The sequence below is a fragment of the Durio zibethinus genome, chromosome 5 (genome assembly GCF_047325235.1).
Source record: "Durio zibethinus cultivar Kanyao isolate XHJ-2024 chromosome 5, ASM4732523v1, whole genome shotgun sequence".
Classification (NCBI taxonomy): Eukaryota; Viridiplantae; Streptophyta; class Magnoliopsida; order Malvales; family Malvaceae; genus Durio; species Durio zibethinus.
This window is the reverse complement of record NC_143166.1, coordinates 22,953,072-23,025,160: the sequence shown is the minus strand read 5'-3', so window position 1 is coordinate 23,025,160 and position 72,089 is coordinate 22,953,072. Positions and strand designations below refer to the sequence as shown.

At 29.7% G+C, this 72,089-nt stretch overlaps 3 non-coding genes and 1 pseudogene across 4 annotated transcripts in view; all 4 read left to right on the top strand.

Annotated features, from left to right (window-relative positions):
- Positions 1 to 23, top strand: part of LOC149518847 (small nucleolar RNA R71) — a 107-nt gene extending 84 nt beyond the window's left edge. Inside the window, exon 1 of the small nucleolar RNA XR_016342516.1 lies at positions 1 to 23. This exon is cut by the window's left edge and continues 84 nt beyond it. This is a non-coding gene — a small nucleolar RNA (small nucleolar RNA R71).
- Positions 24 to 19,162: 19,139 nt separating this feature from the next.
- On the top strand, positions 19,163 to 19,269 carry LOC149518846 (small nucleolar RNA R71). The gene has a single exon (XR_016342505.1). It is a non-coding gene; the product is annotated as a small nucleolar RNA R71 (small nucleolar RNA).
- Positions 19,270 to 43,996: 24,727 nt separating this feature from the next.
- LOC111282524 (glycerophosphodiester phosphodiesterase GDPD1, chloroplastic-like) lies at positions 43,997 to 47,197 on the top strand (annotated as a pseudogene). The gene is made up of 8 exons (XR_016342474.1): positions 43,997 to 44,459; positions 44,555 to 44,730; positions 45,446 to 45,505; positions 45,669 to 45,749; positions 45,877 to 46,077; positions 46,196 to 46,291; positions 46,599 to 46,795; positions 46,881 to 47,197. The product of XR_016342474.1 is annotated as a glycerophosphodiester phosphodiesterase GDPD1, chloroplastic-like (transcript).
- A 19,204-nt stretch (positions 47,198 to 66,401) lies between these two features.
- Positions 66,402 to 66,508, top strand: LOC149518845 (small nucleolar RNA R71). Its single transcript, XR_016342555.1, has one exon. It is a non-coding gene; the product is annotated as a small nucleolar RNA R71 (small nucleolar RNA).
- Positions 66,509 to 72,089: the final 5,581 nt, after the last annotated feature.

Genomic DNA, 72,089 nt, shown 5'->3' with positions numbered 1-72,089 from the left:
GTGGTTATTTCATTTTTTCACTTGGTTGTCTTAGTAGGTGGAAAGAATTTCACTAGGAACTTTTGTACCAAATCCTTCCAAATTGCAATTGATCTAGATGGTAGTGAAGATAACTAACTCTTTACCTTGTTAGTGAGAGGAAAAAAAAAATCTTATTCTTATTGCAACATCTGAAAATAGCATTATACTTAAAAGTATCACATAATTCAAGAAAAAAAAAGACAAGTAAAGGTTAGAATCATCGCTTGGTAGATCACCAAATTGTACAAAAATTTGGACCATTTGAATAATCAAAGGCTCGATCTCAAAGTTGTTTGCTTGTATGGCCAGCCTTTGTATGATTGGTTGAAAACCATCAGCATTAGGGATAGCATAGTCCCTTAATGTTCTATGTCCTTCATTGTTTGCATTTGCCATTGGTGTTGGTGTAGGTGGTATGCTTGCTCTTTCCTTAAACATTTTAGAGTTCTTTCAATTTTTTTTTGAGTTGAGCTAGGTCAACACTTTTAGATATATGCATACAAACAAGAAAAGATCAAAATAGATAAAAATAGTAAAAAGTAAAAGTCTAGATTACACAAGAGTAAAAAATCCTAACACTAGAGGTTTTTATAATGGCAAATCTATCACCTTGCCTAATACAAAAAAAAAAAAGTAAAAAGAACTAAAAATCCAAAAAAACTAAAGAAAACTTAAGAGAAAAGAGAAGAATAGAATGTGGGATGTGTTAGAAACAAGAGTCAGCCATCTTATTTATAGATGAAGTTCAGCTATGGGGTAATGATTAAGCTTATAAGTTCAATTATATCTAAACACCAAAAGATAAGAGCTATCTTGATCCATTGTGTTGACCGAACATGGAAGTCTTCAATCTTAAAGAGTCTTGATCAATTGTGTCTTTTGGAATGCAATCTTGGACATTGGATCTTGAATGACATACATCTTGATCTTGCTATCTTGTATATTTGACTATGCTTTGAATTCCAAGTCCTTGTTGTTATTCTTCATTCAAACTCTTTAGATTAGTCTTGTAAACTCCTTTTTAAAATACAACTCTTCAAAAGGCAATCAAAAGAATCATGGTTGAACAAAAACTCTCTTGGACAAATGCTTTAGAGTCTTTCCTTACATAGAACTCTTCAATTATCATATGTGCATTTAGAAGTCCTCTTGAATATGGAAAAACTAAATCCAAGTAAGAGTTATAATGCCATGAGGATTTCTATTTCAAGTTGAGTTTTGAAATCCTACTTCAAGTAAAATTCAGTTACATCATTACAAGTTTGGCCAAATAGTACATGAATGATGCTTGTCTTAATCTTGCATGAAATTGAATAAAAGTTTTACTCAAAGAAGAAAAACCTGTAGATCAAGCAAACAAACATTAAAAGCACCAAATTCAACCCAAATTTAAGATTTGTTAACCAAATTGAACTTGTAAATCTCTATTTATTTAAGTGCTATCATTGCACTCTATCGCAAGACATATATAAGAATATATATTTTATTATTTTTTAATTATATATGTATTATATTAATAATAATATTATTTAATACTTTTATTTAACAAAAAACTATATTTATATATAATTTAAATGTAATTTATTGAAAAATAATTTTTTCATAAATATTATACTACTGAATTGATTGTAAACAAGTTAAGTCGAATGCAGATTATTTATGTTGGGTCAAGGTCAAATATATAAAAAATAATAACCCGATGTCGAATCGGAGTCAGGATGAGTATAAACCAACCCTTACCCAATTTGTTGCCATCTTAAGTGAAGGTGTATACGTCACACCCCATTTGGCTCCCTATTTTTTTCTTTTTCTTTTTTAGTTTAATTTTTTAATTATCTATTTAATTATTTTTTAATTATTTTTTGAAAGTTAAATTTGAAAAAGTAAATTTAGATTTGATTTGTTATATAATAAATGAGAATGAAATACATACATTATCTATAAATTAGTTAATAAATTTTCTTTTATCATTATTTTTATTAAAAAATTATAAATAAAGCTATACTCTTTTATTTATTAAATTTATCATGAACATTATTACCTACAAATAAAAATGGCAAAAAGGTTAAAAAAACTTTCAAACAAAAATTTAATAATCATCTAAACCCTTGATATTTTATTGTAATCAATCAAGTTTGAATTCTTTATTTTGGGTCAGTTGAATCTTAAATATCTTTTTCCACTCCAATTGAGCCATCTATTAAATGAAAATGAGTGTTGACTGTTAATCAATTTTTGTCTAATAAAATCTCAATTGATAAAATAAATGTTTGAAAACTTAATTGATTGCAGTAAAACGATAGAAGCTTAAATGATTATGAAATTTTTATTTAAAAACTTTTTTTATCTTTTAACCTAAAAATTTTTTTGGATCAATAGTAAAGCGAGGGCATACTACTTGTATTTTATAAATATTATTGATATGATCACTAAATTGTTAATAGATAACTAACTTGTCGCTTGACATTTCATATGTTATGATACCTTGGTTAGGTATCAGATCTAGGCGAATCATGTGATCATATCTATATGATAATAAAAAATTAAAATAATAATTTAATTTTTTTAAAAAAATGTTATCACATGATAAAGCAATTGAGATGAAATGCCACCTAATCAAGATATCATAATATAAAATGCCTTTCATTGAAGTGGATCCATTATGTTTTAATTAACAATTGAAAAGAAAAATAATACTTATAAGTTATGTTTGGTATATAAGATTATGATAGGATATAATAAAATAATATTATAACTAGAATTAGATTAAATAATATTATTGTATCTTATGTTTGATGTGTGCATGGATTAAGATAAGATTATTTATTTATTGATCAAAATTATGCTTTCTCAAAATTTATATAATTTAAATAATTGATGTAAATTTTAAGGGTATAATATGACATGTAAGTTTAATCCTATAGATTAAAAATAATTCTTTTCATCTTGGAGGATTGAATCATCCTACAGTAAGAGGATGATAATACTACTTATAATCTTATCCCTTTCAATTGATATAAATCAAATATAATATTGAATAATTATCATACTATCCTATCCATCATCCTATACACCAAACATGACCATAATTTATTAACATTGGTGACATAACATGCTATTTTAAAAGTTGGAAGAACACATAAAAAATTCTCAAAAAATTAAATTGCCAAAAAATTATTTAACTTATAAAGGCTTATTTAGAATACCATCTTAAAATTATTTTAAAATATTTAAAAAGAAAACGAGTTAGTATTAATAAAGTGGCCATCAAAAGGTTGGAATATGAGTATTTTGCATACATTTTTTTTTAGTTAGATACATTCACTCGTGAAATTGAACCTAATTTTCAAATACATTGCCCCGATGTTAAATTGTGCCCCTTTTCAAAAGACACGATGATTTATGCAATTAATCAGATACATGCAACTTTTTAGTTAATATCATTGCAAAACGCTTTTAATTAAAAAAAAAAGGTAGAATTTTATTTTATTTGGATGGATTTTTTAAAGTTTAATTAGTAGTATAATTAATACACTAGAAAATGAACTTCAAGTGTTAAGAGAATAATATGAGATTTTAGCTAATGTTTGGTGTTTTTTACAAAATTATTATTGCAATGAAAATTTTGAGATAACCTTATCACTCGAGATTCGAAATTATTTTGTTTGATTAATAATTATTAATACTTAATAATTTTAGATTACTATATTTGATATTACTAAAAGTTAAGTATCATTTTACTTAAAAGTACCAAAATAACCACACATATTATAACAGTAACAAAATTAATGATTTTAATGTTATTTAAAAATAAAAATTTATAAAATATTAGTAATATTTTATTTATTTTATAATAAAATATAATTAAATTTTAAAATTAATTAATATATTTATTGATAGGTAAACTAATTTTTATAATATAAATTGTGTAAAAAAATATTTGAATTAAAAAAAAATTAGTCTATTAAATTCATAATAAAAATAAAAAGATTATATTATACTTAAAATAATTTTAAAAAAAAACCAATTATTTTTGAATTATTATAATGAGAATTAATTTTAAAATATAAACCTTTATATTACCTTAGTTATTCAAACATGCATTTTACTTTCAAGTACCATATCTTCAGAGAGAAGCGAAATGGCTGGAAAATCATGGAAGCTTCTTGAAATCAGAAATGAATTAATCTAATCCAAAGCCATTCAAAGGGGGAAAGAAAGAGGGGAAAGCAGTCAAAAGTCGCACTAGGCATGCCAATGTTATCGGTTTTGAAAAAATTAATACATCGAAGTTTGTCTATTTTACTTTTGTACCGGTTCGCATCAAATCTTTCCAACCGTATTAATAATACCGGCCAATACAAGATTTTGTTTTTATATCTCTTTTAACTTTTTATAATCAATTCCTAATTCTATCTTTTTTAACTTTTTTAAATCAATTCCTAATATTTCCTCTTTCATGATTATTTTTATTCTTTCATAATTTGATTCAAAAATAAAATATGTTCATTAAATTAGATTATTTATCTTGTTTAATAACAACATTATATATTTTTAATATTTTAATATTTATTTTATTTATTTGATACTTTAAAATTTTGAATATTAGATATTTTATTTTAAAAAATATATATAGTTGCGAGTACTTTATATTGAAATTTCAATGTATTAGATTAAATTTGATTTATTGATATTTTAAATTTTTTTATATATTTAAAAAAATTGACAAATTCAAAATTGTAAGTTGAAGCTAACTAACATAGATGCATACTAATACTAGATTACCTTACTTATCACTTTTATAAGACACAAAAGTGATAAACAAAGTATATTGATATGGACATTTTATATTTTAAAGGCAAAACAATATTTTATCAACTTGGTGATTTTGTTTTTATTTTAAGGGTATTTTAATCATTTGGTTGAGTTAGTGTGGGAGCTAACTTGAATTCTCCAAATACACCTCACCATTGCTAGTGTGGCAAACTATCTGATATTTTACCTATTTCACTTGATCAAGTTGACATGTCTTTTGGATATTGGATGCCAAAGGGTCATCGGACCTAGTCCAAGTCAATTTGACATTTGCCATCTCAAGTCAAGTCGTAAAGACTCAACCACATCATCCCTTAGGTATAAATATACCCTTTTCTCCCTTTAAGTAGAGGAGACCACTCATTTCTCTTAATTCTTTCACTTTGTAATTTGCGCTCTTACATTTTCCTTTGCTTTACCTTACTGATTTGAAGGTCGGAGCACAAAAGTTAAAGCCACCTTTGGCTTTTTCTTTTGATCATTGTTTCTCCTTTCAGGTGCTTGACCTATTCAAAATTTTAGCTCAAACATTTGGCATGTTGGGTAGGGGACTTATCCTAGAATGGCACCTAGAAGGAATATCATTGAAAAAAAAGTAAAAGAATAACAAAGCTTTGGTACATATAGATAAGCTGCAATTGTTGGAAACCTCATTGTTCATGGAGAAGATCTCACCGTATCAACATAAAAACTATGGTAGTTGAGTTGGTTGTAGCTGAGGTGATTCAAATCCAATGTCTAGCCGACCAAAGGAAGGAAAAAAAAAAGAAACTGATTGAGCTAAGCATAACTGAGGTAATTCAAATCCAAAGTTTGGCTGACCTAGTGAAGGAAAAAGGAGGAAATTGATTGAGCTAAGCATAATTGAGGTAATTCAAATCCAAGGTTTGGCCAACCTAAAAAAGGAAAAAAAGATTAGATTAATTGAGCTAAGCATAACCAAGGTGATTTAAATCCAAGGTGTGGCCAACCTGAGGAAAGAGAAAAAGAAGAGAATGATTGAGGTGGCATAAACTCAAGGTCAAGTCAACTTGTGGAAGGAAAACAGGAAGAGATCGAGCACTCTTAACCTTTGACTAGCTTTTGAATGCTCGCCATTAAAACCAACAATGTTATTTCTATTTTTTTAATCAATTAGATTTTTTTTGTTAATTTATTGATATAGGGAGCAAATGACCCATTGATACCATATGATAAGTGTTGAAGCTACAAAGTGGATAAGCTCTACCATGACAATATTTAATATTGAAGCTAGAAATATGTGATATTAAAGTTACAAAAAGTGGATGAACTCCACTTTAATTTCTCCTTCCCTTTAGAACCTTCCAAAAAATGAGCCAAGCTATTACATTGAGTTGAAAAAGAATATCAACATTGAAAATGCAATGGTCATAAAGGCTAAGATAAGCATTGAAGTAGCAATGAATAAAGGGAGAGGGGTTGAGAAAAAAATTATCCTTATGATAAGATGACAAGATGCTCCAAGAGAAAAACATAAGAAATGCTTCTAGTGAAAAGATGTGATCACATTATTGAGGAATGCTGACTTCATAAATGATATAGAAAACCTTTTTATAAGAAGTGTTCATATAATTGAGGTGTCAACCTCATGATTGAGGTATTATCAACCACTTACTAAATTTATCTGACCTAAGTATATTTATTGTCTAATTAGGTTTTTCTTTAAACAAAAATGCCTCATGAATGATATTGGTTGCTTATCTAAATATTTAATTTCATTTTCTATTTGATATAAATTATCTTGTTATTGCTATTCATTAAGAATCTAAATCTGTTTAGTATGCAAAAATGTAATCTAAGATAAAATTTTGAAATATGAGTATTTACCTTGGCAAAAGTTGCCTTCATAAGAGCTTACCTCGACATAATTGCCTTTATATGAGCTTACCTTGGCAAAATTACATTTCAAAGAGATCACCTCAAAAAAATTGCCTTCATAGGAGCTCACTTTGACAAAATTTCCTTTAAAAGAACTCACCTCGAAAAAAGTTGTGTTAGAGCTCATCCTTGCAAAATTACATTCAAAAGATCTCACCTCAGAAAAAATTGCCTTCACATGGACTCATTATGGAAAGATTACCTTTATAAGAGCTCATCTTTACAAAATTGCCTTTAAAGGAGCTCACTTCAGCAAGTTCCTTCTTAAGAGCACATCTCTATAAAAGTTATCCTTATAAGGGCTCACCTTGGTAAGATAGAAACCTAGCTTAGCATTGTTCACCACCTTATAATTTCACTTTGATGATAGTCAATAAGGGTCACCTTAGTGTAAGTCACTTTAGTACAAAATCACTTAAAAAAAATTACTTTTGTATAAGATCAACTTGACATAAATTGTCCTTTTATAAGCTCACCTCAATAAAACTTGCCCCTTGTATGAGCTCACCTTGATAAAAATTATCCTTGTACGAGCTCACCTTAGCATACAGTGCCTTCACAAGAAAAATTACACTCATAAGTGCTTACATTGGCATAAATTGTCCCTATATAAACTCACTTGGATAAAAATTGTCCTTGTATGAATTTATTGTAGACACTTCATTTTGTTCTGGATTTCTCTTTAATTTATGCCCAAGCTAAATTGTTTTAATGTAGCTCAAGATCATATTCTTTTGTGCTTTAGCTTATTAATTGGGTCGAGGACCCTATTTTCTTTTTCTTTGTTGAACTTTAGTTTTCTTATATTTTCATTTTGATAAAACAAAAAAATGAAAATTTTAAAATATCCGGATGTGATTTGGTTGGAATTGCTTTTTGAGATAAAGTTTATTGGTATTGAATTTCTAGAGAGAAATATGCTGTGGAGATAACACACAGAAATGAGGAGTTGGATGGTGTTTGTTGATTGAGGATTCTAATCAGATTAAGAGTAAAACTTTAGTTAAACAGCATTAACACACCCAACAGAGAGGTGGGGAGATCATAAATATTTTTGAGTGTTTCAGTTTTAATTTTTAGGGAATTTTTGGATTTTAGAAGTTTAGAGATTCATTTAGCAATTAGCCATAATACTTAAGGAAGGAAAGAAGGAAGGTAGGGCAAATCATAAAAACTTTTAGACTTCACAAGAGAGGCAACAATAATCGACCAAATTCCAATAGCAGGGAATAGAGAAAAATGCATACATGGTGTGAGAATCAATCCATATTTCCAGCACTATATGCAAGAATCAAGTCCTACACAAAAGACCCAACTTACTCACCATTTCATCATTTGCAAAATACAGTACACACAAAAGGGTATCGATCAGAAATATAAAAAACACGGAGAATGGGTAGCAAAAAATCGACCAACAATTTTAGAGAATAATCAGGCACAGTCACCAAACAAAAACCAACAACATAGTGAAGCCGGATTGAGACTCAACAACCACTACCATTTCAGAACTAATAGCCATCATCAATAATTAGCAACCACATAAGCACACAGCAATACACATATTCATAAAAAAATCACAAAAAATAATCAACAGTTCTTTTGATATTTAGTTTGAGAAAAGGAAGAGGAAGGTTTGTTGTGGGTTTCGGATGTTTAAACAATAGTGAAGGTCGACAAACAGCAGGAATAGAGGAACAGCTTCTTGTGACCTCAAGTTGTTTGACTGAGGTTGGCAGTTGCTGCGACTTACGGTGGCACGTGTGTTTCGAGGAATCTGAAACGACAAAAAGGAAGAGCATGCATAGGAGAATGGTATTTTTGGAGGTTTTGAAGGTTGTTAGTTGTAGAAAACGATCGACACTTTGGCGGTGGCTTTTATTTTCAGATTTAGGTCTAGGCTTTGATGTTGAGATTGTCATAAATTTATTATGGCAAAAAAGGGTTGCAAAGATTTAAAAAATTATTTTTTGGGTTTTGGCATCAGCGGCAGCAACATACAGTGGTAGCAGTGATAGTTTTTGGTCAAACTGTGTTGCTAGTTTTTGGTCCACCTTGAAGTTGGAGAGAATGAAAAGAAATTGAAAGAAATAGAGAATTAATAAAAGAAAAAAGGAAAAATTGCTTAAGTTCTAAATTTCGTTTATGAATAAAACGGTGCCATTTGGGATGAAACGAAAGGGTTTTGACCCGTGGCCTACTGAAACTAACCTAACTTTGACCTACTAGAAGACTTGATTTAAATTGGCTTGTATTGATTTGAACTTTGAACCATGAACCAATTGTCAACCTTCTTACTGGGGATAAGTTCGAATGTGGATTTGTTCAAGAAAACAATTGATCAAAGAATGCTTACGTCAAGGGGTAAGTTTAAAATAAGTTGAGTTTTAAAAATTTTGAACTAATTTTGTCAAAAATAGAAACATCCCAAAAAAAAAAAAAGAAGAAAGAGAAAAAAAAATGAGAACAAAAAAAGAGAAAGAAATGAAAAAGATGCAAAAGCATGTTTCAAGGAAAAAATGTCCTTAAAAATTATCATTGGTTTGATTGCCTTTACACATTTTTTGGCCTAATATCCTTTCCTTCAAAACTTCAAACTATAGCCTACATTATATTCTTTTAAAAGTCCATTTTGAACATGTGTTGATACCTAAATTGAAGAACTTTTTTTGGGAAATCATCATCATCACCATTTGGTTTTAGATGAATTTGAATTCTTAAACGTAAGGTAAAACAATCAATAAAAAAGATGAAAGAATGAAGCTTTAAGGTGAAAAGGTGAAAGGGTAGTCTAAAGTAAGATTGAAAATTTGAAATTAACGTGTGACTTCTCATGCATCAAGGATGAACTCAGAAGCATCAAAAGCAAGACATTTTGAATAAACCAAAGAACATTAGAAACCTTTTAAAAGCTTAAGGAGATCAACCTCACTTTAAAGATTCTCTTTAAAATTTGAGCCTTCTTCTTTTATTCCCCAAAATTTTGAGCCTACCACAATAGGCCTTGATATTTGTTGAAATGCCACATTACGAAGTTAAGAGGGTGCCAAAATGGATAATGCTTCAAATCCTTTTGCGAAAATTTGATTTTAAAAGAACATGCTTTTCATTTGTGAACCTAGATGAAGAAAAGTTGATATACTTTTGCTCACCCAGTGAAAGAGACTATCATCGTAAAAGAAATCTTGATATGGCAAATTGTTTTATCCATTGAAAAAGACTAACTTGTGATTCATCATATTTATTTTAATTAGTAATCACCAATTTTTAAGAGATTCGATCACATAGGATAATTGATTCATTTTTTCATCAAGGAAAATAGTTTTATAAGGGTAATTTTTTTCTAGCTTATGGTGAATATTTTGAAGAATGAAGAACAAAAAGGATTCTTTTGATCATTCTGGGAATTTATTACTATAATTCTTTTGTGAGTTTTGGAAAAACATTCAAATTTGAATTGTTGAATTTGACAAATTGGAGAAGATTTCCAAACCAATATGATAAGAGCTAATTTTTGGGCAAAGAAAATACTTTGTTTTGATACTTGCATTTGCATCACAATCTAAACATGCATTTACAATAATTAGTGAACATTTGAATCATTATTTTGATAATTGCATTTGCATGATAGCTAGTATTATACATTTGCATCATTTGGTGAGCATATAAATTTTGGAATTTGGAATTTGCATCAATGTGTGGGTCATGCATTTACATCATTTAGAAGGCATTTAAGTAATTATGGATTTTGCACCTTTGAAATAAGGAATTTGCATTGGTGAAAGAATATTTGTGATAGATATTTGCATTTGCATTTTGTGAAGCATTTGCATTATTGAGATAAATTTTGCATCTTGAATAAAAAGAAATTTGCATTTACATTGTCTTTAGGATATGACGTTTGCATTCTTGCAAGCTTTGAGATAAAGAAAAAAAAAAGAAAGGTTTTAAGGAAATGTTGAGAATATAAGATTTTTAAACCCAGTTTAACTAGCACATGATAAGATTTTTATACATAGTTTAGATGGCACCTGAGAATTTTAATCCCAATTTAGATGGCCCAGTAAATGAGATTTAAGTCCAACTATGTTGGCATACGAAAAGAAAATTGTTATAATTTTCCTTTTAAAGTTATGGAGTCTTTGTTTAAATAAGTTTTTTCAAAGATAAGCATGATTTGTAAGACTTGTAGCATCATAAGACCTTTCAATATGATTTATAAGTCCTCAAGGTATAATCACAAAGACCTTTGAGCATGTTTTATAAGATCTTTGTATGTAATCTCTTAAAACCTTTAGGGAACTTTTTAGATTTGATTCGTGAAGTTTTAAAACCTTTATTAAAGAAAAGTTTTTTTTTAAATATGAGAATGATTTGTAATATTTTTTAGCATAATTTAAAAAATTTTCCTAATGCAAATCTTTAAATTTTGATACAAATCATTAAAATTTTGTTTGAATGTGAATATTTAAATTTTGAATGTGAACCTATAAAATTTTTTTGAATGTGAATTTTTAATTTTTTTGAATGTGAAAATTTGAATTTTGGATGTAAATCTTAAATTTTTTTAATATCAATTTTTGAATTTTAGATATGAGTCTTTAAAATTTCTTGAATATGAATCTTGGGATTTAAAATGTGAATTTTTGAATTTAAGGTGTGATCTCGAGATTTCATTTGTAATTCTTTAAAATTATTTCTGAATCTTTACAATTTCAAAACTTTAAAATTTCATTTGTGAAAATTTTAAATTATTTGCAAATCTTTACAATTGTGAATCTTTTAGTACTTGTGAAATTTTGAATTCTTGTATATATTTGGATTTTATGAATCTTTGAACTATTTTGTGAATTTTAATTTTATTTGTAAATCTTTGGTTTTATTTCTAATCTTTGAATTTTTATATATGTATCCTTAAATTTATTTGCGAATCTTTAAATTAATTTGTTGACTTTTAAATTGCAAATTTTAAATTTCTTCATTTGTGAATTTTTGAGTTTTAAATCTTTGAATTTGGAGATATGAATCTTCAAATTTTGAATTTTTCACTTTTATCATTGTGAATCTTTGAATTTTTATTTTGAGTTAGACACAAACATAATAAGTGTCTATGTCTTTTCATGTTTCCTATTTCATAGAAAATATATAAAAAAGGACAACTGTAAACACTCTATTATATCCAAGTTCTCTTTTTAATCTATATTTAGGCCAAATTGTTTTAATGTGGCTTAAGACCATATTTTTTTGTGCTTTAGTTTACTAATTGGGTCAAGGATAATATTTCTTATTTCTTTTCTTTGTTGTACTTTGTTTTTCTTATATTTTTTATTTCCTATTTATACAACGCCTGAAGGTGCACTGATTGATGATCTATAAGCACACAAAATCATAACAAGTAATAATATAAAGATCATTTCCACAAAGATTGAAAACTAGAAATCTTAAGCACCAAAATTGTATGCTTTTAAGCCTATATGTAGAAAATCAAATAAAAGATATAAAAACTAAACAAATAAAATCCAAAAAACATGCAATATTATAAATCAAAATTAAAATAAACTAAACAAGAATCTATAACTAAAAACTAATAAAACCAAATGCAATATAATAATAATGAAACAAAACCAAATTCAAATAACATGCAATTAAGTAAAACCAAAATAACATAAACCCTAAATGCATGAACCGAATGTAACTAAAAAAACAAGCATGCAATATAAATCAAATTAATAAGAACCAATTGATATAATAACCAATAATGCAAAACCTAAACAACCTTAATCAAACTATCATGCAAACCATGCAATACATGTAAACTGAAACCCTAAAAAATTTTTAAAATATGTAATAAACTTAAATTAATTAAGGAACATGCAATTAAACCAAATTAAACTAAAACTGAATTTAAATTAATCAATATATAAAACTGTAAATTATTAAAACCCTATACTTTTTAATAAGAAACCCTAAACCTATTTTTATTAAACCTTAATTGTCAATTAAATAAAACTCGAAACTAAAATAGAAAACTGCTTTAACTAATTAAATCAAGAACATATAAAGATTAAGCAAGAATAAAGATTTAAACTTGAAGCTTGCAAACCTAAATAAAACAATAAAATCGAATTGAATTAAAATTTAAAACCAAGAACCGAATACTTTAAAAAAAGATTAACATGCAATTGAATCAATTAAAACCATACATTAGCTAAACCAAATAGAATTAAATCAAGAGTAAATTTAAATTTAGCAACTATAAGATAAGAAGCCCAATCTGAATTCAAGAACCAATAATTAAACCACGAACATCAAAACCAAATGAAAGAAAGCTTTAAAAAGAAATTTTAATTGCTTAAAATCTTAAAAAGAATATGCATAAACAAATATTAAAAACCAAAAAAATTAAAGAACTATAAATCTTGAAAATAGAATCTTAAGAACTAAAGAAAGCTTAAAGAAAACTAAAGAACAAGAAAACTTAAAAAGAAAACTAAAGATCTTATAAATTCTTATAAATTTGGTTTGTCACCTCAATCCCTTGTACACTTTTTCGTTTTAGGAGAATATGATGTATTTATAGGGAAAAAAACCCTAGGTAGGTTCGGCCATTAAGGAATTCCAAGAAGACTACTCATAGTTTCGATTGGACTTGGTTTCTTTAATCCAAGAATGCTTCTTTAATAAAGACTCTTAAAAGAAGGCTTCTAGAGCTTTACCATACCATATCTTATTATGTAGCAACTCTTCCACACCATACATAAACTTACTCAAATAGAATCTTACCAAATCAAGGAAACATATTTTCGACCTTACTAAATTTAGCTTCTTCAAAGTTGCTTTAAATCCTTCCATCTTAATCTTGATCTTCACTTCCACACCTTGGCCTAAATTCTTGAAGAAAAATAAAAAACTAACTTTATTCAAAAAATTTCCTTAATGCTCATACAAGTTGTATTTATAAAACATGCACAATCTTATTCTAAGTAGAATTAGGAATACTTTCTCACTAAGAATTTCTCACTAAGAAAAGAAATCCAACTCCAAATAAGAAAAAAAAAAGAATTGCTACCTCATCATGCCACATCATTTTCCTTAACCAATAAGAATACATTTAAATGCCATTTCATCCCATAATAATCCCATGCATGTGCACCTACACAAGCTACCATAGACTTGCAATTATGTGAAAGTACAATTCTGCCCTTATTCTTTTGTTGAAATTCCAACTTGAGTTGCATGAATTATCATATTCTTTCTTCAATATTCATCTTCTTTAACTCTATAAAGCCAATCTTGAACATCTTTTCAAATCTTTAATGTTAAGTTTTTCAAAAAATCAAGAACTTTTAAGAATATCTCAACTATCCATAATATGATTAAAAATCATCCAAGAATCATCAAGAAACTTCAAGAATCCTCAAGAATTTCCAAGAATCATTCTTTTCTTCAAGAAAACCTATAAAATAGAAAATTCAACCATTTAGGAATAAAAAGAACATTATTTTGCTAAAAATCAAGCAAAAATCAACCATAAAAGTACTAGAAATAACTTTATAAAATAGAGTTATCATGCACAAATCATAATCAAGTAATTAAGTGATGAGAGTAAAGTATTGTCCCACAAGATATATAAAAGTAAAATGTTGGGTGGATTTAAATACCAAAGGAGACAAACTAAACTCTTATATCTAAACTAATGAAAGATTGGCTAAAACTTGCAAAGAAAATAAGAAAGAATAAAAGAAAGCTTATGTAGGCCTAGATCTATTTGACTAGCTATCATTTGACAAGTATTAGGGTTTGGTTGAATATTAATCTAAAGAAATAATGATTGAAACTGAAAAATAAGAAAGAATTATAAAAGTTGAATAATAGGATTGCATAAAAGAATGTATTGAAATAAAATAACATTAAAATTGAGACCTGTATTGAAGCAAAGATTGTGACTGAAACTATTAAAAGCTTAAATGGAAGAAAATAAATCTTAATTTCATCAAGAACCAAAACTATGGAAACGTGATTGTAAAACTGAAACAAGAAAGCCATAAAAACTTAAAACCGAAATAAATATGTAAAATAGCCATGAAAAGAATAAATCTTGAAACTATAAGAATACTTTGAATTAAAAGAGAATTTAGAAAGCAAGTTGTATTTACTAATTTGTCACATTAACCAAACTATAAGAATTATAAAGAAAACTAAAGATGCGAAACTAAAGAAAGACAAGAGAAAATAGAAGAGTGGAATGTGTGGTGTGTTAAATCAAGAACTAGCCTATTTATTTATAATGAAGGTTTTGGTTAAGGGGTTAGTACAATCTTAAAGGTTCAATTCTATCAAAACACTCAAGGATAGGAATTACCTTGATATTCCAAGAGTCCTAACTAAATGGGGTTCCTTTTTCTTGATCATCTTGGCCGATCATGCTACCTAGGGAAATCTTTTTGGATGTTGGATCATGAAATGCTTCATTTTGTTCATGTTTCATGGTGTATTCAGCTAAGTTTGGACTTTCAAGATAGTATTTAATCTTCATCCAAATTATTAAAACTAATCTTTACACAATCTTTCTTAAATCACAACTTTTCGAATAAATGATCAAAAGAGTCATGGTTGATCACAAATTGCTTTGGCCAAATGTCATAGTATCCTTGTTTAAGTGAAACTCCTCAAATATCAAACATGGGCATGAAATCTTCTTGAACGTGATGTAGTCAAATGTTTGTTGAATTATTATGCCATGAGAACTCCTACTTCAAGTCAAATTTAGTAATTCTACTTAAAGTCAAATTCCATTCCATCCTTACATGCTTGGCCAAAAATTACAAGGGTAATGCTTGTCTTGATCTTGCATGGTTTTCTTGCATGAAATGATAGAATCCTATTTCAAGTAGAAAAACCTAAAGATCAAGAAATAATTATTAAATGCACCAAAATCAATCAAATATTAAACTTTTCTACCAAACTTCAACCTAATAATTATTATATATTTAAGTGCTATCACACCCTTACACTTTAAGTCTTTGCTTGTCATCAAACAAAACTCACAAGTCAACATCACTAAACTTCAATATACATACTCACAAAGTCAAAATTTCATGACTGTCATGCACTATTGCATAATACAAAAATAATTATGAACATAAATTCATAAGAAATACATCCAAAAGTAAGCTCTCAATATCTTATAATTTTTAAGCATATGAAATTACTCCATCTCCAAGCCATACATATAATTTGAGTAAAAAGAATCCAAAACATATCATCACATATCAACTTAAAGATAAAATAAACTTCATATATCTACTTTCCCCTTTCACTAAAGTTAGACTCATATACTTGACTCAAGATCAAAAGGTTTTTAAGGCTTGAAATGTAAGGCTTAGGTAAAGCTAGGAAAAAAGAATTTTAGGCTTATAACCCTTACTTTACTTTCTAAATTTCTTGGACTCAATAAAATTTGAGACTTTTTGAGACCTTGAGGCATCATTTTATTTCGGCAATTTTTATTTTTTTAGTACATAGGTATTTTTTACTTTATTATTATTTTCTTTTGCTGTTTCTTTTTCTTTTTCTTTTTCCATTCCTTGCACTTCCCTTCCTCCTGAGTTTATAATAAGTGTAAGCACATTGGGTTAGAATAAAACAAGAAAAAGGAATAATAATAAAAGAAAAGGCTTTTAGCATATTATTATGGCTAAAATAAACAAAGAAATGGAATATATAAGGCTTAAAACAAAGGTTCTAGGGATGCATTATTAAAGGTGGGCTTGAAAAGACTTAAAATGTCTAAAGACTGCCTAAATCATCTCTTAAGTCAAGTATAATATAGAATTTCACCTTAAAGGTTGGGTAGGTAAATTCTAAAGTCTTATTCTTACTTCAAATTTCTATGTAGCTTAACATCTCACAAACTTTTCACAAAAATTAATGCATCTCATAGATCGAGAATAAAAACATATACATAGAAATCTATTCTAGAGAAAAGCATACTTATGAACTTGTTTCATGCTTCACCACATTCATACCTATCCTCATATGATACTCAAGTCATTTTTGAAAAATTCATGAAAAATCAACTAAGCTTGCATAACAAAGAAGTTAGCATGCCAATTTGGTTTAAATCAACAAGCAAAAATGGGTAAAATTTTTTGAAAACAAGTTAAGCTCAAAAAGCATTCTTTTCCCCCACACTTAAATTAAACATTACTTCAAAATAAAAGCAATTAAATATAAGAAAATATAAATACTCCCTAAAAATTTGCATCAAGACCAAATCTCTAAGTGTTTTTCATAAGGCTTGACATTCCATCACTTTTCTACAAAAACACTTAAAACACAAAAACAAATCCAAGCATACCTGTCCTAAAAATAAAGAAAAGAAATGCATTAACCACTAAAGTAAAACTTGGGTTACATCTCAAGTAACGGTAGTTTTGGTTAAGCTTGACCATCACCAAATTTGAAAATCAAATCATCCCTTTAGAAGGTAGTTTACCTTATTGCATCATTTTTTGTGCAATCACATAAATAAAATTAGGCCTAGGAGGTGTACTAACTTTACTTGCAGGAATAACATATATTGGACTAGAATTCAACATGGGGGTTTTTGGTCTAGGGATTTCAGTTATAAATTTGCAAAGGCTAGAAGATTTAGCTAAGTGGCTTGTGACACTAGGGCAGGAGGTTTAGCCATCAAGCTTGACTCTTAAGGTTATTTTTTTTCCTTAACTCTTGTTATTAAGTGTACATCATCATTTTTAAAGATACCATATCCACTAGTCACAAATTATATTCTTTTGTCCTCAAATCTTAGAGTAAGGTCATAGTTATACACATTAATTAAAGCTTTGGAGAACAACAGGAAAGATCTACCTAAAAGCAATGGAGCTTCACTATCCTCTATATATAAGATAATGAAATCAGCAGGGAAAGTATACTTACTGACTTTTACTAGAATATTTTCTAACATTCCTTATGCCTTTTTAGCAAATCTGTTAGTAAATTTGATGGTGAATATTGATAGCTTCAGTATTCCATAGTCTAACTACATAAAAATATTGATAGACATAATGTTAATACTAGATCCAAGATCACAAAAAGCTTCATCAAATTTGTAATGACCAATTTTACAAGAGATAGTAAAACTCTATGAATCTTTTTGCTTTTTTTGAAGGAGTTTTCAAAGTTCAGGATTGCAGTTTTCAATAAAAGTAGCATTTTCTAACTCTTTGAGTAACATTTTCAAGATAAACCTTGGTGTTTGTGTTGCTATCTCAAAGGTTTGACTTTGAGTAGTTATTCTAGGCATCGATTTGAATATTTTTCTCCTCTCTCTCAAGTTGAATAGTCTCCAAAAGTGCTCTCCCCACTTGCACGAGCATTTCTACTTCTTCAGCTGATCTTTCAAAGAGCTCTTCAGGATCATCCTTTTAAACATACTCTTCAAGATCTTTTTTCATTTTAAAATTCTCTTTCTCACCTTTATAAGGTTCAATGTTTTCGGAAGCTTCCATTGCCATGTGATCAAAGCTTCTTAAGATCTTCTTCCCATACTTTAATAGGTCATCATCCTTTCTAATGAAGTCTACCTTAGGCTGCTTAACAAAACTAAGAAGATTAACCACCACAAGTTCATCCATAATGTCATCATTATCAGAGTCATACATACTTTCTTTCCAAATGAGTATATAAAATTGCATGTTTCCTAGCCTTGTTTTTTAAGGTTTGACTTGGTACTACTAGGCAAGGTTTCTAAAGGTCGATTGGCTATGGCTTAAGCAAGTTAATCTATATGGTTTTAATTTCTTGATTAATGTAACTTAGCTTTGAATGTTTTTATTTTTTGCTTGGATTAGTTGGGTTAACATTTTCTCAAAACTAGTTTTCTTTTCTTGTGATGGGTTATAGAGTTGTGAGCTAGGGCCAAAATTGTTATATTGGTTGATGGTTTGATGGTGGGTTGGTTCCAACAAAAGTTATGGTAGTTTTGCCAACTTTGGTTATATGTGTTATTGTAAAGGTTCTAGGTAAGCTTACATTGTTGGTCAAACTGGGCTGTTTCTATCCTAAATTGGCAGTTATCATTGGAATGAGGTCTATCACATATTTCATAGGAAACAAAAGGGTTTTGAATGTAATAGATTGGGTTGGTTTGAGATGGGGTTCTTAATGCTTCGATCTTTTTAGTTAAGGCTGCCAAATGTGAATTACTGGGAGTAAAAGCATCTAACCCATAAACATCAGTAGGTTTTTTGTGTACCTTTTTTCCATACCCCATTAATAATTGTTGGTGACCATCTTCCTAATCAACTCATGGGCTTCCTTAGCAGTCTTACCGATTATGACTCCTTTTGCAGCTGAATCCAAGGTAGTTCTTATAGATGGAGTGAGACCATTGTAGAATATCTGAATCTGTAACCATTGGGGAAGACCATGATGTAGGCATTTCCTTAATAGCTGTTTGAATATATCCCAAGTGTTATAGAGATTTTCACCATCCACTTGCAGAAAAGTGGTGATTTCATTCCTCAATTTGGCAATCTTGGCAGGTGGAAAGAATTTTGCTAAGTATTTTTGAACCAAATCCTCTCAAGTTCTAATTGATCTTGATGGTAATGAAGATAGCTAGCTTTTTACCTTGTCCTTAAGAGAAAAGAAAAAAAGTCTTAGTCTTAATGCATTATCTAAAACACCATTATACTTAGAAATATCACATAAGTCAAGAAAATTAGACAAGTGAAAGTTAGGATCATCATTTGGTAAACTGCCAAACTATACAGCAGTTTGGACTATTTGTATAATTGAAGGCTTGTTCTCAAAGTTATTAGCTTGTATGTTGACCTTTGAATAGATGGTTGAAAACCATAAGCATTAGGGATAGCATAATCTTTCAAAGTTTTTGGACTTTTGTTATTTGCATTTGCCATTCGTATAAGTGCAGGTGGTGTTTGCTCTTGCCTTGGACATCTTAGAGTTTTATTAATTTCGTTATCAATTGGAGCAAGTCAACACTTTAAGATCTACGCATACAAACAAGAAAAGATCAAACCAAATAAAAGCAAATAAAAATAAAAGTTTAAATTATAAAGGAATAGAGAATCCTTATTGATATTGAATCAAACACCACTGTAATCCCTTGGTCATGGTGCCAAAATAAGAAAGCATAAAAGAAAGCTTTTATAGGTCTAGATCTACTTAACTAACTATCACTTAGCAAGTATTAAGGTTTGGCTGAATATTGATCTAAAGAAATAATGATTGAAAATGAAAAATAAGAAAGAACTGTAAAGGTCAAATAGTAGGATTGCATAAAATAATGTATTAAAACAAAATAACATTAAAACCAAAACTTGTATTGAATTAAATATTATGGTTTGGCTGAATATTGATCTAAAGAAATAATGATTGAATTTCTTGAAGGATAAATATGCTTAGGAGATAACACACAAAATTAGGGAATTTTGTTGTTTTTGTTGATTGAGGATTCTAATCAAATTAAAAGTAAACCTCTATTTAAATAGCATAAACACAACCAATAAAGAAGAGGAGAACAAAAAAACTCTTTAAGCATTTATATTTTGCCCTTTTTGAGAATTTTTGGATTTGAGAAGTTTAAGGATTCATTTAGCAATTAACTATAATAAAAAAAAAAAGGGAAGGCAAGGCAAATCTTAAGAACTTTGAGATTTTATAAGAGAGGTAGCAACAATTGACCAAATTCTAGTAGTAGGGAAGGAAGAAGTGTCCATACATGGTGTGAAAATCAATCCTAATTTCCAGTGATACACACAAGAATCAATCCCCCACTATAGGTTTTTAGGTTTTTAGTGGCATTTTTTTCAACGTTTAGCAGTGTTTATAAATGCTACTAAAAGATTTGTGGCGTTTGCAAAAAAGCTAGTCAGAGTGTTGGCTATACATGCATAAAAAAAATAGCAACATTTTTTTATAAAATGCTATTATATTAGCAACGTTTGTATCTAGAAAATACTATTATTTTAGCAGCATTTGTATATTTGAAATGCCATTGATTTAGTGGCATTTGTATTAGAAAAATGTTGCTAATATGGTGGCGTTTATATGGTAAGACGCCACTAAATTAGCGATGTTTGTATAAAAAAACACGACTAATTTAAATGCGTTTTTTAGATTGGAACGTCGCTAATTTAGTGATTTTTTTTTATAAGAATGCTACTACTTTTAGTGGCATTTTATGATACAAATGCCACTAAATTTAGAATTTAGCGGCATTTTTGAACACGAACGCTGTGAAATTAAAAAATTTAATTTTTTAATAAAAAATTTTTGTTAATATTTATTATTTTCATTAACAAGAAATGTTAAAAGAAATAAAAATGAACTTAAATTCAGAAATTGAAATTAATAAATACTTAATTCACATTCAAATGTGCATTTAATTAACACAAAGTTTAATAATTAGTATAATAACATTCAAAATTTTTTAATACATTAACAAAATAAAATTAAAATGTATGAAATTTATGACTGCATAGATTTGGAACACTCCCAATTGATGAAGAAATTTTTCCACCTTGCTCACTAGCGTGCTCAAAAACCTATTGAATAAATACCATACAATTTTTAACACTTAATAGTAAGCTTTTTTTATATTAAAAAATATAAATATTTACTAAATATAATATCTGAGTTGGTGGACTACCGAAATTAGTTCTTAAAAATTGTTATTGCACATAATTCATAAAATGATCGAATCGATCATGCAACTACTAAAATTTTGCATGCTTTTACTCCATTTTGGCATGTTCTTCCTCAATTTTGGCACGCTCATGTTCTCTTTCTATTTCCATTTGCTAGAAACGTTGTTGCATAGTTTGTAACTCATCTCTCAATATTGAAATGCCTCACGAAGACTGACTTGCTAAGAATGTAAATTGCTAAGAGCTACGTCCATAGTAGGTAGATTATGTTAGACCCATCCATGCCTTTCTTTTCCACTAACTTCTATAAATATTCAAATTTTCAATTCTTACATGTTGACAGAACTATCAAATGCTACTTCAATCTTAGCAGTCATTTTCTCTTTTGCTTTTTTCTATAAATTAGTCATATACAACTATCAAGTTTAATGATTAATTGATAATATGTTAAAAAAATTAAATTTTGACTTTCCATTAAAATAGATGTTACAAATTACCATAATTTCTTGTGTTTCAACATTCAGGTAAGATCCATCTTTTTTTGTGTGTTAAGTGAAAAAGTTCCACACGTTCAATTGTACCACTTATCTCAATCTCCTATGTAAAAACATATGTTATTGTTAAATACATATCAACCGTAACTTATTCATGCTTACCAAGCTTGTCAATCAAGTTCAAAAGTTTCAAATACTTTTAATATAATGTATTTAATCTATCTAAATTGTTAAAATATAAATATAACCGTAAAATTATATTTTGGCCCCTTAACAACACAATAGTCTTAAACAGATGCAATAATAAAAGCATTTTGGCCTTTCACATATATCGATCATGGAAACCAAATTCAATTATTTGGATGAGTTTAATATCATGGATTGAAGCCATCCAAATTGTTCAAAGCCAACCAAAAGTTTAATTTGTATTTTTTTCTTTTTAAAGGCAAAAATAGTCCCAAATAGACATAAATGATAGTTTTTTCACACATATCAAATGTAGAAACCAAGTTCAATCAATTGAACAAGTTTAATATCAAGTATTGAAGCTATCCAAACTGTTAAAATAGAACAATAACAACAAATTTGTATTTTTACCTAAATAGACATAAACAATAATTTCTTCATACATATCAACCATGGCAACTAAGTTCAATACTTTTGATAAGTTTAATATCATGTATTGAAACTATCAAAACTATTAAAACAGAACAATAACTGTTAATTTGCATATTTACCTTTTAACGGCATAAAAAGTTCGTTAGAATAAGTTTATAATCATAAACTTATTATTTTCTTTTGCTTTCTTGCAAAACTTTTTGATCCACTGTGTGGCTATATTTCTATTGCTTTCTACTACCAATCCCAATCTGTTCTCTTTCCTGTCATAAAAAATAATTATGTATATGGTAGAAATACAAATATTTCCAACTTAAAGCATAAAACACTTTCATTATTTGATTCTACTATATAAAGTTATAAATTAGTACCTCTCATTTTCTTGAGAACCAAAATCTAACTAATTGTTCATATTGCCACCTAATTACATTACATGGTAGATTTTCCATCGTTGCCTTACAGTATTATTTCGATCGAAATACTTATTCTTCAAATTATACTTATAGTCTTTCCATTTCTTTCCTAATGACTTAAGCACAAATGAAGTTGGTATTTTAAGTACAAATCTTGACTGTAATAATACAATAAGAAAAGTTTGAATAAGTAAACAAAATATAAAGTAATTATATTTTTATATGTAATTAATTATACTAATACCTCAATAAAGTTTAAAGCATCAACCTTAACTTTTGCTAGAACTTTATGCTATGTTTCATAATGAATAGGCAATTTCATTCCATTACGAGCAAGCATGCCTAGAAATCCAGCCAACTGTTGAGCCTCTTCACCAATTGGTTGCCAATCAGGATTTATAGACACTACAATATGCTTGTTCAGAGGTAGTGCAAACAATTCCTTCAAAGTTGTCTAGCCTTTGGTCTTCCGTTGACCATTGTTATCAACTGTAAAAAAATAAAAAATCAATTTGTAAAATGCCAATACTTTAATCATTATAATAGAATTCTAAATATGGTGTATATGATACTTACATTCAAATTTAAAGCATAATCAATTGACGGGATATTATCTAAACCTGGACCTTCTGTATTGCCACATCCAATAATAGTTAAAAGGTTAGAAGTGAATGATTTAGAATTGACAATACATTCATTCCCCTCCAAAAGATTCAGTCCATAGCCAATATCAATAGGTGCTGTAGATGATTTTGAATTAATATCTTTGAAATGTATTCATTTCAATCTACTTCTTTGCATTGTAGCTTACCTGTATCATAAAAAGGAATATATAAAAGATATTAGTTTAGAACATATATAAAGACATTAAGAAGTTAAAAAATCATAACCTACGATATATAAAGAACATATTGATTTAATTAAATCAAAAGATAATGTATTATTTACAAAACAATAAATATACAATAGCGAATGCGACATTAATTACATACAAGTATTTACTACATTATGCCTTAAACACTCGAATTACAAAATATAGATGATTTATCATGATTTATAAATGTCTTCATTAACATCTTCACGGACCCACTGAGCGTAGATACTAGAGATATTTTCATCCAAGTTTTGTTTAGCAAAAAGATAAGATTCAATTCCATGTTCAACATTATCTTTGGTATTAACCCCTTATCAAATAAGTCTCTCGGTGTGTTTTAAAGAACAACAAACTAGCCCAATTCTTTGGGATCTTCAGAATAAAAAACTTGTTTAACTTGAGATGAAAAAATATAAGGTTCATCGATGAACTGTTGTCTAGTGTGAATTAATCGAGAAAAATTCACAAGTGTAAATCCATACTAATATTTTTTAATACCCCTCACACTATTCACATTAGCCCAATCACATCGAAATAAGACAACATTCCACTTGCTAGAATAATCCAACTTAATGACATCATTAATCATGCCCTAATAGTCAACATTTCCCTCTAAAGGGTTTGTGTCCCTAGCACTGGCATAGCTAGTAGTTGACGAAGTAACAATAACTCCAGAATTTTGTGTACTTCTAAATCTCTCACGGGATTTAGTGTGAAATGTAAACCCATTGATGATGAAACCTTTGTATCGTTTCACAATCCTATTCAGACCTTGTGAAAGACACTTCACCTCTTAACTAACAAGCTTTCCACTCCAAACCTATAAAGGTGGAATAAATATATATGTTATTAATGTTAGTTATATCGTAAGCATTCTATGTAGATTTCTCATAATAGGAAGTATGGCTTTACTTATAGTTGCTCCTAACCATTAATGAAAGTTTTCGGTGAATAACTTATCAAGCTCTTGAGGATTTGATCATCAATACTGTGCAGGAGCTTTCAAATTATTTCTATACTTATTACAAAGCATCATGAAAAAGTATTAACAATAAAAAAAATACAATAAATTATGCTTAATGGAATGAATAATTTCCTTGCTAAAAAACTTATGTGTGAAATGATTCAATTAAGTCATGATGGAAAAGAACATATCGATGTGCTTGTGCCTAAGATTTATCATCTAACTCCACCATTTTAGCTTTGCTTATTGGTTGTCCAAAATTTTCAAAAAGATAACTATAGGCAAAGTTAGTATGCTACATACTAACATTTCTCAATGGTCTATTAAATCTCATTTCAACATCTACCAAATAAAGAGAATAAAATGTTATACATTTTTTTGCTAAATATCCTTCAGCAATAGAACCTTTCAGATAGTGTTTGTTGTGACAATAAGACTTGAATCTCCCCAACAGCTTATCGCATAAAACGTTAGTCAGATATCTTTTTAACTAGAGTGGCATGATCATCAATAACAACCTAATCAATCTATTAACTAATAATACCTTTCGATAATATACATCCATCGATAATAAATCGACCCACTGACTTTTGCTTTATATAGAAGGTGGATAACCAAATGCATCACAATAGTGAAAAAGTTTGGAGGAAAAATCTTCTCTAAATGGCATACAATTATTATGGCTCAATCTTAAAGTTTGTCAAGCTCTTCCACATTCATACATTTCCCACATAGAGATTTAAATACGTTACTCAATTCAATTACAACAAAAGTGACTTGCTTTGACATTGATGAACGTAAAGTAATTGGAAGTAAGTCTTACATCAAAATGTGATAATCATATGACTTCAATGAAGAAAATTTTCACTCCTTCAGATTCATACATCTCAATATATTTGATGCATAGCCATCTGAAACTTTGACATTTTTCAAAAGCTTGCAAAACACATCTTTTTTAACTTTAAAACTCCCAAAACAGGGAAGAGGCAATCGATTTTTGCCATTAGGAAGCAATTTCAGATGAAGGTTAGGGTGAATCCCCATATCAACTAGGTCAAGCAGACTCTTTAAGTCATCCTTTGATCTTCTATTCACATTGAGAATTATCCCAATAAAATTTTCACAAACATTTTTCTCGATATGCATCAAATCAAGGTTATGATGTAATAAATTATATTCCCAATAAGAAAACTAAAAAAATATACTTCCTTTTTTCATAACTTAAACTCATTGGGGCCATCTTCTTCATCATCCTCTTCATCACTTTGAACATCAAGATTACCAATTTGAGTATCAGCATCATCAACTTCAAATATGTCATTCATTCTTTTCCTTGATAAAGTCATTTTTTCATAAGTGAAATTGATATCTTTTAACTTTGACAAGATATTAAACCCACTAATTGGTAAAGGTGATCTCCTTAACTATTCAGTTCGATTAAAAAGATATCTTTGGAATCTAAATTAATGATTATCATCTAAGCATTGATGATGTCGCATATAACAGAACTTCCTACTATTAGGTAACCATTTCGAACATGTCTATGCAGCATAACATGGACAAGCATAATGACCTTTTGTATTCCAACCAGATAAATTCGCCTAAGTAGAAAAATCATTGATAGTCCATAATAAAACAACATGTATATTGAAGTTTTCTTTTTTTAATACATCATAAGTCTCAACTTCTTCCTATAATTACTTTAACTCTTTAATAAGAGGTTGTACGTAGATGTCTATATAATTACCTGGACCTTTTTCCCTAGCAATTATCTTAGATAATATAAATGATTGTTGCTTCATAGCAATCCATGGTGACAAATTGTAAGGAATCAATACAACTGACCAAGTACTACAATAAGTACTCATCATTTTAAATAGGTTGAATTCATCAGATGCTAGTCCAAGCATAACATTTTGAGGATCAAATACAAAGTCTAAAAACCTAGAATGAAATGATTTTCATGCCAAAGAATCTGTAGAATGCCTTAATGATCCATTATCCATCCGCTTCTCATGATGCCACTTCATTGAATCTGCAATTTTGAAAGACATGAAAAGTCATTAAAGTCTTAGTATTAATGGAAAATAGCGTAAAACCTTAATAGGCTTTTTTTTTACATAGACCTCATCACCATCCTCATTTAATCTTTCATCCGGGTTTTGGTCCACCCAATGAGAAATACCACACAAATGACAAGATTCTTAAATTTTTCTATCATCCTAATATAATATGCAATCATTGGGACAACTATGAATTTTCTCATATCTGAAACCCAAATCCTTGATCATCTTCTTTGATTCCTTACAAGATTTAAGGATTTTTGCAAAAGGAAATATTTCTTTCATAAACTTTATTGGCCTTGAATTGATTAAGAGTTTTGATTTGACAAAATAAAATTTTTCCAAACTTCTTTCAATCTTGTCTAAGCTTAAATTGAACATTTTTCCACCCTTTTATCTTGCCAAAATTCATTTGAGAACCAAAACAACTCCAATTCTCAGAACAAAACATGATTTATGCAAGTTTTGTTAGAAGGGATCGATCCCTTCCATTACTAGATCGATCCCCTAGCAAAAGGGATCGATCTTGTTTTCAACTAAAACCGAAAGTTCTCAAGATTTGGTAAAAATTGATCGATCCTCTCCCTGTAGGGATCGATTGGTTAGCAGAACAGATCGATCCCTTCATTTAAGAGATCGATCACTTTTTCATATAGAATGCTTTCCTCGTGCAATTTTTTAGAAAAGGGATCGATCCCCTCATATAGAGGATCGATCACCTAAGGCAAGGGATCAATCCCCTCTTAAAAAGATCGATCGGTTGTTCAAACAAAATGTCCCCAAGTATGGAAACCCAGAAAAGGGATCGATCCCCCCACATAGGGGATCAATCACCTAAAAGAACAGATTGATCCCCTAAAGCAAGGGATCAATCGGGTAAGGTAAAATGGGCATAAAATCAGGCTTTCTCAAATATAAACCAATCGATCTGCTAAGGGAGGGGATCGATCCGCTGAAGGCCTGAAACTTCCAATGGCTATTTTTTATCCAAAATTTTTGTAGGTTTGAAGCATTAAATGCAATCCAATAGCTCTCAACTTTTTTCTAAGTATAAATCAAGCATTCTACTGCAGACTAAGGCAACAAGAACAAAAGAAATGTATTGTTATTCACCTATCAATCTGCTCAAGCATTCAAAGCTGTAAAAAGAGAAAAAAATGCAAAATTCATATAAGTTTTTCTCTACTTTTTTATCTATACATTTGTGTACTTCAACTTAGCACATACTTAGCTTTTGTGAGGTTCTTAAAGTTTGCCAAACACTTCTGAATTTTTTGTATTATGAGTGTGTAAGCTTAAGGGGGATGATGACCTTAAGAGTATATGTTGTTAAGTTTGTAAAGCTTTGTGAAAGCTTAGTTGTAATCTTCATCAAATAGTGGATTGAACTCTTTAGCAAAAAAGGCTAAGGGAGATGACGTAGATGCCTAAAAAAAGATCGAACTTCTATAAATCTTGGTGTTAAATTCTCAAACCCTATCTCTTATTTATATTAATTTCTTGTGCTTATCTATTTTGATAATTTGTGGTTATTGAATATTATCTTTGAAAATTTTATTAAAACCAATTCACCCCTTCGTACCAAATATTCATAAAATAAAGAGTATAGTTCGACCAACCAAAGTCCACCAGGGCCGATCCTTTCTTATCATCCCATCATAGCATTTTCACTTCATTCAAGCCAAGCTTACCTTATATACTTTCCAAATCATCATGCAAAAGTATTTATATCACAAGGAAACTTTCATCGAACATAAAATAAACTAAAAATAACAAAGAGATCATGAACACTTGAAACATGAACCAAACAAGATCATTTATCATTAACCAAGCAAAGTTTATACAAAATATAAGCAAATTAGTCATTTAACCATCATAAGCAAGACTAGAAAGCAAATAAAACATTAAAGAAGCCAAGAAGAGATTCAGTCAACAAGAGGGACACCATGGCCAAACCTCTAACTTGGTTTTTCAATGGTGGATTTGTGTTGTTTTTGTTTGGATTTCAACTTCAATCCAACTATTGATTAGTTAGATAAAAATTGATTCAAACTTTGGTAAGAAACAAACTAAAAACTTTCAAGAAAATTGACAAAGAAATGAATGAAACACAATGAAAATGCCATGAAAAATGTGATGAGGATGCTAAAAATGCAAAGATGGATGTTAAGAAAGTCTACCTTCAAGCAAGCAAGTAATAAAGAATTTTTTTTTCCTCTTTTTTTTCCCACTATTTTTCCTTTTGTTTTCTCTCTTCTGTTTCATGTTTTTCAACTTCAATTTTTCTTCACAGCAAACGTCTCTCCCACATTAAAGAAGATGGTGGAAAATATCTCATCAAGATTGAATTATGGCCATAGGATCAAAACTCATCCAATGGCCAAAATTTTCTCCTTGTTTTTAATCTAAAAAGAAAACTTTAGCCATTGGATCAAGATTCCTTATGTGATCCACTGCTCCACGTTATTCACAACAAAAGTTGAATTTTTACAGCCATTAAACCAAGTGAAAAAAACATTTTGCCTTTAATAAAAGTTTTGATCTTTTGGCCATTTTTTAAGTTATCAATGTTCCCATGCATATTTTTGTGATTTTAAAGCACTAAAAATCATGAAATATTATGAAATTAAGATACAAAAAGTTTTATGAAAATCTAACCTTGAAAATGTCAAATTACGAAATTACTTTCAAGGGGTATTTTAGTAATTTTGCACTTCTAGGGGTTACTACTATGGTTTCGAATGCAACAAAAATCATCAAATATTATAAAATCATAATCTGAAAAGTTTTGCAAAAAACCAACCTCGAGAAGGTCAAATTACAAAATTACCCTTAAAGGGCATTTTGGTAATTTCACACCTCCCAAGGTATAATCAAAGTTTGCAAAACTCTAAAAATCATCAAATGATATCAAACCATGATTTGGAGTGTTTTGTCAAATTGACCTTGGGAAGGTCAAATTACAAAAATATCCCAAAAGGTATTTTTGTAATTTCACACCTCTCAAGGTGTCATATGAGTTTTCAATGCATCAAAAATATAAAAAAAAAAATTCAATTATGATTTAAAAGTTTTCACAAAAATTCAAATTTGAGAAAGCTAAGTTAAAAAAAATACCTCTAAGGGCTTTCCAATAATTTTACACTTCCTAGAGTGCAATTAAAATTTTAAGTGCTTTAAAAAACATAAATTTCAAATTTGAACCTCATTGATTCCAATTTTGTTGTGAACTTTGAGGGTTGGCTCAAGTTCTATCCATTTTAACCAAGTTGGATCAATTTTGATTTTGTTTAACTAATTTTGACTTTATTTGATCAAATTTGACCAGAGTTAACTTAGGGGCATTTGAGTCAAATTGGTCTCAAATTTTGATTTTAAAAGCATGTCAAATTAAAGAAATGTTGGATTTAAATCGAATCAAACTTTAAGCATTTCACAAATGGCTAGATTGGATAAAATTAGGAGTCTATAACTATTCCTCTTTGCATATTTATGAGAATAAAAAATAATGTAAAGACCAAAGACATCAATTTTATCTGACACCTAGGGATTAGAAGGCTCTGTTTGCATTTGTTTGTTTTCGGGTTGATGGAGTTTTTTTGTGTTTTTTTCTTCTTTTGTTTATGTTTATGTTTTTATTTTTTTGAAAAATTTCTCTTATTAGAAACACTCTTCTTTAAAAAGAAATTTAAATGAAAACTTGAATAATACCATTGAAAAATGAAATGACTTCAGATATCACCATTGAGTGGATGCAGATATCTTCGAATATCACCATAAAAAATTCAAATTTAGACTTAGATACTCGAATATCACCACTGAATCAATGTAAATGACTTTAGATATCACCATTAAAGGGGACTCAGATATCACAACCGAATGAAAAACATAACATGGAATATCACCACCAAAAGAAACTTGGATATCACTGCTAACTAAAACAAAGAGTTTTAGATATCACCAACAAAGAAAACTTGGATATCACCACTGAGTAAAACATAGGGCTTTAGATATCATTACTAAAGAGAACTTGAATATCACACCGAGTGAAAACAAATGACTTTAGATATCACCACCAAAGAAAACTTAGATATCACTACTAAGAGATTTTGTAAAAGCTTGGATATCATATCGAGTAAATTTTGAAAGAAGCTCAAATATCACCACCGAGAAATTTTATAAAAACTCGGATATCATCATTAAAAAAGTTTTTAAAAAGGTCAAATTCACCAGTAAGAGAATTTTAAAAAAAGCCAGATTTCACCACTAATAGAGTTTTGATAAAAGATCGATTTTCACCACCGAGAAAATTTTGAAAAAATTCAAACTTGAATGCTTAGATATCATCATCGAGAAAGTTTTAATGAAAAGTCAGATTTCACCACCAAGATTTGACAAAGTTGGAATTTGAACACTTGGATGTCATCACCAATATTTGAAAAAGCTTAGATATCATTGCTAAGGAGTTTTAAACAAAAATCCATAAAATCATCATAAAACCTGTAGAAAATTCAAATATCACCATCAAGAAATGATAACATGTAAAAAACTTGAATATTACCGTTGAAGGAATTGAATAAAAAATGGTATTATCATCAGAAAATCTTTGACACATTTTTCTAAGAAATGTTGTTTACTGTTTTTGTATCCATTCTTGTTTTTCTCAAATTTTTCTTATTTTTTTCTCTTTTTTTGTTCTTTCTTTTTTTTTTAATCCAACCATTCAAATTTTTTTCTTATCTTTTCTTCAATAGTTACGAGATTGTCAAGTGTAATTATGATGTAATAATTTATTTTCAAAATGATAATGCAAATGTAAATGCAAGTGTAAAAGTTCCTATTAACTAGGCAAATGTCTTTTCTATGTTGTAAATGCTCTATGCGATTATGCAAAATGCAAATTTCCAATCCTAGTGATGCATATGTCATGCAATTATCAATACCTTTTTCATAATGCAGATGTGAAAATGCACATGCAAAAATCCTTGCATTATGAAAATTTACATTCCTTTTTAACAATGCAAATGCCTCTAAAAAAATGCAAGTGATAGGATTCCCTTTTTCTTTCCATCTTTTATATTCATTTTTATTGATTTCTCTTTGCTCATCAAGTTAGCTCTTCAACTTCTTCTCAGAAGGGTTTCTTTTCCATTTTCTTATATCCTTTTTTTTTTATTCCTTTACTTATTATTTCTTGTTTCTTCACCAACTTTTACCTTTTTTGCCTTTGAACAGACTCTCTTAAGCTTTCTCTCATTTTTAACATGCTTTTGTACAACATACAACATATAACACGCAATATGCAAAATGCAAAATACATTTTGGACTTGATTACAAGGATAAAAGACACACCATCATTTTAAAAAAAGACTTTTTTTTTCTTTTTAATAATATGGATGCTTTAGTGATAAACATTTTTCTTCCTTAAATTTGAATTGGCTTAAAGGTTCACAATTCAATGATTTTCATTTATCGCAAACACAATTTTCCTTATTTTTCACAAAATGTGATTAGTTATTCAAAACTTTTCAAAATGATCAATAAAAATTTTTTCCACATAAATAAATTTCATAATCAAATAAATGAAATATTTGAACAGATGTGACTTTGAAAGTCTCTTAAAAATTAGCTTTCCTTATTAGCAATGAAAGAGGTGACAGTTTTCTTTTTAATTGGATTGGATGGTTAACATGAAAGGGCTTCAATTCTTTCAAAGGGACTTTATTATTTGAAAGGAATAAAATGGGTGTATACTTTTTCATCCAAGCTCATAAATGAGACGTAATTTTTTTTAAAGCATGAATCCTATGAAAGCCAAACAGGTTTACCACTTTCTTTAGTATTTGGATGTGGCATTTTAATAAATTTCAAAACCAATTATGGTGGGTTCAAAATTTTGGAAAGTCATGAGAAAAGAAGGCTTAAATTTTCAAAATCAACATCTTTTTATGCATTTCAAATTTTTGAAGACCTTGGTATTTCAATTCTTTCAAAGGGGTTTGGGCTACCTTTAGTCGGTATTAAGAGTGACTTTTAGGCCTTCAAGATTTGCCTTAAAAGTAGAGTTTGCTCCCTCGAGCCACATTTATTAGTCATCATTTTTTTTATATTTTTTTGTTTTTATTTTACTTCTTTTTAATTATTCACACCATGCACTTAAGAATTATAACTTATCCAAAATGGATTAAAGGTCCAAACAAGTAATTAAATAGTAAAGAAGACAAAAAGGGTTCATAGGTTTTATGGTTATTCCTCAAAGAAACTCTTAAACTTTAAGCATTCATGCTTGATCAAATATGAACTTTTGTTGGGATGTAATGTAGGCTAAGGCTCTGGGTTGCCAAAGAAAGGGATAGATAAGCTCAAAATAAGTGTTTGAGGGTGATTTGAACCGAGAATCATTCTTTTATTTAAAGGATTCATTATGAGACATTTTTCCTTTTATTTTTTTCATGCTTTCCACTCAATTATTCATTTTGTTTCTTTTCTTTCTTCTAATTTTATTTTGTTTTTCTTTTTTTTTCATTTTCTTCTTTTTTTCCTAATTTTTTCTTGTTTCACTTTCTTTTGTTTTCCTTTTCCTTGAGTGAATTTAAAACTTGGGGACCTTTTATTAGACATTGGCCTTCAATGTATAAGGTCCATTCCTTGAACTTTGCCATACTTAAACCCCTAGATGCATTTTTTTTATCCCTCAGTATAAAGGATGATCTTTAGTTATAGTTCATTTTAGAAAAATTTTATCAGCCTAAAGGGATAGCAAGGGATAAATTTTTACATTTGTAAATAAATGATGAAATATGATAATTTATCATCTTGAGCACGGTTACTTAAATTTGAAAAGCAATTTTTTTGAAAAAAGGACTCAAAATTTTCTTTTTAAACTTCTTTTGAACTCTCTGGCTTTCTCTCATTAGTTTTTTCAAGAATTTGTTGAAACCCTTTTTACTTTTGAATTTATTTGAATGTCTTAAATGTGTGATGTCATAACCATAATTTTTTTCTTTTTCTTCATCATTTTTCGTCTTTTTATTTATTTATTTTTTCATGCCCTTACCATAATTAAAGAAAAATGCCTTATTTTGGCAATACACCCCTATTGAAGGTTAATGTAAACAAATGAGTCTTATGTAATGTACTTGCTCAAGGTGTCAAATAATCCATGTCACTCTATAACAAAAGGCTAGTTGATCACAATTCTAGTTCTCTTAATTTCTGGTTAATGTGCCCCAAGATATTACTCAATGATAATTTTTAGGTAGATGAACTGGAAGCATTTATGTTTATGGTTATTCAAAATGATTTAGGTGGCTCTAAGTTTAGGGGAATTTTGAAGGTACAGCGTAACCTTGACATTTATCAAATTACCTTATCCAAATTTTTAAGAAAAATGCCATGTTCGCCTTATCTTTTAGGAGTCTAAATTTTTTCTTTCAAAATTGGTTGTTTTATTATTCATTACATAAGAAAATAATATCACTCATTTATACCACAATATTAACAGATGAAGTCAAGGTTCATAATTCAATTTCATGCTTATTGAGGGGTTATAGTTGATAAGTGAAACATCTGAGTGATTTGGGACATGAGAATGTTTGCAAAGGGTGTGAAGACATTTGGTGGGGTTATTTCTAATAGAGATAACCAACTCTTTTGAAAACTCCTTCCATCTTTTTAGGACATGAGAATGTTTGCAAAAGGTGTGAAGGCATTGTGGGTTTATTTCTAATGGAGATAGCCAACTCTTTTGAAACACTTTCCATCTTTTATCATAAAAGAAAATTTTTTATTTTCTCTCTTCTTTTACTTTATATTATTTCTATTGGAGATAGCCAACTCTTTTGAAACTTCTTTCATCTTTTATCATAAAAGAAAACTTTCTCTTTTCTCTTTTCTTTTATTTTTTTATTTTTTTATTTTTTCTTTCATTTTTTTTCAAAGGACTTCTCTTTTCATTGTTTTGGCAATTAATTATGTGGGGCTTTATTCGAATTTAACAATTTTCTTTTTCATTATTTTTTCTCTTTTAGGAAAAATCTTAAAAATCCAAAATTTAAAAGAAATTAAAAACCTTACATGACAACATTCACAAATTCATGAGACAATGCAATGCATCATAACTAAAATTTAAAGTCTATTCATTTAGTACAAACATTCAAAGCCCCTCCAACACTTTCAAGGATATACGAACTTTAAAAAAAAATGACTTATCCTCAGAATTTTGATTCTTGGCTCTCACATTATTCAGCTATCATAGCCACTAACTTTTTCTTTAAATCTTAGATTTGCATCGATCAAAGTTAAACCAGATCCAAGGCTGACTTAATATCATGTTCACAACATTCTTTTCTTCTTCATTCATTATAAAAGTCCATTACTCTAGAATTCATCAATTCTTGTACCACTTGCTTGAAATCTTCACAATCTTGAATTAGATGACCCATTTATGTTCCATGATATTTACAAATCAAACCCAAATCTTGATGGCTATTCTTAATCTCAGAGACCATCGATCAAATTATATAAGTTTTGATCAAATAGTCATACATCTTTTCTAGAGAGGTTTTAACCTTTTTTCTGTACCTTTTGACTCTCTTGTTCCTCTCTAGTGCATTTGTTATACCCTAAACATGATCAAAAAATAGGTTGCTACTAACATTTGGCTTCATTGGGATGTCAAAATCTAGTCGCCCACCTTTTACTTGCCCTTGTATCTTATATTTCAAAATTGTACAATCTTTTAAACAATGGCCCACAGTGCCAAAATGGTATTCACATTGTGCATTGGGGTTATATCATTTAGGATTTGGTGGCTTAAGAGGCTCAATGGAGACATAGGTGATAAGGTGGCCTTTCAAGGGTTATGGGTAAAGATCTGTGTAAGAGATGGGTATTGGGTCGATAAAGGTTCTTACTTTAGTATTGGTGGTGTAGAAGATTTTTATTCTAGAGTTGGGTTGCTTTTCTAGAAAAATGGTTGTATGGTTAGTGTTAAAATGATTTGGGAAACTCTGAGTCAAAAACTAGGTTGGTACATTAGTTAAAGAGATGGTGGTGGGATAGTAAGTTGAACAAGTGGTTGTGGAATTTAAGGTGAAGGACATGAATTCAGGTGTGGAATTCTCAAAGTTTATATGAAGCTTAAAAGCCTAGTCCCATGTGTCTAAAAAAGAGGTCAAAGGTAGATATAAAGGAATTTGAGTGCAGGTTTGGATTCAGGATAGTTGATAAAGGTTGTATGAAACCTAGTGACTTTGTCTTAGAAATCAAACTTTTGTGTTTAATCATTTGTGTGGTCAAGTCATTCATTCCTTTCAAGACTTTGTTCAAACTATGATCTTCATTCAAACCACCCAATGCCTTAGTATACTTGGGAAAAGTGCTAGACCCAACAATAACTAGTTGAACTTGATTTGATTGAATTGAAAGTGATGAAGACCCTTGAAGAGAAATAAACTTAACCCCAACCTTACCTATTACTATTTCTATCAACTAAGCAATCGATTGTTTCATGTCCCAAAACTCAAGTCGAAATTCCTCTTGATTCAACTCTAATGTACTAATCTTTACTTCAAATTGATCTCTTATTTTCGCCGTTCTAATACCCACCAAGACAGACATTTTATTCCAGGACTTAGACAAAAAATTATATGTTATTACCTTTATTGAATCATAAAATAATTTCTAACTTATATGACACACAGTGCATGCTTATGAATGTATGTATATGATAATGGTGTTAAAGAATGTCACGAAATGCAATAATGCCTAAGACAAAATATTTTCATATGTATAAGGCCCCAAATGATAAAAATTTCATCACCCATGAATGTGTATGCAAAAAATTATTATAGAGGTTGTGAGGTCTGTTCATATGAAATGTAATGCATGTTTTATAAAACTCTACTAACATGGATCCATATGTATGGAATGCAATGACATACTTACATGAGTGATGAGATGTATACCTATGACTAATGCAATATACTTGTATGAAATGCAATGACCTATCATGTGCATGAGAGATATAGTTACATGAAATGCAATACTTATGTTATGCTAACCTAATGAGGTTGACACTACTTAAGATATGCAATGAGGTGGAATGCATGTGCTACCTATTAAGATATGCATGAGATGAAATGTATGTACCATCTATTAACATGTGCCTGAAATAGAATACATGTACTATTTATTGATGTGGATGAGATGAAATGCATGTATTATCTTATTATGATGTGCATGAGATGGGGTACATGCATTATCTTATTATTTTCAATCATGATAAAAATGTATGAAAGAATAAAATGCAAAACATGAAACAACATTCAAATTCAACGGTTTTTTTTTTAGGAGGAAAAATTCAAAAAACACACATGAAATGCAATCACACAGAATGATAGGATTCATAGATTTTTTTTTCTTTTTCCATTTATGTTGTTTTTGTTTTTTTTTTGTTTTTTTGGTTTTTTTTTTATTTAGAACAAGAAAAAATTCAAGAACATAGAAAGAATCACATAAAATTGACTAAGATTCAAAGATTTTTTTTTCATTTTTGACTTTCATTATTAAGCCAAGAAACAAATAACTTAAGAAAAAACCTTCATTCTTTTTTTCTTCTTTTTTTTTTGGTTGCCAGTTTTGGACATAAATCAAATTAATCAAATTACATGAAAGAAGAAATTTAACTAGAAATATTTTTTTTGTTTTTTTTTTAAACACCAAGGATTGTTTTTCTTAATGATTCTTTTATTTTCCTTTCAATTAAAAGAATTAATACAAACTATCAAATTAACAAAAAAAAAAGTGGCGTGTTCCTTCGTGTGACTTATTTAAGGTAATTATTATGTAAAGGGTGTGAGATGGCTCGATCTAAGGTTGACTTCCTAACATTCACTATATGCTGGGTTAGGAATTGATGCATCTAAGGTTCCCAAATTACTCCTCACATCATCGTCTATCACAAACTAGTGTGACATCTCGATCCTTACTTACTATAGGCTACAAGCAAAATGGGTTCAATTTGAGTAAGAGTGTTTTAATAGCCATTGTGGAGGTTTACACTTAATAAGGACATAGCTATTTTACTTCCTCCTACTAGGGTTAAAACTCGAGTATAGGGTTTGTGCATGAAATATAGATGTGAGTATGTGCGAAGGAACATACAAACCTTTCACATTTTCCTAAAATACTCATATCTTAGATGACCCACAAATATTAAAAACAAAATAAAGAACAACATTATATAAAAAATGACATAATTAAAATATGAATGAAATGACATGATTAAAAATGCATAGAATGTAAAATACCTATACCTTTTTTCTTTTTGCAATTTTTTAAATTTTTTATTTTTTTCATTTTTCATTTTTTTTTGGTGAGAAAATAGGAAAATTAAAATCAAAACATTTTTTTTCATTGTTTCAATTTTTTTATTTTTTTATTTCCAAAATTTTCACTTTTTAATAAAACAAGCAAATCAAAATCAAAGAATTAAGATTAAACACTAATTAGGACCATTAAACCAAAATTTAAAATAACATGCAACCAATTTTTAGTCAGACTCTCTAAAATGTATCTCTGATAGAGTCACCTAGCTGTTGCAACATCTTATGACCCAGGGGTAGGTGACCTAAAAGCCGAACAAATGGGGAAAATTGGAAAACAGAGGCTTAAAAATATTTTCAATAAAAATCAAAATAATTAGTTGTCACCAATATTTTTTAGGGTGTGATTAGTCACCTAAAAAATTTTATCCTTTTAATAAAAACATTTTAAAATAAGTTTAAAATTTTTTTTAAAAAGAACAAATTTGCAGTTTATGAAATTAGAAAAAATTCAAGAGTTGGTTACGTGTAGAGAATGATTAACACCCTTATAACGCTTGTCGAAGATAGTACCAATTGATTGCATGTTATCTTTTAATTTTGGTTAAAATAGTTTTATTTTACTTAATGTTTAAAATTAAGTTCTTTTCTTCTTTTCTTTTTTTTTCCTTTTCTTTTTTCTTTTTTTAGAAATAAAAATAAATTGAAATTTTCTAGAAAACAAAACCTTTTTTTTTACTTTAGGTCAAGATGAAAACACTTTAAATATAGAAACACTTCTTTCAGTCTCTTATAATTATGTAGAGTTTTGAAAATATCTCTAATTTAAGAGTTTTTAAATTGCCATACAAAACCAAGATAATAACTTTCATAAATAATAATCACCATGAGTTCGGCTATCGTTATGCAAGATTTCGATGACTATATTTACTTTAGATATTATTTTATTTTAAAATATTTAACTTTGAAAGCCAATTTTTGAAAACAAATGTATGAAATGCATAAACATAATAAAATATGATAAATGCATGACAATATGATATGGATGACAAAGTATGAATGCATGATAATATAAAAATGCATGTGATAATAATATAAAATAAAATGCAAATACATGATTGGTTTTAGGGTTTAAGTTGGTTTGGGGACAGGTTTAGGGTTTAGGTTTGAAACTTAGGGTTTAAGGTTTAAAGTCTAGGTAAAGGTTTAGGGTTTTAGGGTTTAGGATTAGCGCTTAGTTTTAGGGTTTGGGTTTGGGGCTAAAGTTTAGGTTTTGGTTTAGGGTTTGGGATTAGTGTTTGGTTTTAGAGTTTGAATTTAGGGTTTCAATTTAGGGTTTTGGTTTAGGGTTTAGGGTTTGGTTTAGAGTTTAGGGTTTGGTTTTATGGCTTGGGTTTAGGGTTTTAAATTTAAGGTTTTCATTTTTTGGGTTTTATGAAAATGAAAATGGAATAAATGCAAATTACAAAAATGACATTAATGAATGCATTTACCAAATGTATGACCTTGAAAATAATTACAAATAAAGGTATTTTTAAACTTAAATTATAAACATGTTATGCATGAGAATTCAAAAAAAAAAAAAGATTAAACATGAAAAAACTTTGAATTTGGTTTGAATGTTCCAGCACTTGTTCATCATTAAAACCAACCAAACAACTAAAAAAAATCAACCAAAACAATCATCAAAATAAACATTTTTTCACTGAAAATTTTGTTCAAATACATTAGAAACTTACAAATCACCATAAAAACATAATCTAATAAAAGAATCAAAGCACCAAATATTCATAAAACAAAGAGTATGGCTTGGCCAACCAAAGACCACCATGGTTGAACCTTCACTATCAACCCATCATAGCATTTTCATTTCATTCAAGCCAAGCTTACCTCATTTACCTTCCTAATCATCATGCAAAAAGATTCATATCACAAGGAAACTTTCATCAAACATAAAACAAACTAAAAATAACAAAAAGATTATGAACACTTGAAACATAAACCAAACACCATCATATATCATTAATCAAGCAAAGTTTATACAAAATACAAGCAAACTAGTCATTTAACCATCATAAGCAATATTCAAAAGCAAAAAAATATTAAAGAAGCTAATAAAAGGTTCGGCCAACAAAAGGGACACCATGGTCGACCCCTAAACTCAATTTTTCAGTGGTGGATTATGTTGTTTTTGTTTGGATTTCAACTTCAATCCAACTATTGATTAGTTGGATAAAAATTGATTCAAACTTCAAATAAAAAAATTGACTAAAAACCTTCAAGAAAATTAATAAGAAAATAAAGGAAGCATAATGAAAATGCAATGAAAATTGTGATGAAGATGCTAAAATGTGAAGATGGATGTTAAGAAAGTCCACCTTCAAGCAAGCAAGCAATAAAAAAAAAAATTTCCTCTTTTCTTCTTACAAATTTTTGTTTTGTTTTCTCTTCTCTATTTCACGTTTTTCCCCTTTAGTGTTTCTTTGCAGCAAATGTCTCTCCGACATTTAAAAAAATGTTGGAAAATATCTCATCAAAATTGAATTATGGTCATAGGATCAAAACTCATCCAATGGCCAAAATTTTTCCCTTATTTTTAATCCAAAGAGCAAACTTTAGCCATTGGATCAAGATTCCTTATGTAATATTCACTACAAAGATTGGATTTTTATAGCCATTAAACCAAGTGAAAAGATCATTTTGCCCTTAATATAAAGTTTTCAATATTTAGGCCATTTTCTTAGAAATTAATGTTCCCGTGTTCATTTTTGTGATTTTAAAGCACCAAAAATTATGAAATATTATGAAATCAAGATCTAAAAATTTTTGTGAAACTTTAATCTTAAAAAATCAAATTACGAAATTACTTATAAGGGATATTTTGATAATTTTACACCTATTGAGGCACTACTATGATTTCAAATGCATAAAAAATTATCAAATATTATAAAATCATAATTGGAAAAGTTTTATGAAATGAGTCATTTTGATAATTTCACACATCTCAAGGTACAATCAAGTTTTTTAAAATTTTAAAAATCATCAAATATTACCAAACCATGATTTGGAACGTTTCACGAAATTTCAACATTAAGAAGGTCAAATTATGAAAATACTTTAAAGGGTATTTTTGTAATTTCAAACCTCTCAAGGTGAGATATGGGTTTTCAATGCATCAAAAATCATTAAAAAATTCAATTATGATTTGAAAGTTTTCATGAAAATTTCACTTTGAGAAAACAAATTACGAGAATACCCCAAAAATGTTTTAATAATTTTATATTGCCCGCAGTGCAACTAAACTTTTTAGTGCTTTAAAAATCACAAATTTCAATTTTGAACCTCATTGATTTTAATTAGGTTGTGAATTTTGAGGGTTGACTCGGGTTTTATCCATTTTTACCAATTTTGACTAATTTTGATTTTGTTTGACTAATTTTAACTTTGTTTGACAAAATTTTATTGGAATTTACTAAAGTTGACTTTGGGACATTTGGGTCAAATTTGTCTTAAATTTTGATTTTAAAAACATGTCAAAATTAAAAAATATTGAATTTAAATCGAGTCAAACTTTAAGCGCTTCATAAATAGTCAGGATTTTGTCTGAACAAAACTAGGTGTCTATATGAGCTCACCATGACAAAAAATTGTCCTAGTTGAACTCACCTTGGCAAAAGTACCCTTGTTTTCACAAAAAAGAATTGTGCTTGTAGAAGTTTACCTCAGCATAAATTTCTTTTGCATGAGGTCACCCCGACATAGATAATTTAATTATAAAATTCACCTTCATAGAAACTCACCTCTTTGTAAATCAACTTTGCAAAACTTCAGCTAGGCGTAGGTCACCTTAGCATACATAAAACACCTTAACATAAAACCATTTTGGTATAAATCCATCTCGACATAAGAAGAAAAGGCAATAGTCAGCTCAAATGTAAATGTTATATGGTGAGAATTACCCAAGTACAACTTCACCTTGGCATAAATCACCTTTACAAAAATTCACCTTGGTGTAGTCACCTTGGCACAAAAACATCTCAACATAAATAATTGCATTATAAATCTACTTCAGCATAAAAAGAAGAGTAATAGTCAACTTAAACATGAATAACACATGGTGACAATTCTCCTCAAATTTTAATTAACCTTAGAAAAAGCAAAAAGTTTTAAGGAATGAGGTGATATAGATTAAATGAAGTTTAATTAAAATTTGTTTATGCTAATCTTAAATGAAGTTTTAAATGGATTTACAAAGAGGTGATATAGATTTTGCCTATATTAAGCTCTGACCTTTGTTAAATTAATCTACCTAATTTGAACTATCAGACTATAGTTGATGGGGTACGTAATGATGTGGATATTTTAGACTTTACAGGCAAAATAGAACAATTTTAAGACATTAATGGTATTTTAGTCATTTGGTCAAGCTTACATGGCTAGCCGATCAAATTTCTAGGAGCACACCTCACTCAAGCTAGTGTGATAGGCCACTTGATATTTCACCTATTCCATTTGACCAAGCTAGCATGTCACTTGGATAATAAAAGCCAAAAAACCACATCAGGTCAAATCTATTCCACATCAGTTCGGCAGCTACCATGTCAGGTTGGCTCATTGAGACCCGATTACATAATCCCTCAAGTACAAATATTCCGTTTTTTCATCTAGTAGAAGAGGTCACTCATTTTCTTCAATTCTTTCATTTCTCAAATTGCTCTCTTGTTTTTTATTCTCTTCCTTTTATCTCATTAGATTAAATATCAAAGCACAAACGACGAAACTACCTTCAACTTTCGCTTTTAACCATTGTTTCTCCATTTCCAAGTGCTTGAACTATTTTGGATTTTAGCTCAAACATATATATATATATATATATATTGCAAAAGTTCAAAGTTTTTGTTCCTTAAAATTGTATGTTGTTCTAAGCTTTATATATACATAAAATTGTATATATATATATATATAATTGTATGTTGTTCTAAGCTCTATATATATATATATATATATCTCCCATAGAACTTACAAGCCTACGTTTTAATGAGTCAAGCTATGAACTAGAAAAGAGAAAAACCCAATTCATGTATCTAATTAGGATTAGAGAAATTTTTTTTTCTTAGAAAGAATGCTATAGCACAAGAATGAGAATAGAATAAAGAGTGTTAAGTATTGATATTTGAATTTTAAATTTGTTAAATACTTTTTCTTAAGTATAATTAAATAAACCAATTAAATTAAATTTTGAGTTCTTATCAAAGATATTTTAAATTTTAATTTTAATTAAACTAATCAATCGTGCCAATTTAATTTCATCAATTGGTTAGTGATTGAAATTTTGATCAATTACTGAAAATGATTTTAAAAAATTTTTTATTTTTGATTAATTTAATTCAATAATTGAATTAATTAAATTAATCAAAATTTTGATCGAAATATAAAAATTCAACATAAAACTAAAAATAAATAAAATGAACCGTTTCATCTTATAAGTTATAAGAGTTTTTAACTTAATGTTGAATATTTTGTTAGATGATTTTATTTAATTTATTTTAAATATAAAAAAATAAAAATTAAAAAATAATTTAAATATATTTTACTTATTAGATTAATTTGAAAATTAATCTACTTAAATTTGTATGATTTAATTTTTAAATTATTAAATTCAATTCAATAAATAAAATTAAAATAACTTAATTTAAGTAATTAAATTTTAAGCAATTCAATTCAAATTTAAACAAACTGATCGAATGAATGCCTCAATATCCAATATATATATATATATATATATATCCCAAAACATATGTTTATACATCAATTGAAACTAAAATATGAAATATACTATTATTAACGAAAAACCAAAAATAGAACAACAAAATCTATTATTTAAAAAAAAAAAAAAACTAGTAGAAAGGTAAAGGACCGCGATTTTCTCCTCTGTCTTCTATCAACGGAATATTCCAGCTAAAATCTGCAGGGCTCTCTCTAGTGAAACATAGAAGTGGAATATTCTAGCTTGCAAAGAGATAAAAATGTTAGAACTATTATTATATTTTTCTTGTTTCCCCAGCCGCTTTAAATACCCATCATCCCATCTCTGTTTCTCGTCTCATCTTGTAAACACAGCCCCAATCTCCCTTTGTATCCTTATCTCACCATCTTCTTCGTCAATTACAAATCTTAACCAAATTATACCAAAGACATGGCTCTCGAAGCTGTTCATGTTTCGGATGTGCCTAATCTTGATCAAGTCCCAGAGAATGCCGCATTAGCACTCTGTTCAACTCGTTTCGGCACAGGTAAAGTTGTTGAATTTTCATTCTCCAACCAATCCTTGTTATAGCACCCATATCTTTGAGTTCCAAAATATTGTTTTAATGGATATATTATATAGATGCTAATGATGATGAAGTATGCGCATGCAAATTTCTGGTGATGGGTCACAGAGGGAACGGAATGAACATGTTGGAGTCACCTGATCCCAGAAAGAAATCCATCAAAGAGAATTCTATTCTCTCTTTCAATGAAGCCGCTAAGTTTCCTATCGATTTCGTTGAATTTGACGTTCAGGTGAGACCACAATCTCTCTGCTTTTTCTCCTTCCCATTAATCAAACGGAACAAAACTTTTTCTTTATTTTTTTTCTTTTTTCTGGTTTACTGGGGGCAAAGGTTCCAATCCAATAATAGCAACATTTTCGCTTCTTTCAAATTTGACCGTGGTTTCCTACAAATTTATCGTTTATTATTGTTTTATTCAGTTGAGTGGGGGTGCATGTGAATCCCACCGAGAGAAAAAAGAGAAAAAAAAAAAAAAGACATAGAAAAGGAAAGCGAAAGCTGTGTCAGGTTCTGTTCCGTCTCTATTCTCCGCGAAACTGGTAATATTTTTAGGTAACCAGTTTTAACCAGTTTTAAACGAGACACGTATGCAGGTCTCGATCACTAATAGTGTTGTGGTGGCCCTTACTTTCATTACACCAACTCGGTCTGTGCCCCAGATCTAATTCGATCTGGGCTACCCACAATGGAGCTGAACCCTGTGCTAGGCCCAGATTAAGTGGTCCAAACCTACAATTTTGATGTCTTTGAGACTATGTACATGAAGCTGTCGTCTTTTTGGGTATTCGTTGTGGAATTAATTATAATTGCATTTAAAATTTTGAAGGGCACTGATCGGTTTACTTTGTTTTCTTTGAATTGGCATTCTTGGTTTTTTAAACTATTGGATGAACGAAGAACCTTTAGAAGGAACTTGTAAACAAATAAAAACCTCTTTGTTTTAGGTGACAAAAGATGACTATCCAGTAATTTACCATGACAGCTTTATCCTCCATAAAGAGAAGGTTAGCTATTTTTACTGTTCTCTAATAATTTTCATGCTTTATACAATAAAATTTAGCCACTTATCTCCATTGATTTTTTTTTTTTTTTGAGGAATTGTAAAATCACTGATATTTGTTGCCCATACTGATTATCACTGGTATATGTTTTGCGTGTCAATTTCAGGGTGTCATAGTTGAGAACAGAGTTACAGAACTCACTTTAGCTGAATTTCTTTCCTATGGACCCCAAAAAGAGCCTGGAAATGTAATAACCATTATTTTGTCACCTTTGATCTGTCTCTTTTGACAGACTACTATGTTTTAGTATGAAAATTTTGCGCTGACAATCTTTTCATTTGCTCCTTTTGCTATGCTGCTGCATTGCAACTCAGGAGGGAAAACAGCTTTTTAGGAAAACAAAAAATGGAAGGATCTTCGAGTGGAAGGTTGAAAAAGATACTCCTCTGTGTACGCTAGTAGAGGTTTTCCGGAATGTTGATCAGTCCTTGGGCTTTAATGTTGAGTTAAAGTTTGATGATCATATTGTTTATAAGGAAGAAGAACTCTTGCGTATGCTTCAAGCCATTTTGAAGGTAATGCTTGTTTCAGCCTTCAGTTGTCGGGGACTTGGGATTGACCTTTGCATTATGGTTTTCACTTTTCAGTTTAAGGATAACTTATGAATTCCAGTTTCTAAATTTCATGGAGCAGGTGATTTTTGAGAATGCAAAGGGCAGGCCAGTCATGTTTTCAAGCTTTCAACCTGATACGACCCAGTTGGTTAGAAAATTGCAGAGCGCATACCCTGTAAGATTACTTTCTTTTCTCTAATACTGTTCCATCTCACCTATTGCCATTAGATTTTATTTTTGATGCTGGTCTTCAGCAATTATTAAAAATTTTACAATGAAACGGAACTTGTTTGTTGCATTCTATTATGAGTAGACTTTATAACCACAAGCATTTTATCTTTACTGACAGATTATATAAGCACATCTGAACATTGCAAACTAATTAATTTTAAGCACATACATTGTTAATAGAGGCTTTGTTTTGTTAATATTGAAATGTTACATATAATTCTTGTTAAAGCCGTTGGCCTTGATGTGAGCAGGTATATTTCCTCACCAACGGAGGATTTGAAATTTACACTGACATAAGAAGGAATTCCTTGGATGAGGCCATTAAGTTCTGCCTGGCCAGTGGCTTGCAAGGGATTGTATCCGAAGTCAAAGCAATCTTCAGAAATCGAGGAGCGGTTGCAAGAATCAAAGATTCAAAGCTTTCCCTTATAACCTATGGGCAATTGAAGTAAGTGTATAGTTTTCAAATCTTTTTCTTGTTTTCTAAGCACTTGAATTGCGTTTCCATCTGGTTAATTTTCTAAGTTATACAGTAATGTGGTGGAGGTTGTATACACGCAACATCTAATGGGTGTGGAGGGAGTTATTGTTGACCTGGTTAAGGAGATTAGTGAGTCAGTATCAGATTTAAACCAACCAAAGGAGGGAGAAGAGAAAAGCTTATTATTTGAAGAGGAAGGCAAAGCCCCAATTTTCAAAGGATGAACTCTCCTTTCTATTAAAAGCTAATACAGGAGTTGATTCAGCATTGATCTAAATAGCTGATATCCAAAGTTGGAGTTTAATAGATCTCCACATATGTAACTTTATTACTTCAGTAGAATATCTAAAGTAAATAGTTGTTGTGCTTTGTTTTCTGTTGTAATTTATGTCCATTAGTGTTTAGCTCCTTTGTAAACAAGTTGTTGGTTATTCATAGACAAAAAGAGCCCCCAAATGGCCTAAGCTATAGTTTGTGAAGTTGGAGATCAACCGATCAAGACAAAGGTACCGAATGTCATTAGCGTTGTCTTAGGCCCTCTGCTGCTATCTAGGAAAATGAAATTTATAAATCCTCTTCCACATTTCCAACTGAATGCCGCATGTAATTGAAACAATACCAAACACCAAAGTAGTGCACTTGGAAAATATGATGTTTATAATTCAAAAAAATTAAGACATTGCAAGGTTATTTATGGTTTGTCTTTCTATTTTGCTAATATTTGCCTTAAAAAACATTCTTAAGGTTAATTAATATTATGTTATTTATAGTTACTTATGTTATTTTTTCATTAAATACAATAATAAAAGTTAATATTGTCTTTCGGAAGAAATATATTACTACTTAAAATGATGACCTTAAAAAACAAATATATATATATATACCTTTTTAAACGCTTCTTTGCGTAACTCTTAAAATACTGAAAAGAGTATGGTAAAACCAGATTTATATTCAATGTTGTTAGAAAAAAGAAAGCTAGTGTTATTAAAAAACTTTTAACAACATTATTGGGAAAAAAATTATTTCAGTTAAAGGTTCATCAAAGGAGGTTTTCGGTGATTGTCCATCTGATCCGTCAACCGTTCTATTTAACCCGATTTGATCTGATCAGACCTGAGTATTAAGCCGGTTTTGAGAATTTATTTAAAGATATCGTCTATATTTCTTTATATTAAAACTACTCAATTTCTTCGTTTGACAGTTTTTTTTTTTTTTTTTTTTGTTGATATTGGATTTATTGGGCTGTTGATACTTGGATTTATTGGATTTTAAGTGGTTTAGTTTTCCAGATTTTTTAATTGATAAAATTTTAACCAAAAACAAAAGGTGATGTGACATGGTTTTTTCTTAATTTTTTCGTCTCTTTTTTGTACTTTCATTTCGGCCTTTTTTTTTTTTTTTTTTGTGCTACTTCGAGTCTTTTTTTCCTCTTGTATACTTAATTTCGTAGATTTTGCGGGTACAAGAGGATGTCTACGTGGCATCCCTCCATTCTTCCAAAATAATTTTTTTTAATTTTTTATTAAATTTATTTTTTAATTTATTGATTTTTAAAATTTTTTATCAGATAAATTTATAACAAAAAATTTAATTGAGATAAAAATTATAAAATAACTCATATCCTACTAATTTCAATTCATACCCATCTAATTAGTATTTTTTTATAATTTAAAATAATTGGATTGAATATATTTAGATTGAGCTCTAGTGAGAATAAGATTTTAGGCATTTTGTCTTAGTCCTAATATATATAAAAAAATATATATTTATTATTTATTTAATTTTATATTTTTATGTTTTATTAAAAAATTATTATTTAATATCTTAATTTAATATACTCATTTCCTATCATTTGCCTTTTTTTTTTTTTTATCATTTTGTTTATTTTTTAAAATTTTTTATTAAATACATTTTATAAAAAAATCAATAGATGTCGGGATAATAAAATAACTTATATTTCATAGGTTTTAATTTATCATGATCCAATCGATACAATTTTTTATAAAAAAAATAAATATTAGGTCAAGTTTTATCTTTTCAAATAATTTGTGTCAAATCAAAATCAAGTTTGAGGTGCTATGCCTATACATTTTTTGAAATATATGAAATAATATATTTTATTATTTATATTTATATATATGTATTAGATTAATAAAAATATTATTTAATATCTTAATTTAATAAAAATATAGTTATATATAATTAAATTATAATTTATATTAAAAAATAAATCATCATCCATACAATTAATATTCTAAATTTTAGAACTTAACTTTTTCTTAAAAAAGCATTTTATTCCTTTTTAATTTAAAAAAATTATTTTCTTCTATTTTTTAACAAAATGATGTGATGGAGATAGGTATCCTACAAACCTTTTCTTTTGTTTTTTGTTTTTATTTTTAAAATTTTTTTCATGTCTTTTTTTAATTTTATACCTTTTTTATTGTTTTTTAATTTTTTAAGAATTCTTTTAATTTTTTTGTTTTTAATAGAATTATGTAATTTTAATAGATGTTTAGTACATTTTATTCTTTCATTTTCTAATTTTATTTTTCTTTCTTTCATCTTACCAAATGTCTTTTATTTTTTTTATCTTTTTATCTTTTTCACATTTTTTTCTAAAATTTTTCTTTACATGTAATTTTCATTTTTAACTTCATTTTCCTTCATCTCCCTTTTCTAAACTTTCTAAACTCCCTTTTAAAAATGATATGAGGGAATAATTATATTGGTAAAATGGGAGGTACACCAAGAGGTCGAGGTCTGAAAAGTACTTATATGTGTCTTTAATTTTTGCTTGTATTTTTTAATATTTTTATTATTTATTTCTAAAGAAATACATTTATATTTGTCTATATGTTATCATCTATTAAAATTTGATATAAAAATTGTACTTTTTTCATCATTAAAACATAATTTAAATAAATAAAAAATAGTTCCATAACGAAACACGGGTTAATTCTAGTAATTATAATGTTTCAAAACTTTTTTTGTGATGAGATATTAGTTTTGACCTCCTACATCTTTAATATTTAAGTGACCATACTATTGAGCAAAATGTGTATATATGTATATATATATATATTTTTTAAAAATGGATTGGATTTAATATTTAATTTGATATTAAATTCAAATTTTATCAAATTATGTCACTCTCACTAGGATTGGCTAATTAAACTAACTGAGTTGGGAATAAAAATCCCAATAGTTCAACTTTTAGTATTAGGACATGTAGGCATATAATTTTGTCCAAAATATTTTATCATTTAAATTAGAGCTCGTTTTTTACAATTACGCCTTGATCATCATTTTTTGAGCTTATTGCATGAACTATTTTTAAATGCTCTAATAAAAGGCCTAATATGGGCTTTATAGTGAAACCCATTAAATAGGCCCGAATGATCGCCTAAAATGACTTAATAAAAGGCTTGAAAGAAAAAACCCATTTAAAAGCTCAAATAAAGTCCACTGTAGGCCATTAAAAATGATTTGAAATATGGCCTAATCAAAAACTATATTTGGCTCAAATGGCTAAGGCCCACAACAAAAAAAAAGAACCCAAGATCAAGTCAAAACAAAAAAAGAAACTAACAAACAAAGGCCTATATGGATCATTAAATATGGCTAAAAAAGAATAAGCCCATTCAACCTTGTTAAGCCTTTGTATGAAAATGGAGCTTACGTGAAAAAGGAAGGCAAAAATTGCATATCGCGAAGCATGAAAAGGAAAAATGGTAAAATGAAAAATGATAAAGAAGTGGTTAGTTACAGTAGCAAATGTGGGGAAAGAGGGAATGTAAAATGAGAAACAAAAAGACCTTTAAAAGAAGGTCTAGAAAGGAACAAAAAAAAAAAAAACAAGTAGGTGTTCATAAAAAATAAAAAATGAACTTGACGTGAGTAGAAGGAAAAAAGTAGAATGCCAGCAACAAAAAAAAAATTGTGCAGAATGCTAGCAAACAAAAAAGATAAGGAACCAATAGCTGACTAAAAGAAAAACTAAAAAAGGTTTAGAAAAAAGCCAAAAAAAAGGGAAAGAGGAAAAAAATCGAAAGCTTGGCATAAAAAAGAAAAGCTTTGAGCAAAAAAAGGAGAGCCTGCTTGAAAGAGAAAAGAACACTACCACTTGTGGGCAAAGGTAACTCTTTTAACCCTTGCATAATATGTTTTCATGCATGTGCGAATGTCTTGCATTCCAAATAGTTGTCAATTTTTTGTTTCTTTTTTAGTTTTTGTGTATAGTGTTTAAAGACTTTAAACTTCTTATCCCTTACTCCATAGTAGTTATAAAAGTTAAGGTTTTATTTTTAATTTTTTTATTAAACCAATTATGTTTTCTTCCCTTTTACTCCATAGCAATTATAAAAGTTAAGGTTTTTTTTTTTTTTATCAAACCAATTTTTTCTTCTTCCCTTTGCATGTCCTACAGTTGTTTTTTTATATAGCATGTATATTTGTAATTATTGATTTAATTACATGTTTGCTGTTTGGGGGGAAAAGAAAAAAAGGTTTAAAGTTTTTATTTTTTCTTTTCCTTTCTTGTTTGTTGTTTTTATGTAATGATGGCTTGCAAAATGCCCAAAATGCAAAACAGGAATGGTTCAAAGGGCCAAATTTTAACGTTAAGAAAAAAAGCTATTCTTCATGTGATGGATTCCATTTTGTTCCTTTGTTGTTTGTGAGGACTTGAAACTTCATGTTTTTTTTTTTTTTACTTGTGTTCTTTGGTTTCCTTGTAGTTGAAACTTCATTTTTTTACTCATATTCTTTGGTTTCCCTACAATCGAAAGGTGGTTTTTTTATTAAAAAAAAAAAAGAAAAGTGAAAAGAGTCATGAGAACTAGAGCCCAGCGATGGCATTCCTAGGCATAAGTGTGGTGCTTGTTAGTTTTAAGGACTGTTGCATGATTACTCTTTTTTTGTCTAGCTTAAAGTAAAATAAAAAAGGTGGCAAAATTACGTTGACTGCCATATTACTAACTGCATGCTACTAATCTTGTCATGGTATTTATTTTCCTCATTCTCTAATTTATATGTTATCATGTTAAATATCTCATGTGAATTTGTTATAACATTCAGTTTGCATACTATTTATTAATATTTCATTAATTGCATAATATTTTTAAATAATAATAAAAATAAATTTTTTAAAGGATTTTGAAATTCATGCCTAGGTGTTGGAGGGAATTAAAAATCGCGTTCTAATTCTGCCTAGATGGGAATTATTAAATAATAAAATTTAGAAATAATAAAAATAATAAATAAAAAAAAAAAATTTAATGAAAAAAGGATAAAAATATAATAATAATAATAATTAGTGTTTAGTAAAATCATAAAAAATGAGCTTGCTTAAAAAATCTGCCTAAATTTAGAGATTTTTAGAGAAGTTTGAAAATTCTTAAAACCAAAAAATGAAACCCTAAAGATAAAACCCTAAAATGAAACCCCAAAACCTAAACCCCGAAATGAAACCTTAGACTCTATGTGCAAAACCTAAACACTAAATAAAGCTTGAAACTCTATAGGTAAACAAAAACCCTAAATAAGACCTTGAAACCCTAAACCCATCAAAAACCTCAAAACCATCCTAAATTTTTTAGGATTTGTATGACAACCATTTGTTAAGTAATTTGTTCCCAAATGCTACCTAGAAGATAGGGTATTTAGAAATTTTATTTTATTAAGAATTTTCATATAATTCTTTAATTAAAACAATAATAAAATTAAATAAAGAATAAAAATAAAAATGAGATCTTAAATATAAATAGTCGCACCCAAACTTTACTTAAAAGTTGGGGAGTCTTAGTAAGATCTTTACATTTAAGAACCCAATTCCAAATTCTCATCCCATCATTATTTATGACACGTTTTCATATATCTATTTTTTAGATAAATGTTTGCACTCATTACATATATATTTTAATTATTGTTGTGTATGATTAATTGTAGCATCTTTTGTTTTCTACGTAAAAAGTTTTTTGAAAAATTGATTTAAAAAATTAAAATAACATTATGAGAAAGATAATTTTTTGAACTCTACCTAGATGTTGAAGAGTTGCCAATGATTATTATTTGTAAAAAATGTTATTTTTTATTTAAAGGAATGTTGTGGTAAATCTTAGACGGAAATGGTTATTTTTAAATTTTGCCAATATGTTGAAAAATTATAAGATATTTCTTTAATCTAAAAATTTTCATAATATTCCTAAATAAAAATTTTAATTGATTTTTTTTCTTCAAAATGAAGGGAATTATTATTAAATCTTAAAAAGAAGACCATTTTAATTCAAAACTATAGACAATGCATGATTAATTTGTATCAATTTCTATAGGCACAATGGGATGCTAATCATTACCCATGCGTAACCGACTCCTAAACCCAATCTTATTTTTGTAGGGTAAAATAATCTTTTTAATACATTGTAAACCCATTTTACTATTTTATTAGAAAGCTAAAATTTTTGGATGACCAATCACACCCTAAAAAGATATTAGTTGCAACTCTTAGCTTTTTCTCGATTTTAAATGTTTATATCTAGTGATCGAATTTTCAGGCCAATACGTTATGGCAACTTAGTGACTAAGGGACATTTTGAAAGTTAGGCAAAAAATTTTAATCATGCACTATTAAAAGTTTGGAATTATTGGTTTTATTTGATATTTAATTTATTCCCTTCATTTTAATTTTTTTTAAAAAATAATAAATAAATTACTTGTTAGTTATCATATTGTTTTGATATTGTCATTTGCAATTCATTTATGTTGTTTTGATTGATATATTGCTTTGCACACTTTGCATATTCACTTACATGCATGAGCTATAAATCTAGGCTCTATCCTTATTATGAGGAAGTTAAGTAGCTACACTTTTGTGAGGTGATAACCTTCGTATTTGCTAGCAAAACACTTTCACTTAGATTGAACCATTTCTATTTGTAGCCTATAATGAGTGAGGATTGAGGTGCTTTATTAGTCTATAATGGACATTGATGTAAGTAATAATATGGAAACCTTTAGATGAATAAATTTTGACCCAGCATATTGCAAGCCGTAGGAAACTTGCCTAGGGTAAAGCCATGTCATCTTTTTAAAAAACTACCAAAAAGTTAGAACACTATAGATTTTATATATTTTGAGTTATAGTGATATAGTCAAGTTAGAAACCATATGGAAGCAATAGGGAATAAAGAAGAAAGAGTTTTTCTTGAAGAAGTATTGAGATGTGGCATTAGTCATGTCGATGAAGATTGATAAGTCACTAATCAGGGCTGTAATACAGTTTTGAGATCCATTTTATCGATGCTTCATGTTTAATTAAGAATATTTAACCCCCACAAATGAAGAGTATTCATCTTTACTTTGGGTAAAATCTGCCAGTTAAGATATGATGCACTGAAAGGAGCAAAAAACCACCATATATAAAAAAAAAAAATTAGAAAAGACTATGCAAATAAGGGTCGAGGAAATAAATAAGTACAAAAAGGAAAAGAATGAGGTCAAGATAATTCCGTCAGCATTTTTGTTAAAGCATATAAGGAAACATCTCATGATGATCATGGATTGGATTTGTTTGCCTTAGTCGTTTATGGGTCAATGACATTTCCCAAGGTACTAAGACACATAAAAGCATTAGTGGTCGACTTTTTCAAGTAATTGGATAAAGGTATAAATCATTTGTGGAGACCATTAGATCGTTAAACTTTTGTCAAAAGAATGGTGAAAGACGATTTATAAAATGTGTTTAGTTGCTCTATGTTTGGATTAAAAGTCACTTTTAAAGAAAATAGAAGATATTATTTTGGCATTTCTTTATTCATTTTGCTTCAATCAAGGAGTTCATCACCAAAAAATGGTGAAGGGATTGGATAAAAGGACAATGGATGGCATTTTTTTTAATCTTACTAGTGAGGCCGTAACATGGAGAACACCGTAGATGCTTCCCACGACTATATTATACAATTATGGAGATGAGTCATGGGTACCATTGCTAAGAATATGAGAGGATAATGAGTTATGCACGTTTTATGGTCTAGAGGCAATATGATTCTCATCAATTCATCCCTATGATTCATGGACTCAATTTGCAAGAGTTTGACTACAAGGTACCCAGTTATATGGAAAAGGTTCGAGAGTTTATTAAGGCATGGAAACAAATTAATCGAATAAACCCAACTAGGAATGTAGATAATTTCATAAAAAGGTACCTTGCATGAAGAATGAAGATACTCAATGAAGTTAGGTCTTCATCAATAGATGTTTCAAATCAGCTGGCCATCTCTACATTAGAGCTGTATTGTGAACTTTTAAGATCGCCTAACGAAAGTTTGAGATTGAAAGGAAAAAGATAGAGAAAAAAAGATGACAATGATAGATCAGGTCAACCAGTTGAGGTACGATTTGATTATGAAAGATGACGTGTTACAGAAACTAGCAAAGGAATGAAAAGTATTGAAAAATGGATTTGCAAGTTCTTCACCAAGAGAATAAAATATTGAGGATGGACATTAGGCCTTTAAGAGGATCTAAAAGAGACGTGTAAAAACTGAGAAATATGATGAAATATTGGAAAAAAAGAGCCTAGGAAAATAAAAAAGTGGTCACTTCACTTGCTAAAATGCAACACACATGAAAAGATAAGTTTTTTGGAGTCTTTGCAAAGGTAACCAGTGCTATAAAAAAATGAGAAGCTAAAGGCCAAATTAAAGGAAGAGCGAAGTAGGAATTCCAATTTGCAGAATGAGAAAAAGGCATTGGAACAAGAGCTAATGAGCTTAAAAATCCAACTAGTCAAGAATAAAAATCACATAGGTAAGATTTTGATTAATGGTAAGAAATGGAGGATGAATGGGCCCATATTTGCAATATAGAAGTAAAAGCTCAGGAAATGTGGAGAGTAAAAAGCTTAGGGAGGCAACAATATATAGAGCACCTAACTTCTTAAATCTATAAGGTTATACATAATGCTAACAAAATGGTAGAGAGAGCTAAAGCACTTGAACAAGAGATTGTATCAACTCAAAGTCACAATTAGCGATTGTTAAGTTTTCTATGTGAAGTTAGGGAGCATTATGCTTAAATTAGGTGTTTTCATGATTTTAATGAACAAATGATTGGATGATGTATAAGGATTTCTATGGTTAATGAATGTTTCTTTTGCTTAGATTGATCCAGAAGTAATACCCTATTTTCATTACATTACATTCATTTTATTCATACAAATTAATAAAAGCAAATTAATAATAATAATAATAATAATAATACCCTTTTTATTTGTAGCCTATAATGGGTGAGGATTGAGGTGCCTTATTAGTCTATAATGGATGATGATGTAAGTAATAATTTGGGAATCTTTAGATAAATAAATTCTGACCTAGCATATCGTGAGCCATAGGAAGCTTGACTAAGGTAGAGCCATGTCGTCTTTTTAAAAAACTACCAAAAAGTTAAAACACTATATATTCTATATAATTTGAGTCATAGTGATATAGTCGAGTTAGAAACTATATGGAAGCAATGCGAAATAGAGAAGAAAGAGTTTTTCTTGAAAAAGTGTTGAGATGTGGCATTGGTCATGTCGATGAAGATTAATAAGTCACTAATTAGGCTTGTAATATAGTTTTGGGATTCATCTTATCAGTGCTTCATGTTCAATCAAGAAGACTTAACCCCCACAAATGAAGAATACTTATCTTTACTTTGGGTAAAATTTGCCAATTAAGATAAGATCCATTGAAAGGAGCAGAAGACCACCATATATAAAAAAAAATTAACAAAGATTATGCAAATAAGGGTCGAGGAAATAAACAAGTACAAAAAGGAAAAGAATGGGGTTAAGATAATTCCATCAGCATTTTTTTTAGAGCATATAAGGAAACATCTTGTGATGATCATGGATTGGATTTGTTTGCCTTGGCTGTTTATGGGTGGATAATATTTCTTATGGTATTAAGATATATAGAAACATTAGTGGTCGACTTTTTCAAGCAATTGGATAAAGGTATAAATCATTTGCGGACCATCTTGGTGGAGACCATTAGATTGTTAAACTTTTATCCAAGGAAAGGTGAAGGACGATTTATAAGATGTGTTCAGTTGCTTTATGTTTGGATTAAAAATCACTTTTCAAGAAAAAGGAAGATATCATTTTGGCCTTTTTCTATTCATTTTGCTCTAATTAAGGAGTTTGTCACTAAAGAATGGCAAAGGAATTGGATGAAAAGATAATGGATGGCATTTTTTTTAATCTCACTAGTGAGCTCATAACATGTAGAGAATCGTAAATGCTTCCCATAACTATATTATACAATTGTGGAGATGAGCTGTAGGTACCATTACTAGGAATATGGGAGGGTAGTGAGTTATGCACCTGTTATAGTCTAGAGGTAATATGATTTTCATAAGTTTATTCCTATGATTCATGGACTTAATTTGCTCAAGTTTGACTATAGGGTACCTAGTTATATGAAAAAAGTCCTCGAGTTTATTAAGGGATGGAAGCAAATTAATCGAATGAACTTGACTAAGTATATGGATAATGTCATAGAAAGGTACCTTGCATGAAGAATAAAGATAATCAATGAAGTTAGGCCTTCATCAGAAGATGTTTCAAATCAGCTACCCATCTCTACATCGAGCTGGTATTGTCAACTCTTCAGATCACCCAATGAAAGTTTGAGATTGAAAGGAAAAAGATGGAGAAAAAAGATGATAGTGATAGATTAGGTCAACCAGTTGAGGTATGATTTGATTATGAAAGATGATGCATTACAGAAACTGGCTAAGGAATGAAAAGTATTGAAAAAGGATTTACAAGATCTTCATCAAGAGAATAAAATATTAAAGATAGACATTAGGCCTTTAAAGGGATCTAAAAGGGATGTGTAAAATTGAGAAATATGGTGAAATATTGGAAAAATAGAGCCTAAGAAAATAAGAAAGCGATCACTTCACTCACTAAAGAGCAAGACATATGAAAAGATAAGTTTTCTAGAGTCTTTGCAAAAGTAGCCTGTGCTATAAAGAAAATAATAAGCTAAAGGCTAGATTAAGGGAAGAACAGAATAGGAATTCCAATTTGCAGGATGAGAAGGCATTGTAACAAGAGCTAACGAACCTGAAAATCCAACTGGTCAAGAATCAAAATCACATTGGTAAGATTTTGATTGAATGGCAAGAAAGAGAGGATGAATAGGTCCATATCTGTGGAGATAAGCCATGGGCACAATTGCCAAGAATATGGGAGGGCAGTGAGTTATGTACCTCTTATGGTCTAGAGGCAATATGATTATCATTAGTTCATCCCTATGATTCATAGACTCAATTTGCTCAAGTTTGGTTGAGGTACCTAGTTATATGAAAAAGGTCTGAGAGTTTATTATGGCATAGAAGCAAATTAATTGAACGAACCTAACTAGGTATGCGGATAATGTCTTAGAAAGGTACCTTGCATAGAGACTGAAGATAGTCAATAAAGTTAGGCCTTCGCCAGTAGATGTTTCCAATCAGCTACTCATATTTACATCAGAGCCTGTATTGTCAACTTTTGAGATCACCCAACAAAAGTTTGAGATTGAAAAGAAAAACATAAAGAAAAAAGATGACAATGATAGATCAAGTCAATTAGTTGAGGTATGATTTGATTATGAAAGATGATGCATTATAGAAACTGGCCAAGGAATGAAAAGTATTGAAAAGGGATTTGCAAGATCGTCACCAAGAGAATAAAATGTTAAGGATGGACATTAGGCCTTCAAAAGGGTCTAAAGGACATGTAAGAATTCAAAAATATGGAAAAATATTGGAAAAATAAAGCCTAGGATAAGAAAGTGGTCATTTCACTCATTAAAAAGCAACACACATGAAAAGATAAGTTTTTTAGAGTCTTTGCAAAGGTGGCTAGTGCTATAAAAAAAATACGAAAGTAAAGGCTAAATTAAAGAAAGAGTAGAGTAGGAATTCCAATTTGCATAATGAGAAAAAGGCATTGGAACAAAAGCTAATGAGTTTGAAAATCCAACTAGTCAAGAATCAAAATCACATAGGTAAGATTTTGACTGAATGGCAAGAAAAAGAGAATGAATGGGCCCATATTTGCAATATAAAAGTAAAGGCTTAAGAAATGTGGAAAGTGAAAAGCTTGAGGAGGCAATAGTATATAGAACACCTAACTTCTTAGATCTACAAGGTTGTACGTAAGGCTAGCAAAATGGTGAAGAGAGCTAAAGCACTTGAACAAGAGATTGTACTAACTTAAAGTTACAGTTAGTGATTGTTAAGTTTTTGGTGTGAAGTTAAGGGGCATTATGATCAAATTAGGTGTTTCTATTATTTTAATGAACAAATGATTGAATGATGTACAAGGATTTCTATGGTAAATGAATGTTTCTTTTGCTTAGATTGATCCAAAAATAATACACCATTTGCATTACATTACATTCATTTTATACGTGCAAATTAATTAAAGCAAATAACAATAACAACAACAACAATAATAATAACAACAATGATATTTTACCGTCCATTCTAAATTATGTTTAATAAATAAAGGTTAAAGGATAGCAAAGCCAAAGAAATCAAGTGAAGCAATTCTCTATAGGGATAATACCCATTCTAATTCTCGAATCATTGAAGGAGAGAATACAACCAAGTTTGAGAGAACCAAGAAGGAATAAGAATAATTAAACAAGAAAATGATGAAATACAGTTGAACATTGAGGTATAGATGTCTAAGCTGTGGCAATTGCTAGCTAGCTCACTAAAAGGTAAAGAAATTGCTAGCACATCAGGACTAGAAGATGGGATTAATATGGAGTGACCATTATACCTTATAAGATTCACCCCACCTCGAGTTCAAGCTTTTTGGTGAATCCATTTTAGCCACCAACCTCAGAACCTTACACTTGTGTGAGTTTGTTTGCTAGTTAAACCTAGATTTATGTAAATGTAAACCAAGGATTGAGCCCTATCAATCCTATCATAATACCAAACATAGATGACCCCACTAAATATGAAAAGCTATGCGGCATGTCTAAGCTAGCAGTGAATATTGAAATACAAAGCAAGTTCGGCCTACTTGAAAAAAGACTCAGTGCAATGGAAAGGAATGATTTTTTGGGAGCATGGATGCAAATGAGCTCGATTTGGTCCCTGATTTGGTCTTTTTAGCAAAATTCATGGTTCTTAATTTTGAAAAGTTTAATGGAACAAAATGTAATGCTACTTATAATATGATGTTCCATCTTAAGATGGCAGGTTATGCCCAAAATGATAAACTTTTGATACACTTTTTCTAAGATAGTTTGATCCAATTAGAAACAATATGGTATATCTAGTTAGATCAGGCTGGATCCGTTCATAGAAAGCCTTGGCTAGAGATTTCATAGCTTAATATAAGCATATCATTGACATGGCTCTAGATAGGCTATCATTACAGAATATGAAAAATAAGTCAATAAAAATTTTTAAAGAACATGCGCATCGATAGAAAGATACAATGGCTTAGGTTCAACCAATGCTAACTGAAAAAGAGATTACTATGCTATTTGTTAGCACATTGAAGGCCTTATATTATGACAAGTTGATAAGAAAAGCTATAAAAACTTTCTCGAACATGGTGATTTCAAGAGAAATGATTGAGAATGCCATCAAAATTGGCAAAATCAAAGGGCCTAAACTTCCAGCATTAATAAGCCAGTAAATCAAAGAAAGAACAAGTAAGAGACACATGTAGCGTCTATAATAAACCTTCCATTATGCCCATTTGTCCCATATAACCTAAGATCACAATTCCTCACTTACTATCCAACCCCCAATCAAGTTACCCAACAATAATATCTTTATTAAGCATCATAACAGCCACCATACAAATCAAACTTTGAACCACAACCATGTAATTTTACTCTTATACTACCAATTTAGCCAACCAATTTAAAGCAAAGAAACCCATAAAACATCAATAATAAAAAATACCTCTATTTGACCTTGTCCCTATGTCATACTCCAACTTGAATCTGTAATTGGTGAAAAGCCACCTTCTTGCCCTCGTTTGTGTATAACTCTTGAAATTGCCCTACCTAAAAGGTATGACCTTAATGCCAAGTGCTATTACCATTTTGGTGTAATAGGTCATTCCATCAAGAATTAAATGGCTCTAAAACATAAGGTGCAGGGATTGATAAATAAGGGTTTGCTAAATTTTAATACTAAGGCTAAGCCTAATATTGGTAGAAACCCTCTTTTTAATCACATTGGTGGTGCCACTAATGTAGTGATGGATGGGCAAAGGTTAAAAGTAAAAAGATAGGTCATTGAGGTGGAAACCCTAATAAGAAAGGTTTTCGATTGTCTCATTAAGACAAGAATGATTCAATTCGTAATTGCTGACAAAGGTAATATGGATAATGACCAAGATTGTCAACATCATGGAAAGGAAGTAGGGTATATGATCTAAGACTACCAAGAATTTTGAATGATATTGCAACAATTGATGGATAAAAGAGTGATAGAATTTTATGTTGAGGACCATGTTAGCAATGTGAGCATGATAAATGACTATTTAGAAGTGCTTTTCATTCCAAAGCCTATCACCATATTTTATGATGATTGCTGCTTTTTGTGTAGCCTACAAGTACATAGATCAAGTAATAAAATAAAAGTATTCTAGTATCATTTCCTAAGTGATTATAGATTGTAAATGTGTGGTAGCTTTCAAGTACCAAAGTTGAAATATGAAAATCTTATATCTAAACAAATAAAATTTCAGGGTTGATTGTAAAATAAGAAAAAAGAAGATTGAAACGCAATGTGTGCTTAGATTTTAACTTCACCAACTATCACTTAGGAAGTAAAAGATTATAGCCAAACCAGATATAAAAGTGCAATTTGAAAATAATAAGAGCTTGAGAATGCCTAAAGTATAAGACTAAAGAACTTGAATATAAAAGATTGATAATGGTCGAAACTTGTATTGCATTAAAGAAAATTTGAAGAATAAAGGATTAGAAGAAAGAAAATAGATGCTAGAAACTTGTTAGTAGAAAAATAAAAATTGAAAAAAAGATCTTGAAAATCGAATACTTCTTGAATTAAAAAAAGAATTTAAAGAAACAAAGTTTTTTTGTTGGTAAATTTATCACCTAAGCCAATAACTAAACTAAATAAAATTAAAGAAAAGAACTAAGAAAGAAGAAAGAGAAAAAAAGAAAAGAAGAATGGGATGATGAAACAAGTGAAAATGGCTTCCCTATTTGTAAAAAAGGTTCAGCGATAAAGGATATTTATAGAATGGCCTTCCTATTTATAGAGGGGTTTTGGCTATGGCTAAGAGATATGGTTGATCTTCTTTTTCAAAATGCTTTGACCAAAGGGGACTCTTCATGGTAGAGTTGTCTTGGCTAAATGGACTTTTGGGAAGCAATCTTAGCCATTTGATCATTGCTTGATCTAATCTTGATGCAATCTCTTCATAGGCCTGACTAAATAAAGATTTAAAACAAGGTAGTTAAGTTAATCCAATCTATTAGGATGTAGCTTGTAAGTTTTCAAAAAGATAAGCAAAAGAATCCATCTCAACCCAAACACTTTTAATCGAATATGGTAAATTCCATGGTGTCTTGAAATTTTTCAATGCTAAGCAAAAAAGTCATGGTGGAGTTCAACCTTTGTTAGTTGCACAGGGTAAAGTCCTATTGCATTTGAAATTGCATGGAGCATTCTTGGAAAATGGATATAGTCAAATGGTGTAGGAGTCTTTCATGGATGCAAACTCTTTTTTTTGGCCACTTAAACAAGTCCTAATGTAATTGAACTTCTTCAAATTCCCTTGTTTTGCTGCATGGTTGCATAGATGGATGGAATTGGGCCAATAGGGTTCATGCATGCATTGCATCTTTTCCTATCCATAGGCTTTAAACCTTAAAAGTCACAAAATTAGCATTAAGGCACCAAAAAATCAACCAACTTTTAAAATTTTACACTCATTTTGATATACAAATTCATTATATAATTAGGTGCTATAATATAGCCCCATATTTAAATTTTTGTTTTTCTTCAAGCAAAATCCTTAAATCAACAAATCTATAGATCATTATACATACTCACAAAGTAAAAAATTACATAAAATTCCTGTCATGCACTATTGCATGATATAAAGCTGAATTATAAACATAGAGTTACAAGAAATTTCTTCAAAAATAAGCTCATAATATCTTATGTTCTTTACACATATACATCTACTCAATCTTTAATTCATGCATATAACTCAAGTAAAAAGAATGTAAAACATTTGTGAAATATTTCATCATATTTCAATTCAAAGATAGAATAAACTTCATATATTCACTTTCCCCTTCCTTTTTCACTAATGTTAGACTTACACACTTAGCTTAAGATCAAATGGTCTTTTCAGCTTGTAATGTAAGGCTTGGGTTAAGGTTAGAAAAAGGAAATTTTAGGCTAAAAAACCCTTAACTTACTTTCTTTGAAATTTCTTAGACTTTGATTTAAACATCCGAGGCATCTCTTTTATTTTTCATGACATTTTTTTAACTTAGCCATTTTTAGCTTTATTAGGCTTTGCCTTGTATTTGTCGTTTTCTTTTCCTTTCATTCCTTATGCCTCTCTTCCTCCTAAATAAAAAAAATGTCAATAATACATAACTAAGCACAATTAGGTTAGGTAAAAACAAAAGAAGGGATAATAATAATCAAAGAAAAGGCTTATTGGCTTATTATATGCCTAAATAAATAAAAATAAATAAATAATATAACAAGCCCAGGCTTATTGGCTTATTATGTGGCTAAATAAACAAAGAAAAGGAAATAATATAACAAGCTCAAAATAAAGGTTCTAGGGATGCATCATAACAAGGTGGTTTGAAGAAGGCTTAAATGGTCCAAAAAATTGCTTAGATCATCTCTTGAGTCAAATACAATCTAGGATTTCACCTCAAGGGTTGAATAGGTGAATTATAGAGTATGTATTCATATCTTTAAATTTCCATGCAAATCCACATTTCACAAGGTTTCATAATAATCATAGCATTTCCTTAAAAGAGAAAAAAAAGCATATGCACAACAATCATATCTAAAGAAAAGCATGCTTAAGAATTCCTTTCAAGTTCCACCATATTCATAATCAAACTCCATATTATACTCTAGTCAATCTTGAAAATTTATGCAAAATTAACTAAGTATGCATATCAATGAAATCTAGTATGTCAATTTGGTTTGAAAGCAAAAATGGGATCACAATTTTCAAAAATAATTTAAGCTCACAAAGCATTCTTCCCCCCTCAAACACTTAAATTGAACAATGTATCAAAACAAAAGGCAAGGAAAAAAGAAATACTCCCTAAATTTACTTAAAGTCAAATCTTCACTTGTATAAGGCATCCTCATTGCTTCATTTCATCCCTACAAAAACAACTTAAATAAAAACATTAAAACATACCTATCCTAATAAAAATAAAGAAAACATAAACCATTAAAGTAAAATTTTGGGTTGCCTCCTAAACAACGCTAGTATTGGTCAAGCTTGACCATCCCTAAATCTATGGCTCATCTTATCCCTTTAGAAGGGAGTTTGACTTGTTGCATTATTCTTTGAGGAATCACATAAACATAACTAGTCTTAGGAGGTGTACTAACTCTCTTAGCTAGAATAACATAAACAGAGCTTGTGTTCATCATACGTTTTGCACTATTAAAGCTAGAGGTTGCCAAATGGTTTTGTGTTAGGGGATCAAGAGGTTTAACAGCTAAGTCATAATCTTTAAGGTTTTCCTTTACCTTTACTGCATTTATATCATATTTACCATTAAAAGTACCATACCCTCTAGTTATAAACTACAATTTTTTATTTTTAAATCTAAGGGTATGGTTAGAGTTGTAAATATCTATTAAAACTTTGGTAGTCAATAGGAAAGGTTTTCCAAACAATACTAGAGCTTCATCATTGTTCATATCTAATATAGCAAAATTGGTAGGGAATGAATACTTACTAACTTTCACAAGCATATTTTTCAACATCCTTTGTGGTAGTTTGTTAGACTGGTTAGTAAATTTCAGGTTGAATTTTACAAGCTTCAACTCTCAACATCCTGATTGCATAAAAACATTTAAAGGCATTAAGTTTATGCTAGATCCAAGGTCACAAAGAGCTTCATCAAATTTTAAATGTTAAACTTTGTGAGAAATAGTAAAACTCCTTGGATCTTTTTTGCTTTTTAGGTAAGAGTTGTTGAAGTTCAAGGTTTTAATCTTCCATAAATATAGCCTCATTCAATTCTTTAAGTAGTTTTTTTTTAATAGGCTTTAGAAAAGTGGTGTTATTTTGGAACATTACCTATAAATTCTTACAGTCATCATCGGCTATGCTTGAACTTCCTTTTGGACTTCCTCTTTTTGATCTATTTTTTCTTGACTTACTTCTTCTTGGACTGCCTCCTTTTGAACTATTTTTTCTTGTACTACCTCATCAGGCTTAGGCTAATTGCATTTTAATATATTTTTTTTCTACTTATAATAGCATATACCCTTCTTTAGTAGATCATTCAATATATTTTTCATGACCTTTTTCATATTCTATCTTAACATTTTCTTTCTCAGGATCTTCCTTATAAGGTATAATGTTCTCAAGGGCCTCTAGTGCCATGAGGTCAAAATCCTTTAGAATTTTTTTTTCAAATCTTAGCAGTTCTTCATATTTTAATATGTCTTCTTTTCTCACAAAGTCTACTTTAGGTTGTTTTACCAAGTTGGGGAGGTTTACCATTATTGGTTCATCAATGAGATCATCTTTCTCGTTAGATTCATCCATCCTAACATCTCCTAATAAATATATATCATTAAAATCTTCTTTACCTTATCTTTTGGGGTTGGATTCAATATTGTTAGGCAAGATACCTACAAGGCAGTTGGTTATAGCTTGGGCTAGTTGATGAATTTGGTTTTCAAGGTTCTTGATTGATGTAGCTTGGCTTGGGTTGTTAGCATTATTAGCTTGCATCAACTAGGTCAACATATCCTTAAAACTTATTCTTTTTCTTGGGGTGGGTTGTAAGTTGGTGGATGGGGCAAAAGTTATTATTTTCAGTGTTGGTGGATTGGTGGTTTGGTTGATTCCAAGAAAAATTAGGTGGTTTTGCCATCCAGGGTTGTATATATTGTTATAGCGATTGTAGTTGGGCTTAGATTTTGGATATATTGGACAGGTTCTATCTTAAATTAACATTTTTCATTGGAATGGGATCCTTCACAGATATTACAAAAAATAAAAAAACTTGGGATTGCATTCACATAGTTGGTTTAGGGTTAGGCTCCTTGGGCTTTTACTTTTTTAGTTAGGGCGGCTAATTGAGAGTTTATGAAGGTGATTACCTCAACTTCAAATACACCAGTAGATTTTTTACTTATTTTTCTTTCCATACCCCATTGGTTGTTGTTAGTAGCCATCTTTTCAATTAGCTCATTGGCTTTTTTAGGAATAGTTGCCCCTCTAGCAATTGAGTTCAAAGTGATTCTCATGGGTGGTGTAAAACCATTATAGAAAATTTGAATCTACAACTATTGGGGTAGTCCATGATATGGGCACTTTCTTAGTAACTCCTTAAATCTTTCTCATGCATCATATAGTGTTTCACTATCTACTTGTAGAAATGTGGTGATTTCATTCCTCAACTTAGCAATTTTGGCTAGTGGGAAGAATTTTGCTAAAAATTTTTGTACCAAGCCATTCCATGTTGTGATAAAGCTAGGTGGAAGTGATGTCAACCAACTTTTCCCTTGTTCTTAAAAGAGAAAAAGAAAAAGTCTTAGCATAATAGCATCATTAAAAACACCATTATAATGAAGAACATCACATAATTCAAGAAAACTAGAAAGATGAAAGTTAAGATCATCACTTAGTCTTCCAAATTGCACAAAAGTTTGGATCATTTGTATTATTGATGGCTTGATTTCAAAGTTGTCTGCTTGAATAGCTGGCCTTCTAATGGATGTTTGAAAACCACTAGAATTAGGAACTGCATAATCTCTCAAAGTTCTTTGAGCTTTATTGTTTGCATTGGCCATTAGTGTTGGTGCAAGTGGTGCTGATTGCTTTTTTCTTTTTCTTCTAAAAGTTCTTTCAATTTTTTGATCAACTGGAGCTAAGTTAACACTTTTAGAACTATGCATCCAAACAAGAAAATTTCAAAGAAAGATAAAAGCAAATAAAAAAAAAGAGTTTAGATTACAAAAGCTTAAGAAATCTTTATTGATATTAAGAACACCACTGTAATCTTTGGCAACAATGCCAAAAACTTGATTGTTGCTTTTTGTATAGCCTGCAAGTGCACAAATGAAGTAATAAAATAGAAGTATTCTAATATCATCTCTCAAAGAATTATAGATTGTAAATTTGGGTAGCTTTCAAGTACCAAAATTGAAATCTTAAAATCTTATATCTAAACAAATGGAATGTTAGGGTTGATTGCAAAATAAAAAAAAAAAAAAGAAAATTGAAAAGCAATGTGGGCTTAGTTCTTAACTTCACCATGGTCACTTAGGAAATAAAATAGCATAGCCAAACTAAATCTAAAAGAAATAATAATTGCAAACTTGAAAATAATAAAAGCTTGAGATTGCCAAAACTTGAAGACTAAAGAACTTGAATGTAAAAAGATTGATAATGGATGAAACTTGTATTGCATTAAAGAAAATTTAAAGAACAAAAGATTAGAAGAAAAAAATGTTGATGCTAAAAACTTGTAAGTAGAAAACAAGAATTGAAAAAGAGATCTTGAAAACTGAATACTTTTTAAATTAAAAAAAGAATTTAAAGAAACAAAATTTTTGTTATTGGCAAATCTGTCACCTAAGCCAATAACTAAACCAAATAAAACTAAAGAAAAGAATTAAGAAAGAAGAAAGGGAGAAACGAAAAGAATGGGATGATGAAACAAGTGAGAATGGCCTCCCTATTTATAGAAGGGGGTTTGACCATAGGGTGCTAAGTGTACAAGAATTTAATTTAAATTCAAATGCTAAGAGATACGTTTGATCTTCCTCTTCAAAATGCTTTGACCAATTAGGGCTTTTCATGATGGAGTTGCCTTAGGCGAATTGACATTTAAGAAGCAATCCATTTAATCATCGCTTGATCTAATCTTGAAGCAGTCTCTGCATAGGTTTGGCTAAAGAAAGATTTAAGATAAGATAATTGAGCTTGATCTAATCCCTTAGGATATAGTTTGTAAGTCTTAAAAGAGATGAGTAAAAAAATCCATCTCCAACACAAACACTTTTGGTCGAATAGGGTAAAGTCCATGGTGTCTTAAAATTCTTCAATTGTAAGTAAAAGAGTTAGAGTGGAGTTCAACCTTTTTGGTTGCATGGGGTAGAGTCCTCTATGGATGCAAACTTTTCTCTTGGTCACTTGAACAAGTCCTAATACAATTGAACTTCTTCAAATTCCCTTATTTTGCCACATGGTTGCATGGATGGATAGAATTAGGCCAATAAGGTTTGGCTAGCTTTTGCTTTTGTATGACCAAATATGCAATTCATGCATGGATTGTATGTTTTCCCATTTATAGGATTTAAATCCTAAAAATCACAAAAGTAGCATTAAAGCACAAAAAATGACACTGAAGTGTCAACACATCTTACAACTTGGGTTGAGACTAAGGAAGACTTATCCAAAAATAAGATGGGCCTATCCTTGGTTCAAATCTACTAAACAAATGCAAAAATAAAGTAGGTTGGAATAGAGAGATTATGTTCACACTAGCTGAAAAAGGAAAGCATGAAGATGGATGAGATTATGGTTAGATTCATGGATAAACCTAGACATCAAATATTAAGCAAATTATCAATGTGCAAGGTTGTAATTTGCAAGAGTAAATGGACAATTAATTAGGTTGAGACTAAGGAAGACTTATCCAAAAATAAGATGGGCCTATTCTTGGTTCAAATCTACTAAACAAATGCAAAAATAAAGTAGGCTGGAATAGAGAGATTATGTTCACACTAGCTGAAAAAGGAAAGCATGAAGATGGATGACATTATTGTTAGATTCATGGATGAACCTAGACACCAAATATTAAGCAAATTATCAATGTGCAAGGTTGTAATTTGCAAGAGTAAATGGGCAGTTAATTGTGTTCACATGCAAATCCCATGATTTGAAGCACTATTTTAACAAGACAAGGTTGAAAGCAATCCCATCAATTTAGCAATCCAAAAAGAAGGTAATCTTTGAGGCTCTCATACTTTGAGGGATGTTCTTGGCCTTCTTTGCAGAATGCAGACTAGAGTTTATTTTATCCATAAGTAATCTTTTAGATTATTCTTAAGTTTTGTATCTCTTAGGTGGATTTTCTAGAGTGGTGAACTTCTATAACTTTATATCCTTGATTAGAATTCTTAGGGTGATGCTTTTGTATCCCTTAGTATCTGGTCTTGGTGATGAACTTTTATTCATTTAATCTAATAACATTATTCTATCATTATTCAAATTCTTATGAATCATCTTCTTTGTGAGTTTTTTTATTTACAATTAGTCTTTAACATCTCAACCATCAATTTTCAATATCAAATTGGTATAAGAGCTATGACAAATCATCGTCATCAAACACCAGCAAAAGATGTTGAAGACAACACCAATGTTGCAACAACTACAAATGCTAACCTAAAAGATGCCCTCATAGAGGCGATGCGGCAACAAATATTTCAACTATAACAATTATTGCGTATGCAAGAAAAGAAAGAGGAGATAAGGTAACAAGGAAGATGAAACAAAGTAGATGAAGGAGAGGCCAATCTATAACATGAAAACAACAACAATTCTAACGATAACACCCCACCTCACCATGGCAACTCAGGGACTACCTACACAGAAACCAACTTCAACATAGCATATTCAACCCGAAGATAGAGATTCCTAAGTTTGAAGGGAAAATGTAACTTAAAGAGTTCTTAGATTGGCTACACACAGTGGAGTACATCTTTGAATACCATGATGTCTTTGAACATTACAAGGTGAAGCTAGTGGCCATTAAACTTAGAAAACATTCATCCTTTTAGTGGGAAAATTTTAAAAAGCAAAGCGAAAGAGAGGGTAAGAGAAAAATTACAACTTGGAAGAAAATTAAAAAAGATAGTTAAAGAGGAAGTATCTTTTAGACAACTTCTAGTAAGACATCTTCTTTAGGCTTCATAATTTGAAGTAAAGAGATCTCTCAGTGGAAGAGTATATGGCTGAGTTTGACCATTTCATGTTGAAATGCGAATTAATGGAACAAAAAGAGAAAACTATTGCATAGTATCTAGGAGGGCTGAAGATCGAGATAGATAATGTGGTATAGCTACAACCTAATTGGACTTTCAACGATGTATGCAAGCTTACCCTTAAGGTGAATAGATAACAAAAGTAAACCCATGGTAACAACTTGTCCTAAGAAGGCTATATCAATAAAGGTGGCTTATCCAAAATTGTTGTTCCTTCTAAGCCCATTCCAAAGTAGCCCTGAAAGAAAGATAGAACCTTAACAAGCAAGCTTCAGTCTAGTGCACAAACCAGAAGGTGCTTTAAGTGTCAATAGACACATTACCTTAGAATACCCAAATAGGAAGACTTTGACTCTAGTAGAGAAAAACTTAGAGGAAAATGAAAAGGAGCTTATTGAAGAAAATCAAAACCTTGAAGAGGAGAAAGAGGTAACCTATGGCAATTGTGGAGCATCTTTAGTCATACAATACAGGTTGAGTACCACACCTACTAAGGAAAAAGATTGGTTGCATAAAAATGTATTTCACACTCGGTGTACTACCTATAGGAAGGTGTTTGATGTTATAATCAATAATGGAAGTTTGAAAACATTATTGCTACTTTTATGGTACAAAAATTAGGCTTTAAAACAATGAATTATCCCCAACCATATAAGCTGTCTTGGCTATAAAAAGAGAATGAAATCAAGGTTAGCAAGAGGCATTTGGTTCTTTTTTCCATAAGAAAGCAATATAAGGATGAAGTGTAGTGTGATGTAGCTCTTATGGATGCTTTTCATTTACTACTTGGAAGACCTTGGCATTATGATAGGAAGGTTATTTATGATGGTTACCGTAACACTTCCTAGGCCCTACCAAGCCCATGGTGATGTCAAAACCAACCAAAGGAGAAGGAAGCAGCTTGTTTACCAAGGCCAATTATAGAAAGAAAATTAATATGGGTGGCAGTATGTATGCACTAGTGTTGATTGAAGAGAATAAAGATATTAAAGAGCCCTTTGAAGTCATAAAATCATTGTTGGTAGAATTTCAAGATATTGTCTAAGAAAAGTTATCAGCTGGTCTACCACCAATAAGGGATATTCAACACTGCATAGACCATACCTTAAGAGCTGTGCTACTCAACAAGGTAGCCTATAGGCTGAGTCCTAAATAGCATAAGGAGTTGCAGCGTTAAGTTGATGAATTGGTGAGAAAAGAAATAGTGCATGAAAGCATAAGCCTTTGTGTAGTCCTAGCCCTTTTGGTGCCCAAAAAGACCATGTTATAGATATGCTTGCATTAGTAATCTATGATCTGGTGATCTTTTTTAGAGTTTTAGGGTGTACATAAAGGCTTCTATGGTTGACCTTTGCCAAAGGAAAGAAAAGGGACATATGATCAGTTATATTTAACATCTTTTTGTGGGGATTCAAAGCTATTTTTAGGGCATCGATTGAGCTCTATTATTACTTTATACTTAGTCCTTAGCACTTTTAGTCAAGTTAACCCAAAAGAGAGGCCTAAAATTTTTTCTAAAGAGTAATGGTTGGTATTCTTTTGAAACTTAGAAAAGGAAGAGTGACTTGAAAGACATCGTGCATGCCTTGGGTTTCAATTCTATATAGTTGTTGGGTTCAGCCTTGGGTTCCACTACTTGGAATATAGGGAGCCATTAGCTACGCACTGTTGATGGTTAGATAACAGTATGGATCTTAGCAACTCATTCCTATGACTCAAGAGCTATATCAAATGGAATTCGACTATAGTATGAAAGGCTACGTAGCTAAAGTGTGGGCATTATGAAGGCTTAGAGGTAGACATTTAAATCAAAATTGGATAGGTATATAAGTGATATGACCCCAAGGTATCTAGTTTGGAAAGCTAAGTGAGTCAACGACCTAGTGTTCCCATCAGATTAGGAGCCAGTCTAGCCGTTGACTTATAGGCTAAGCCACCACCATCGAAATAGAGATTACTAGGTTGGAGTTCGAGGTAGAGATAGAAAAAGTGA